Raw genomic sequence first — 72,089 nt, 5'->3', positions numbered from 1 at the left:
GTAACCAGCCCTACGTGCGCCTATATTTGGGGAGTGGACTACAATGGACTCAACGGGAGTGTCACATCCGTGAACTACCACATGACCCGGAATATAGGGTATATCCGCAGATAAACAATGTATAAGCACCATGCTTACACAATGTCGACTACTCACCCATGATACCTTAGAGTGAGTGCTATACGAACTTATGAATGAACATGATGATAATCCAACTATACTAAGAATACAATCAAAGTAGACGACGAACATTAGAATGAAGAACATGAATAAGATGAATATTAATATTGTTATAACAATTGTAACTAGCATATAAAAGTAATAGAGGTACAAAAGAGAGGGGGTACAAATATTATACCAAACCATGCTCTTGACATGGTCAGAAATCCAAGCGAAGCCTACTTGCCTTTCTCTAGACCTAGCCTAAGTAGCTATGCCCTAAAACATGGTGGAGCTCTGAGGATGATTAAGGTTTCTGTTTTCTTAAATGACTTATGCAATCTTCCTTCTGGGAGTGGTAGGGGCTGGTATATATAGCCCGGAGCATCCGATGTGAGCCCTTGAATCAAACCGACTTAAAGGACGGGGTAGATATAACCTAGGAGGCGATGGAGAACCGACATTCGAAGTAGGGGCTGACATGTGGGATCCTCTCGAGTCTTCTGGAACCTTTTGGTGTCTGTTTCGCTGCGGGTAAGCACAATTAAATCTGACATCTTGGTCCACCTTGATGTTTTTTTGGATAAACCCTGCAGAAAATACAGATTCACCAAAACTCGTAGAATTTGTTAGTTTAAACCCCTAAATCTTCATTGGTGATTATATTTATGCCCTTATACATGTTATATTGACGGTTTATAATGGTTGTTAACTACCGTCAACAAACTCCCCCAAGCTTAACCTTTGCTAGTCCTTAGCAAAGCTAAACTCAGTAAATAGATTAGGAGTTGGGTCGATGCTTTCACTCCTCAAAAGTACACATGCTTTCAAACAAGAATTCTCCTCCGGATCAGAATAAACCGATCTGACTTTCAAACTTACTCGTATCACCTTCAACCATGGGGCTTCTTAGCCTTCACTTGGATCTTGAGCAATTGAAAGACAGAACGATCAAGTCAAGTACTATGTCTCAAGTTCTTTGTTCAACCATTATTCTGGAGTTTTTATAGATTTTTAAAATCAAACTCAGAGCTTCCTTTGTATGACACTCTCAAGTCTCTCAATATATGTGGTATTTGTGGATCCTCACCAAGGCAATAGCAGTGTTATGCCTTCCTCTTTCTACAACTAAGGCTTATGTGGAGCTCGTAGGAGTGGAGAAAGCATAAAAGAGCATACTTGCAATACATATATTGTAAAGTCAAACCTCGGATCCAAAGAGAGTTGAGTCATATAATCAAATCAAGATGTGCATGTATGTGGATGTATGTAGTGGATATATATGGTGGTTAACCTAATTCTACTATGCTCCTTAAAAACATATCTTATTCATCTCACTTCTTTTTTTGGTGGGTATGTAAGTACCCATTGTTTTAAATATCTCGGACATTTTTTTTCTCATCTCTTTTTTTTTCTCTTTTTTTTATGAATAATTTTTGCATAGCCACATGTCTCTTTTCTGCAACAAAACTTTTGAGAGATAGCAACAAGAAATTGGAGCATATCCTATCAAGAGTATTTTTTTGTGTTTTCTCCTTGCGTAGGAGTAAAATATTTTTGGATGGATCTAGATGGAATGACAAGTTGTTGCGCCTACCCCTAGTGCTGGAGTAGTGCATATTTGGGTGGTGTGTACGTGATCTTGATTTTAAGAGCTTGACAAACCTCTCATAAGAAAGCTTGACTAAACTCAATGTAATGCAAGCAGCATATATGTGGAAGTTTTCCTAATCTAAATATCATATATGGCTCTGGTAGAAATTCAAGCTTTGTCATACAACAACTCATCATGTAGGATTTTTATGTTTTTTAAAAGATAAATATCATAAGCAATTCAAGAAGCATTGTCAGGATTTCTTATGGATGAGGTCATAGATCCCAAAGGCGCATACTACTATGACCTTAAAGAATTATTACCTAGTAGCCATACGACTTATGACGATTAGGGTTCAATGAAATCCCAAGGGTATGAGTACAAGATTTTTATGACTTTATTATGTACATATTCCATGCATGTACAACCGCTTGAAATATTTGTATATATATAGTTTCATACATTTTAGTGTGTTATTTATGTATAATGCTCGAACGGAATGTTATACGTATGTATATATGGACGTATATTAGTAGCGTAGAATTTGTATACGAAAAGCTAATCGAAACCAAAAAGAATTGAATTGAAAAGAAACCATAAAATGAAAAGGAAAGAAATGGAAAGAAAAGAAACCTTTAGTACCGGTTGGAAACACCAACTGGGACTAAACGTGCCAGCCCCGGTGCAATGTCTAGGGGCCCATTTAGTCCCGGTTGGTAATGGGAACCGGAACTAAAGGTCCACTTTCAATCCCGGTTCCCAGAACTGAGACTAAAGGGGGGCCTTTAGTCCTAGATTAGCAATCCCGGTTAGGAAACCGAGACTAAAAGGGTTTCCCAACCGGGATTGATGCGCGGTCCTGCACTAGTGGTGCTAGAATATGAGGAGAGATAAAAGTATTTTTTGTTTGTCATGATATATATAATCATATGTGAATTTCCAATATCTAGAACTCTATTAAAATTAATGGTTGGGCAGCACGGGTCATGTGCTAGTGTCCTAATTAAATTTGCATATGCACCTAAACTCATACACCTGCACGTTAGTAATATCGAAACATTTTAGAGTGTACAATTACTATACACCTTTGCGTTTGCTTGTTCTCTAGTGTCTTGGTAGTCTTCAAGCACGCCGCTTCAGCAATAGCTGCACCCGTTTGTCCTTGATTGACTGCCTTTCGGCGTCCTCTAGCACTGCCGAGATGTCGTCGAGCTTATCTTTCATGTCCTCCAGGTCATTGCCGAAGTTGCACAGCAAACTAGCCTGCTGTGCGATGGCAGAGCCCAGATTGTCTTTGGCGATGCTGACGAAAGCGGACACGAGCAGAACTCTGAATCGGCTAGAATGTTGTGTGCAGGTCGTCTGCAACTGCGCGAAGGACAACGATGAAGTATAATCAGCCTGTTGGTTTGGCTGTGGCTTGTCGTAAACGATCATAAATTTTCAGCCGGAACAGTATTTTTCTCTCACACAAACCAGCCAGCAGTACTTCTTCACGAACCAGCAGCGATACGAACCAGCCAACTGAACAGGCTGAATAATAGTGTGTAGGAGTAGTCAGTGGCATCACAGACAACCAGTTTAGTTGACTTAAGGCCATATTATTATAGGAATCCTATATAAAAAAATTTGGGGTGACAGCTGGGTACAGGGGACACACACACACGTACACATTACACGTTTTGCAAGTAACCCAGTATACAAAAAGAGAGAATTCCTTCATTGCCACTAAAATCTATAGCAATTCCTTCGTTGCCATCCAAAATTATAGATTTCCCTCACTGCTATCTATTTGAAAATTTTGATCCCCTCATTGCCTTTGCCGTTACATGGTTAGATATTATTTCCCTAGCTGCCATCTATATATATAATCTCTTCCCTTCTCTGCCATTGATGAAACGGAACGGCGTTTCCTGGTTCCCCGGCTAGCCCTGTTCACGGTTTGTCAACCAAACCGTCATCACTGGTTCTATACGGGTTGTGGATTGGATTACTTTAGCACACATTGGTTCAGATTCAACATTGGTTCAGATTCATTGCAAGCCCGTGGCTGTCCGCCCACCAAAGCGAGGTGCATGGGCTACTGTGTGGCCGAAGCTTGGTCGTTGTTGCTGCTGGCCATGTATCACGCCGCGCCGTTGCCTAGAATTTGAAAGAGGACAACGTGTATGCTGCAAAAACGACGCAAAACAAGCACTGGCGTCGACTTCGGTGTCCACGCCCGACATTAACGACATCGACGCATGAGCTCCCTGGCCAGTGCTCGCCCCCGAGGCCTCGACCCGTCGCGGACGGCGCCCCGCCCAGACCTGACGCACCGGCGCGGAAAGCGTCTTGCTCTGACGCGGAAGATGCCTCCCCTCAACTCCCCGATGGCCGACGCGGAAGACGTGACCCCCGATGCGGACGCCGCCTAGGTCCGACGCCTCGACGCTGGGAGCGACGCTGGATCGAATTGGATCGGTGACCCGCATGTCCGCTTTGACGGTCGACGTCCCGTGCCATCGCCCTGGTGACCCAACGCATAGACCCCGTACCGACGTCCCCGCATCGCCGCCCTAACGACCGGAGGAGGCAGGAAGATGGAGTGTCGCTGCCCCCATGGGAGCGCCCAGCTCGCTTCGCCGCAACCTCGCTGGTGCCACGCGCAGGTCATCGCGGTCCCCGCGTGCCTCTCGGCGCTCACCGCTGTCCGCGCGAGGTCTGCCGGCACCAAAGCGGCCTCGCCCTGCACCGGCGCCGCTGTCGTGGCCCCGCATGCGAACTCCCAGCTCACTGCCGTACGCGAGGTCCGCTCGTGCTGCTCCCCACACGAGGTCTGCCCGCGCCCCCGCGGCCTCGCTGTGAGCCGGCTCCGCCGCTAGCCAGTCGTCGCTTTGCCGCGTGTTTGATGCTGCCCTGCGCGCGTCGTAGCTCGCCGCTTGCCCCGGCCTCGGGGTCTCGGGGATGGCGGCCCAGCCATCGCGTCGCGCTGCGGCGTCGAGCGCACAGCGACGGGGACGGCGATGACGCGACCGTAACGGAGGTAAATGGTGGTCCCCAACTGTCAGTGGCTATAACTTAATAGGTCTTAACGAAAATGGCAACCAGGGAAACCCAAAAATTATTTAATGGCAGCGAGAGAAATTTAGAAATTTTGATGGCAACGAAGGAAATGGTATAGTTTTTTGTGGCAAACGAAGGAATTCTCTCATACAAAAATGCTTAAACCTTTGAAAATATTTTTATGAAGTCATCATCTGCCTATTTTACACCGGCGAGGTTGATGCAAGTTGTATACAGCTGGCCACATGTGCAGCATGTTACCCTTGGATCAAATTCTGCTGCTGCCACATGACCATATATATCATATTACTAAGCGTGTGTTTGTATGGGAGTTCGGAGTGGGTTGGACCCCTTTTTTTTAAGTGCTTGGTTGAGAAAGTAGTGGGTTGGGGTCATCCCACGGAGAGAATATTCTCTCTAGATGTGGGTTCACCCATCCCTCCAAATCGGAGAAACCGGGCGAACTCACTTCCTGCTCATGACAAAGGCGCACGGATGAGGGGGAACGGCGGTCGTGTGGCGCCTTGGAGTGGCGGCGGTGGGCTATGCAGGCGTAGAGGAGCAGCGGCCGTGGCTGCGCGGCACGGTGCAGCGGCGACGGCGGACCTCACAGGGCATGCAAGCGTGAAGGAACAGCGGGTGCGCGATGCGAGGCGAGTGTGCAGCGGACCACGTTGGGAGAGTTGCGCGCCAGTAGAGATGCGAGGCGGGAGAGCACCAGGAGAGAGGCGATGCGGATGAACGGCGGGCCACGCCGGGAGAGCTGCGGCACGCACGATGTGATGCAATGCGGGAAGCGGGGCTGGGCGAGCGCACAAGGAAGAAGAAGAGGATAGGCTGTCAGATAGGCCGCACGCGTCAACTATCTCATCCCTCATCCATTTGTGTTCATACCAAACAAGGAACCGGATCGAACCCATCCCTATGAACCAAATATGAGATGGGTCCAACTCAACCCAAAAACTGGGTCTGATCCAACCCATCCCACGTGGACCTGCAACCAAAACACACTAAGACTTCAGAGTGGGTGAATATTGCTGGTGCACATAAGCTTGGATCATATTTTACTGCTGCATGCCACGAGCTAACAAACAGAACTTTGCAAAATAAAAAAAATTACACCAAAGGGACTATAGTAAGTATGAAATTTGGGGGCTATTTCTGTATCTCAGTTTTCATTCATTCAATTGCAAGATATATATTTTTTGTGACTATTCAATTGCAAGATATATGTAAGATTGAATGACTATGTTGTTAACCAATTACCATAATCTCAATTATTGCCTAGTCCCTCCGTCCTGAAATATAGTGCATTGTGACTTCTAAAATTTGTACTGAAATGTAATACATTCTACATAATGATTATGTTTAGATTTGACAAAGTTTGTTAAAAAGGAAATCATCGTTTACAAGGACCTTATCGTTTTGTTTAGGAGCTAAGCTTCACTCGATGAAGCCATACATGCCTGAACTCGTGTGCGAGGTTGAAGAAGTTGGCTTCACTACACGTCTCCGCTGGCGGCGCCTTACCTTTCAATTAACAAAGGGTGCCCGCACTGCATGGATCGCTGGGAGCTCGACCTCGATGCGGTGGCTCACCGTATTGGTGCTCCCATCCCATTCCCAGATGAGAAAAGTTTTTTTTTCAAAGATCAATGAATGATTTTTGCATCCTCGATCTCTCTTTGTCCATGAATGATTTTTTATCAACTATTGGGGTTTGCATCTCTTCTTCTAGCAAATTCTGCAACTGACAAAAACAAATGAAAGCAGCTGGTCAAACAATCCTAGGATAGTTCTTCTCGAGAAAAGTCTCAGTGGGAGGTTTCATGTCCATTTTCCAAAACTTCATGTGTTGGAAACAGGGCAGATAAGTTTCATCTCCATGAAACTTAATTCACCTCATTAAACTTTCGATATCTATTTCATGTTATGTCAGCTTATTTAATGCCATGGAGCTTCAACTGAGGAATGTCTAAGGGAGACAAATAGGGATAGAAACGGATTGGATTCCCATGGAATCAGATTTGGATATCACATTTTACCATATTTTAATTCAAATACGGATACTTCCGAATATGAGTACAAAACAGGTGTCTCTCATTCGGATTTCTATACATATTTATTCAATTCAACTCAAAAGGTGGATATTGTTAAATTCAACATAAATGAATTAAATTTTACTACTAAGTTCATTGACAAACAAAGTGAAATTAAATCAAAGTATATTCGTGACAATCTCTAGTATCCAAGTAAACTAATTTATAATGGATAATATTAAATAAAATGATATATCGAGTGAAGAAATTGTAATAAGAATGGTATGCAAGAAGTAGCCATTTTTCTTTACAATGTTTTTATAATTACACACTTATTACACAAGTAGAATTAAAGATGTGGGTAAATAACATAGACGAGGATAGCTCATCAAAACTAAAATAGTTGTGAATAAATATTTAATAACTAAATCTATCCATTAACCAATCATTGTTGTTGAAACATCGGTTTCTAACAAGAGTGAGAAGTGGACGGAGGCCTTCGTCTTAGGTCGGGGTCTCCGCCCGAGATGGGCGGAGGCCGGCCTCCGTCTAAGACGGGCGGAGGTCCCTGAACGCAGCGCACTCCTATCGGACAAAATCCTCTGTCGGAGGCTCCAGACAGAAGGTCGCTAAACGAGAGATTCAGTAGGCTTTGGCCAAGTAGGAGTAAGAGAAAGGGGTAGAGGCCCTCGGCTTTGGCCGATGCTCCGGACTCGGGCTTTGGCTCAGGCTCTGCCTGAAGGAGAGAGTGAGGATCAAGTATCGACTCACAAGAACTAGGGTTTCATAATTGCTTCACCAACTTTTTTCTCACAGTTACAAGTGTTCGCTATTTATAGGGCTCAACTACCACTTTACAGAGTTTACAACAGTGCCCCTCAACTGCTACGGTACATTTCAGGAATATTCCAGCCTTAGTGTCTAACCTCAGGGGTGTTCTCATCACACCGTCTCGCGATGTCTTCATCTTGGGCCTAAGCCGACGCCCACTAGAAGCCCATCAACTGTCCTCACGTATGCCTTGCTGACCGGATCGTTCCTTGATGGGCCTCCGCCGCCCTGGGAAACACCTTCGCCATGATTACTGCGCTTGGCCTCCGCTGTCCCGGGGAGAGCCTCCACCGTCCCGGGGAGAAACTCCACTGTCATTCTTGTACTAGGCCCCCGCCGTCTAGGGAAGAGCCTCCGCTGGCTAGGCCTCGCCATCTTGGGGAGAGCCTCCGCCGGCTAGGCCTCCGCCGTCTTGGGGGGAAGCCTCCGACAGCTAGGCCTCCACCGTCTTGGGGAGAGCCCCCGCCGGCTGGGCCTCGTCGTCTTGGGGAGAGCCTCCGCCGGCTAGGCCTCCGCCGTCTTGGGGGGAACCTCCGCCGACTAGGCCTCCGCCGTCTTGGGGAGAGCCTCCGCCGACTAGGCCTCCGCCGTCTTGGGGGCAAGCCTCCGCCGGCTAGGCCTCCGCCATCTTGGGGAGAGCCTCCGTCGGTCGGGCCTCCGCCGTCTTGGGGAGATCCTCCGCCGGCTAGGCCTCCGCCGTTCTGGGGAGAGCCCCTGCCGACCAGGCCTCGCCGTATTGGGGAGAGCCTACGCCGGCTAGGCCTCCGCCGTCTTGGGGGGAAGCCTCCGCCGGCTAGGCCTCCACTGTCTTGGGGAGAGCCTTCGCCGGTCGGGCCTCCGCCGTCTTGGGGAGAGCCTCCGCCGGCTAGGCCTCCGTCGTCTTGGGGAGAGCTCCCGCTGGCCAGGCCTCGCCGTCTTGGGGAGAGCCTCCGCCGTCTTGGGAGGAAGCCTCCGCCGGCTAGGCCTCCGCCGTCTTGGGGAAAGCCTTCGCCGGCTGGGCCTCCGCCATCTTGGGGGGAAGCCTCCGCCGGCGAGGCCTCCGCCGTCTTGGGGAGAGCCTCCGTCGTCCGGGCCTTCGCTGTCTTGGGGAGAGCCTCCGCCTGCTAGGCCTCCGCCGTCTTAGGGAGAGCCTCCACCGGCTAGGGCTCCGCTGTCTTGGGGAGAGCCCCCGCCGGCCAGGCCTCGCCGTCTTGGGGAAAGCCTCCGCCGGCTCGGCCTCCGCCGTCTTGGGGGGAAGCCTCCGCCGGCTAGGCCTCCGCCGTCTTGGGGAGAGCCTCCGCCGGCTGGGCCTCCGTCGTCTTGGGGGGAAGCCTCCGCCGGCTAGGCCTCCGCCGTCTTGGGGAGAGCCTCCGCCGACTAGGCCTCCGCCATTATTCCTTTATCAGGCCTCTTCGAGGGGGAGTTGACCCATACTCCATATGGGCTCCCCCAATAGTAGCCCCACAGCTACTAGGTAATGGATGGTACTACATGACCTGGTAGATGTTCATACAAGAAGAGGCACTATACAACCCAGATCTTGGTTGCGAGGATTGCCCTCCGCAACCCGTTCATGCACGCCTCGCAAAAACTCCATCCCAAAAACCCTGTGGGAAAAAAAGGCATGGAGAAAAGAGCACGCGCATGACTCTAACCTATACATGCACTAATTCCTTAGGCTTTCAGCTCTGGGTGCCTTTATCTTCTAGATTTCTTCATCTATGGCCTTCGGCTCCTTCTGCTGCTTTTATGACATGGTTTATCGGCTTCGCTCGGTGCTCTGATCTTCATTTCTGGGACCTTCACGCTGCGTAGGTCTGTATCCCTGAGGCCTTTGCTTCTGATGTCTTTTTGGCGCGTAGGTGTGTCTCCAAGGCCCGATGTGTGGGCCTTCGTCTCCATGTCTTCTCGGTGCAGGGGTCTTCAATCGCCTTTGGGTCTTCCGCCTCTGGTATCACCTCGGCGTGCGGGTCTCTGCCTCCGAGGCCTTCCCAGGTCTTCATCTTCGGGGTCCTTGCCTCTAGTACCTTCACGATGCTCAGGCCTTTGCTTCCAAAGCCTTTGTAGGTGTTCATCTCCGAGGTCTTCACCTCCGAGTCTGGTATCGTCTTAGCGTGCTGGCCTCCGTAGGCCTTCGACTTTTCTTCGAGCGGAGGTCTTCATCTCCGATCCATCTTTGGGCGGAGGTCTTCATCTCCGATCCTTCTTCGGGCGGAGGTCTTCATCTCCGATCCTTCTTTAGGCGTTGAAACATCGGTTTCTAAAAAGAGTGAGAAGTGGGCGGAGGCCTTCGTCTTAGGTCGGGGTCTCCGCCCAAGATGGGCGGAGGCCGACCTCCGCCTAAGACGGTCGGAGGTCCCTGAACGCAGCGCACTCCTATTGGACAAAATCCTCTGTCGGAGGCTCCAGACAGAAGGTCGCTAAACGAGAGATTCAGTAGGCTTTGGCCAAGTAGAAGTAAGAGAAAGGGGCGGAGGCCCTCGGCTTTGGCCGATGCTCCGGACTTGGGCTTTGGCTCAGGCTCTGCCTGAAGGAGAGAGTGAGGATCAAGTATCGACTCACAAGAACTAGGGTTTCATAATTGCTTCACCAACTTTTTTCTCACAGTTACAAGTGTTCCCTATTTATAGGGCTCAACTACCACTTTACAGAGTTTACAACAGTGCCCCTCAACTGCTACGGTACATTCCAAGAATATTCCAGCCCTAGTGTCTAACCTCAGGGGTGTTCTCATCACACCGTCTCACGATGTCTTCATCTTGGGCCTAAGCCGACGCCCACTAGAGGCCCATCAATTGTCCTCACGTATGCCTTGCTGACCGGATCATTCCTTGATGGGCCTCCGCCGCCCTGGGAAACACCTTCGCCATGATTACTGCGCTTGGCCTCCGCTGTCCCGGGGAGAGCCTCCACCGTCCCGGGGAGAAACTCCACCGTCATTCTTGTACTAGGCCCTTGCCGTCTAGGGAAGAGCCTACGCTGGCTAGGCCTCATCGTCTTGGGGAGAGCCTCCGCCGGCTAGGCCTCCGCCGTCTTGGGGGGAAGCCTCCGCCGGCTAGGCCTCCGCCGTCTTGGGGAGAGCCCCCGCCGGCTGGGCCTCGCCGTCTTGGGGAGAGCCTCCGCCTGCTAGGCCTCCGTCGTCCTGGGGAGAGCCTCTGCCGGCTAGGCCTCCACCGTCTTGGGGAGAGCCCCCGCTGGCCAGGCCTCGCCGTCTTGGGGAGAGCCTCCGCCGGCTCGGCCTCCGCCGTCTTGGGGGGAAGCCTCCACCGGCTAGGCCTCCGCCGTCTTGGGGAGAGCCTCCGCCGGCTGGGCCTCCACCGTCTTGGGGGGGAAGCCTCCACCGGCTAGGCCTCCGCCGTCTTGGGGAGAGCCTCCGCCAGCTAGGCCTCCACCATTATTCCTTCATCAGGCCTCTTCGAGGGGGAGTTGACCCATACTCCGTATGGGCTCCCCCAACAGTAGCCCCTCAGCTACTAGGTAATGGATGGTACTACATGACCTGGTAGATGTTCATACAAGAAGAGGCACTATACAACCCAGATCTTGGTTGTGAGGATTGCCCTCCGCAACCCGTTCATGCACGCCTCGCTAAAAACTCCATCCCAAAAACCCTATGGGAAGAAAGGGCATGGAGAAAAGAGCACGCGCATGACTCTAACCTATACATGCACTAATTCCTTAGGCTTTCAGCTCTGGGTGCCTTTATCTTCCAGATTTCTTCATCTATGGCCTTCGGCTCCTTCTGCTGCTTCTATGACATGGTTTATCGGCTTCGCTCGGTGCTCTGATCTTCATTTCTGGGACCTTCACGATGCGTAGGTCTGTATCCTTGAGGCCTTTGCTTCTGATGTCTTTTTGGCGCGTAGGTGTGTCTCCAAGGCCCGATGTGTGGGCCTTCGTCTCCATGTCTTCTCGGTGCAGGGGTCTTCAATCGCCTTCGGGTCTTCCGCCTCTGGTATCACCTCGGCGTGCGGGTCTCCACCTCCGAGGCCTTCCCAGGTCTTCATCTTCGGGGTCCTTGCCTCTAGTACCTTCACGATGCTCAGGCCTTTGCTTCCAAAGCCTTTGCAGGTGTTCATCTCCGAGGTCTTCACCTCCGAGTCTGGTATCGTCTTGGCGTGCTGGCCTCCGTAGGCCTTCGACTTTTCTTCGAGCGGAGGTCTTCATCTCCGATCCTTGTTTGGGCGGAGGTCTTCATCTCCGATCCTTCTTTAGGTGGAGGTCTTCGACTTTTCTTCGGGCGGAGGTCTTCGACTAAATCTTCGCTCACGAGCGCCAGACAAAAGACCTCACGCTCCTGAGCGGTTGGTCCTCCGGTGCACTCCCCTAGCCCCTCTTGGCTGGCGTTTGTGGCCGAGTTTTTAGCCACGATTGGTGTAGTCGACGTAGTCGTAGTAGTGGAAGTAGGTGTTCAGAACCAAGTTTGCCGATGTAGACGTCGACGAAGGTGTTGTAGAACTTGGTGTTGAAGGTGTCGACGGAGGTTCTTGAGCCATATTGCAAAAGTTGTTTGACAGAGGTGATGTTGTTGTACACGATGAAGGTGTCGATGAAGCCCCTCATGCCGTTGCGTTGGCGGAGGCTAGTTGTCATGGTTTTGCCGAAGGCCCTCCTGCAAAACTGCTTGGCGAAGGCCCTCCTAAGAAAAAGGTGTTTTGGCGGAGGCGATATTGTTGAAGTTACCGAAGGCGAAGGCAATGCCGACATAGATGCCGACGCCGCGTGTCGAAGGCCGGAGAAGTCGTAAACATGCAACTGAGTTGATCTCCTGCATTTTTAGGGACTTAGGTTGGGCATTATAGCTTCGTCGAATATCGACTTGCTTTGCAAGTGTTTCGACACCCGGAAAGGCAATGGCTTTCCCACTAGCTGCAAAAGATGGTTAGTCATTTATATGATACGTGAAGTTAGCACGAGAGCCTTAGCTTCGTGACCTGGTGCCCGTGTTGGTTCAGGACTTCTTCCAGGATTTGATGCATAGAGTCACGACACCCGTGTATTCTGGGCACGACAGCCTTAGCTTCGTGACCTGGTGCCCGTGTTGTTTCGGGACTTCTTCCAGGATTTTGATGCATAGAGTCATGGCGCCCGTGTATTCTCGGGACTTCTTCCGGGTGGCCTGGGCCATGCATTGCAATGTACTTACGCAATATATGTATGCGATGATGAGAATGATAGCATTTGCGCAAAAATATTTAAAAGGTGTAAAGTTATTATGCATCCTGCAAAAATGATGGTAAAGTTTGAATAAAAGATAAGCTCTGCATTATATGAGAGGGTTATAGTTCAGATAGCTTGCGAAGGCTGCCATTTGAGGACCTGCACGGGTATGGACGTAACTATTATTGAATATATAAGTAATCAGTTCCTTACGAAGGTTAGACAAAATAACATTGGGTTGATGCATATTAATATGTTATAAATACTTTAAGGAAGAGATTGAACAACGCCACCTGCAAAAATGAGGGAAAGTGTTAGCGTTAGAGGGCTCAACGGTTTAGTCACTGCCGGAGGTGTAATGCTGACGGAAACCAACTAACTGACGAAGGCCACTGACTGACAAAGTTTGCTAACTGTCGAAGGCCTATGACTGATGGAGGTTGCTAAAAACCAATAATAGGTGAAGTCCACTAACTCATGAAGACCATGACTGTCGAAGGCCCAAACTGACGAAGGCCAAAGACTGACGAAGGTTGTTAACTGATCGAAGGCTGATCACTGACTGATGACGGAGGCTGCACTGATCGAAGGCTGCCCACTGACTGATGACGGAGGCTGCACTGATCGAAGGCTGCCCACTGACTGATGACGGAGGCTGCTCTGATTGAAGGCTGCCCACCGACTGATGACGGAGGTTGCACTGATCGAAGGCTGCCCACTGACTGATGACGGAGGCTGCACTGATCGAAGGCTGCCCACTGACTGATGATGGAGGCTGCACTGATCGAAGGCTGCCCACTAACTAATGACGGAGGCTGCACTGACATATAATGAAGACCAGTCTCCGCCTAAGATGGGCGGAGGCCGGCCTCCGCCTAAGACGGGCGGAGGTTGTTGGCTGTTGAATACCACTTACTGGAGAAGGCCATTTGTAGATGAATATTCACTGACTCATAGAGGATCACTGAGTTATTTGATAAGTGTTGAATATTCCATGAGAACCACTGACCGGCGGAGGTTATTGATTGATTCATATAATTGTTGGACAGATATGTAACGAAGGCTGATCACTTAACGAGAAGAATTGCCTGCTGTAGAGTATTGACTGATTTGGCTTGAGGAGGTGAAAACACACATATAACGAATGAAAATATATTCTAAGGGAGGATAAGAGATACTTACAGTACTGGTGACCTGCATGTTATTGAAAAAGAGATTCGACAAGAGTTGAAAATTGTTTTAAGTTTAGCCGGGTCAGGACCAAGCATGTATAGCCACTCAGGCCATGCTTTTGATGTGGCGAAGGCTGCAACAACTTTTTTGGTCACATTGGTGACAAGTTGTAAGCGAAGGTTAAATTTGGAGATTTGCCTAAGTGAGGCGAAGGTTATATCAAAATTATGATGAAGTAAATCATAAGAGGACAAGTTATAAGGCATTATGAGATGGTGAGAATTTATAAATTAGTGAGAAATTCTCACGTTTTGATTTGGTTCCTGCGAGGAGGTGCTTTCAACATCAATAAAAGTTAGTAATGTATGTAAGTATACATAATTGAAACAATAATGTTGGTAACCCAAATGCAAAGGTAAGGATCATCAAGTCCAAATATTGTAACAAGGTGCTTTGTCTCAGTAGAGATTAATGTACTTCGATGTGTTTATAACTCAAATATGCATGAAGGTAGCATGTTCAACTGTGTACTTATCTGGTATGTGGTAGCGCTGAGTGTTGGCTCGCATAAGTGGAGCCAGCCGAAGATGTTGGCCAAAACCAAATACTAGCCGGAGATTATCCCAGTACGGTTCATGAGTTCTAGCTGGAGATATATTGAAGACGCGGCATATACATCAGCTACTAGCACGGTAGCACCGAACGCTTCACTGACCTTCGAATGTGCTCTTGGCTAGTCTTCACATATTGAGATGAGTATCTTTACTCTGCTGACGAAGGCCGGATTCTTAGCGGAGGTTGTTGGCGAAGGCTACTAATTTGAAAAGAAATAATTGAATTCCTGACTTCATGGACGAAGAATGCTGTTTTCATTTGGAGCATTGCCGGAGGCTTGGATGGGCTTTATTCTTGTGTCTTGAGAAATCGAAAAAACCAGAAAATCCCAAAGGTCCGTGGTTTTTGTGAAAGCCCCAGAGGGAATTGAGTTTCAACTTCCGGTGTGACATCACGTATTTCTATCTTCCAGATAAATGTGATCGAAGGTCCCGGACTTATCAAGTAAATGACGACCTGCACAAAAGAAGCGGAAACACTGGCTTGGCTTGCCAGTTAGCCTTCCGAAGGAAAATCCTAAGTATATTTTGTTCAGCGGTGGCTGTGCCAACAAAAGCAAAAAGTTGTGTTTTTTTTATTATTATTTTTAAAGGGAGTCGAAAGCTTGAGAGAGCCTAGGTAATGTTTATCATAATTTTTTCGTGTTGCAGCAGTTTAGCTAGTCATGAATGCCCGAAGGGTGCAGGTTCGCATGCTGCGAGGCTTTTTATATGCATATACACATATATGTATATACATATATCTCAATAGAAAGGAGAGAGGATGATACTCATCGTGTATTTTTGTCTGAGGTGCTCGTTTCGTCCGGAAAACACAAAATAGACGAAGGTCCGAGCTCCGCACCATCGAACTCATATCGAGTGTGTGCCGTAGGCCCGGAGGTCTGCTATAGCCTGTTTGAAACATGGAAAAGCACGCAGCATGTTGTATTGTTAGAATAGTATTTGAGTAGGTGATTTTTTATGCTTATCTTTATCGAGTAGGCGAGGCCGATGAACTTCTGCACGAAAACGTGGTGGTCGTGTTGTCCGTGCCAGCCGTGGTGGCGTCCATGGCCCTGCGCACACGTTGAGGGTGCGGCTGTGCGTCGTGGACTTAGTGGAGGCCGAGCGGAGGTCCTCAGCCGTTGGTGGCTGACAGAGACGTGAGCTGGTCGTCGAGTCTGGCGAAGGTGCTGGTCTGGCTCGGTTCCGTTGCAGGCCTCCGCAAACAGGCGCAGGCTTGAGGCGCCTGGGCGGAGATAAAGCTGTGGCGCTGGACCATTAGAGGCCGAAGGCTTGTCTTTGATGAAGACGTCGAAGGCTTTCCACCAGGGTTCAGTTGGCGAAGGCTTTGCTTGGACGTTCAGCTACTCATGGTTAGATGATACAGATTTGCAATAGCAAAATTAAGTCAAAGTTGTGTGTATATATATCGGTGTCGAAGGCATGTGAAGATGACACACATTTTTTATACATTTTTTTTACAGACGGAGGCACTGGAAGCTTTGGTGCATTTCTTGACAAAGATTATACAACCTAACTTAGTTTTTTTTTTCTTATCTTTCTTAAAAACATGTGACATTGGCGAAGGCTTGTTTGTCCTTTGTTTTTTTTTAGTACTATTGCCGAAGGCTTTTTTTGACACCTCTCTTTTTTTTTGAAAAGTTAATATCACCGAAGGCTTATTTGACCAGTTTCAAAAAGTTGATGAGGTTTTATGGCAGTTGTCGTCTCTGTCATCTAGCCATGAAGATTTATGAAAAAGTTTTATATGAAGCTACAACCTTCGCTATCTGCTATGGTTTAGATCGTACCTTTGCCCTGAGGATTTTACCTTTTCTCGGGGATTCTCACAGGACATGGTCTGCCGACGAAGGCTCCAGCTTCTAGCTCTCTAAAAAATTTTGTGCCAAGCACGGTGGGCGCCACTGTTGAAACATCGGTTTCTAACAAGAGTGAGAAGTGGGCGGAGGCCTTCGTCTTAGGTTGGGGTCTCCGCCCGAGATGGGCGGAGGCCGGCCTCCGCCTAAGACGGGCGGAGGTCCCTGAACGCAGCGCACTCCTATCGGACAAAATCGTCTATCGGAGGCTCCAGACAGAAGGTCGCTAAACGAGAGATTCAGTAGGCTTTGGCCAAGTAGGAGTAAGAGAAAGGGGCGGAGGCCCTCAGCTTTGGCCGATGCTCCGGACTCGAGCTTTGGCTCAGGCTCTGCCTGAAGGAGAGAGTGAGGATCAAGTATCGACTCACAAGAACTAGGGTTTCATAATTGCTTCACCAACTTTTTTCTCACAGTTACAAGTGTTCCCTATTTATAGGGCTCAACTACCACTTTACAGAGTTTACAACAGTGCCCCTCAACTGCTACGGTACATTCCAGGAATATTCCAGCCCTAGTGTCTAACCTCAGGGGTGTTCTCATCACACCGTCTCGCGATGTCGTCATCTTGGGCCTAAGCCGACGCCCACTAGAGGCCCATCAACTGTCCTGACGTATGCCTTGCTGACCGGATCGTTCCTTGATGGGCCTCCGCCGCCCTGGGAAACACCTTCGCCATGATTACTGTGCTTGGCCTCCGCTGTCCCAGGGAGAGCCTCCACCGTCCCGGGGAGAAACTCCACCGTCTTTCTTGTACTAGGCCCCCGCCGTCTAGGGAAGAGCCTCCGATACCTAGGCCTCGCCGTCTTGGGGAGAGCCTCCGCCGGCTAGGCCTCCGCCATCTTGGGGGGAAGCCTCCGCCGGCTAGGCCTCCGCCGTCTTGGGGAGAGCCCCCGCCGGCTGGGCCTCGCCGTCTTGGGGAGAGCCTCCGCCGGCTAGGCCTCCGCCGTCTTGGGGGGAACCTCCGCCGACTAGGCCTCCGCCATCTTGGGGAGAGCCTCCGCTGGCTGGTCCTCCGCCATCTTGGGGGGAAGCCTCCGCCGGCTAGGCCTCTGCCATCTTGGGGAGAGCCTCCGCCGGCCGGGCCTCCGCCGTCTTGGGGAGAGCCTCCGCCGGCCGGGCCTCCGCCGTCTTGGGGAGAGCCCCCGCCGGCCAGGCCTCGCCGTCTTGGGGAGAGCCTCCGCCGGCTAGGCCTCCGCCGTCGTGGGGGGAAGCCTCCGCCGGGTAGGCCTCCGCCGTCTTGGGGAGAGCCTCCACCGGTCGGGCCTCCGCCGTCTTAGGGAGAGCCTCCGTCGGCTAGGCCTCCGCCGTCTTGGGGAGAGCCCCCGCCGGCCAGGCCTCACCGTCTTGGGGAGAGCCTCCGCCGGCTAGGCCTCCGCTGTCTTGGGGGGAAGCCTCCGCCGGCTAGGCCTCCGCCGTCTTGGGGAAAGCCTTCGCCGGCTGGGCCTCCACCGTCTTGGGGGGAAGGCTCCGCCGGCTAGGCCTCCGCCGTCTTGGGGAGAGCCTCCGCCGTCCGGGCCTTCGCCGTCTTGAGGAGAGCCTCCACCGGCCGGGCCTCCGCCATCTTGGGGAGAGCCTCCGCCGGCTAGGCCTCCGCCGTCTTAGGGAGAGCCCCCGCCGGCCAGGCCTCGCCGTCTTGGGGAGAGCCTCCGCCGGCTAGGCCTCCGCTGTCTTGGGGGGAAGCCTCCGCCGTCTTGGGGAGAGCCTCCGTCGGCTAGGGCTCCGCCGTCTTGGGGAGAGCCCCCGCCGGCCAGGCCTCGCCGTCTTGGGGAGAGCCTCCGCCGGCTAGGCCTCCGCCATCTTGGGGGGAAGCCTCCGCCGGCTAGGCCTCCGCCGTCTTGGGGAAAGCCTTCGCCGGCTGGGCCTCCGCCGTCTTGGGGGGAAGCCTCCGCCGGCTAGGCCTCCGCCATCTTGGGGAGAGCCTCCGCCGTCCGGGCCTTCGCCGTCTTGGGGAGACCCTCCGCCTGCTAGGCCTCCGTCGTCTTGGGGAGAGCCTACGCCGGCTAGGCCTCCGCCGTCTTGGGGAGAGCCCCCGCCGGCCAGGCCTCGCCGTCTTGGGGAGAGCCTCCGCCGGCTCAGCCTCCGCCGTCTTGGGGGGAAGCCTCCGCCGGCTAGGCCTCCGCCGTCTTGGGGAGAGCCTCCGCCGGCTTGGGGGGAAGCCTCCGCCGGCTAGGCCTCCGCCGTCTTGGGGAGAGCCTCCGCCGGCTAGGCCTCCGCCATTATTCCTTCATCAGGCCTCTTCGAGGGGGAGTTGACCCATACTCCGTATGGGCTCCCCCAACAATTGTTTATGTAATGTTTATCATGAAATTATAAATTATAAATTATATAAAATAATTTATATCAAAAAAATAAATATATAAAAATATAAAAATACTTTTCAACAAATATATTAGGTTTAAACTAAAATAGAAAAAATACTAAAATTATTTAATCTACATATATTATTAATAATATTATAGCACTATTAAATTTTATTTACAGATATAATATTAGATAGTTTTGATGCATCATTAATAATATTAAATTAAATAGTTATTCACTGGCGATAGAGAGAAAACTTCTAAATAGGTTCATTATACCTCGTTCTTCACGGATACAGATAAATCGGATATTCTATATTTTTATCGAATACGAATATGGAATCATATATTTTATATTTTTATCATATACATCTATTTAGTATCGATACTATAAATGATATGAATACGGATGTCTATATTACATGTTTTAGCGAAAATGAATGTCAGATATATAATTTAGATATCCATTTCCATTTTCCTAGAGGCAAAAATCCATTCGTCAAAAAATTGACCACGTTGGCCAGAGCCTTAAAACTATATTTGACATTCTAAATAAATAACATAAATAGATAAAATGATAAACAATTGAGGGGATATTTGATACAAAGAGCTAATTGTTAGCTAGTTAATTTTTAGCTCAAATTAGTTTTAGTGCATCCAAACAGGGGGCTAATAAGGGGAAAAATTGGGCACGGGACTCCCATGGGCGGAGCTATAGTCATGAGTGTGTGGGTGCTGCCGCACCCACATGAAAATTAAAAAAATAGTAGAAATATCCTATTTTTCACCACATCTGCACCCATATATTATATATCCTCGCACCCACAAGGCAAATGCACCCTCCTTGGATTTGCTCAAGCTCCGCCTACTACCCCAGATCTTGACATCACTGTCCGTTCAAAAAACCCCTTCACTGCTGGATTTTCAACCGACAATAGCATACCGCAGTGATGTGGGATTGACATCACAGTCGGTTCATAAGAACCGGCAGTGATGTCGTTTTCAGAAAAAATAGGATAATTTTTTTAATTCTGGGAGAGGCCCAACTGGACAGCCACACAGTCGCGCGTCGCAAGTCACAAGTCACAAGTCACGCGATTTTTCACACGCTTCGCGGCCACCGGCGCTCGAACACCTGACCACTTGTTTCACGTCTTCAGCCCCTAACCACTCCACCTGCAAGTTGTTTGTTTCCGAATGAGATTTTCGTCCTAACCATTTTATGTTCATCTGATTTTGAAATGATTATTTGGGACCCTAAACGAATTCAAAAGAAAAAGTTGTCAACCATAAAGTTTTAGAACTTTTCGAGATCTACAACTTTTGTTTTGGAAGTTTCTCCATCCGAGATCATTCACAAAATTTGAATTTCAAATTTAAGAAATTCAAACGTAGTTTTCCATGACAAGATGATTTCAAATGAAAAAGTTATCAACTACAAAGTTTCATAACTTTTTGAAGTCTACAACTTTCGTTTTTGTTGTTTGTCCATCCGAGGTCGTTTAAAAAATTCAAATTTCAATTTTTTGGAAATTCTAATGTAGTTACAAGATGATTTCAAATCAAAAAGTTGTCAACTACAAAGTTTCATAACCTTTTGGGATCTACAACTATCATTTTGGTAATTTCTCGAGCCGAGGTCATTTATAAAATTTGAATTTTAAATTTTAGAAATTCAAACGTAGTTTTTCTTGACAAAATGATTTCAAATAAAAAAGTTTTCGACAACAAAGTTTCATAACTTTCTGAGATCTACAACTTTTATTTTGATTATTTTTTCATCCAATAAAGTGATAGTAACATTGTTCACAAATGTTACATATCCCTCTTATGTAACATTTGTGAACAATGTTACTACCACTATGTAACATATAACTTTTCGAGATCTACAACTTTTGTTTTGGGCGTTTCTCCATACAAGGTCGTTTGAGAAATTCAAATTTTAAATTTTAGAAATCAAATTTAATTTTAGTTAGATAGATGATTTCAAATGAAAATATTTGGACATCCAAACAATTTCAAATTAAAAAAGTTTGAACTACAAAGTTGTAGATCTCGTCGACTACTACAACTTTGATATAAAGTTTGTCTTGATCGGACATCATATGAGAAACTTATGAAGTATTCCTGCAGCATATCACTGTCGGTTCAAGCCACGAACCGACAGTGATAGTATTAGTGTCGGTTATTGGCTAAAACCAGCAGTGAAGACCCGAATATCAGTGTCGATTGGTCCTATCACTGCTGGTTTTAGCCAAAAACAGACAGTGTTAGGCTATCACTGTCGGTTTCTTAAAATCCGGCAGTGATGTCCAATTCTGTAGTAGTGGCCACCGGGGACTCCCGTACGTGGCACCGTGCGGCTGCCCACTCAGATGATGACATGTGGCAGGCTAGGTAAAATTGGCTCGATAGGGTTGCAACTGAAGATCCATGTGTCACGGTTTGACTGGATAGCCGTACGGTGACGCGTGTGGGAGTCCCGCACATGATCTAATTACATACAGATATTCTAAATTACAATTTGCACATCCAAGCATTGTCTAGCTGGAAGCCTTAATTCGGATCGCATCACCTCCATTGCAGGAATCTTCATCATCAGATCTGGGTTCAGATCACTAATTCTGTTGAGAAAGTTGGCACCTCCACAGTGTGAGGTCAATCCTTGACTTTGAATTGTGAAGTCTCTACTCTGTAGGCAATCAATTTTCCACCGTGGGCTTCTTGGCTCCATCTCTGAGCAGTTTTTCATTTTTTAGGACCTTCACCCATCGGTGAAGCAAGTCCTGCGTCAAGTTAAAGATGTTGGATTCACTCGCCTGCGCTGGCCACGTTGAATCTTACAGCCAATGGAGAGCCAGGCAAATAAAAAAGGTGTCCGCAGTGCATCGATCGCAGCAGGGAGCCTCCTCGATAAATATAATGCCGGCCGGCATCTACTCTCGCGCCTCCGCACATGGCACACGAGTGCTTCCAGTTCCAGAGGCACATCCCGCGTCTCCCGCCCCTTGGCTTGCCCGGCGGCTGCGCGCGGCTCATCCTGGTCAATGACCACTGACGACGGCCCACTGTAGGTGCTCCCATCCCATGTGTGCACCTTCACATGCATGCGGCGTCACCCCGTTGCCCGTCCAAGGGCGACCAGCCGCATGCGGCAGCTTGGCTCACGGCTGGCCGGCGCGGTAACTGAGTCGTTGGTCTCGTGTTTCTTTTGAGAGCCCAAGGCATGCGCCTGCTGCATACAGTGCCTCCAAAGAGGCAACGACTCAGCTCTTCATCCCCATATTGACTCATGGCTAGCAGCATCTGTGTAATTGCTATGATTTTTTTCTTGACTTTCTTTGTTTCCTGATCTCCTTTCTTGAGGACTGTACCTGTACTTGTAAGTAGCTGTTTACACTACTGGAAACCGGCACCTTGCCGAGTGCCTGCGGCACTCGGCAAAGCCCGAAATACACTCGGCAAAGCCCGAAATACACTCGGCAAAGGGCACTCGGTAAAGAATTAATCGGCAAAGAAGCCTTTGCCGAGTGCTTTTTGTCGGGCACTCGGCGAAGCCTTTGCCGAGTGCCGGAAAAGCACTCGGCAAAGATTTACACTCGGCAAAATGAAAATGCGAAAAAAACCCAAAAATAATAGCAAATTTTTTTTTCGGGGAAGGGCGCCATCGGCCAGCGCCACCCGCCATCGAAGTCGCTGTATTTTTTGAGCAAAAATTCGCGGCTAATGCGGCCGGCGGGATTCGAACTCACAACCTCTCCGCTCTACCACTGCACTACACTGTCACTTGTGTCTAGATTCCGTTATCTATCCTCATATATTATACTAAATCGAGAGTAAATTGCTTGTTTGAGGCCATAAACGAATTCAAATTAAAAAGTGGTCAACTAAAAAGTTTCATAACTTTTCGAGATCTACAATTTTCATTTAAGAAGTTTTTCCATCCGAGGTCGTTTGAAAATTTTGAATTTCAAATTTGAGAGATTCAAACGTAGTTTTGCATGATAAGATGATTTCAAATCAAAAACTTGTCAACAACATAGTTTGGAGATCTACAATTTTCATTTAGGAAGTTTTTCCATCCGAGGTCGTTTGAAAAATTCGAATTTTAAATTTGAGAGATTCAAACGTAGTTTTGCATGATAAGATGATTTCAAATCAAAAAGTTGTCAACTACATAGTTTCATAACTTTTGGGGATCTACAATTTTCATTTAGGCAGTTTTTCCATCCGAGGTCTTTTGAAAAATTCAAATTTTAAAATTTTAAAATTCAAACGTCATTTTTGCATGACAAGATGATTTCAAATGAAAATGTTGCCAACTACAAAATTTCATAACATCTCAAGATCTACAAAGTTTATTTTGGTCATTTGGTCATCCGACACAGTGTTAGTAACATTATTCACAAATCTTATATATCTCTCTTCGACTTTCATGAAACTATAACGAGAGATATGAGAGAGATGTAGATTTTATGAACAACGTTATTGTCGCTTTGTCAAATGAAGAAATGACCAAAATAAACTTTGTAGATCTTGAGAAGTTATACAACTTTGTAGTTGAAAAGTTTTTCATTTGAATTCATTTAGGGCCTCAAAAATTGCTTTGAAAAAATGATTTGCCGAGGGCAAAAAAAAATGCACATGGCAAAATGCCTCTTTGCCGAGTGCCAAAAAAAGGCACTCGGCAAAGACGCATTTTGCCGAGTGCCAAAAAATGGCACTCGGCAAAATACATCTTTGCCGAGTGCCAGAAAAAAGGCACTCGGCAAAGACGCATTTTGCCGAGTGCCGAAAAATGGTACTCGGCAAAATACATCTTTGCCGAGTGCCGAAAAAAAACACTCGGCAAAGCCATCTTTGCCGAGTGCCGAAAAAAACACTTGGCAAAGCCGTCTTTGCCGAGTGCCCGATAAAATACAGTCGGCAAAGCTTCCGGCACTCGGCAAAGTGCCGGTTTCCGTAGTGTTAATAAAATTCCAGTAGGGGTCAAACCCCTCCTGTTTCATCAAAAACAAAAAAGATTGGCAACGACTATACACTTTGCCCAAGAGGATATAGAGAAAAAGAGGTCACTGAACACTTGAAGCAGCATCTCGGATGCACAGTAAACAGGCTCTCCACCTTCAGCTGGTCTTCTTTGGGTTACCAACACTATGACTGCGAGAAGATGATTCTCTAATCTGAGCCACGCCGGTTTGTCTTGAGGCTACGCATTTGCAGTCTAGCACAGACCCACGTTTGGTTGTTATGCTACTAGCTGTTGCTGCCAGTAGGCAGGATTATATTGGATGCATGGATCGCAGTCTCAGAGGGTTGCCGTATGTCGTATGATTGATGATCCAAATGCCTATCCGTGCAGATGAGGATTATCTTCATCTTGCTCGCTTTTTGGTGGCAAGACCTCACGCAAGCAAGGTCTGTATGTGTATACGTATAGAGTAGAAACATTCAGATTGCTGGCCAAAGGTATTTTACATAAAGGACCACGATAACGCACGACAGTCGTGACCCGGCTCCGCATCGTCTTCCTCGCGTCCTTCCTGCCCACCCCGCCTTCCTCTCCTGCCAGCCCCCGGCCGGCGGCTTTCTCGTCGCCCGCTGCAGCACCCACCGCCCGTTGCTGCCCATTGAACCTGCCCTCCCCTACAGACAGGGAACCTCGCCGGCGCCGTCCTCATCCCCGCTCCCGCTCCCGCCCCTTGACCCCGCCCACCATAATCCTAGGGCAGGACGTTGGCGAGCTCCGCCGCTCGCCCCGCCCAACCGACTTTTCCCGCCGCCGTCTCACCTGCCTCCACCACCGTGTCGCAGCCACCGCCACCCAAAACCCCCTTTTAAGGCCGCCGGATATTCCTTCCTTAACCTGCAGGAACCTTAGCCGCCGCCACCGTCTTCTTCTCCCTCTCCGGTGGGGCACAGTCGCAGGCAGGAGGAAGAGCGTGGGAGCGGGAGAAGTAGAGCGCGGGAGTGGGATTGCGCGCGACGGTCGCGTAGTAGAAATTGCGTTACAAATATGCATTGCCATGCATGGAAAGTTGCCAAAGAGACAGAAAAAAATACTGTGGTAGTAGTACAGCACCGCTAAAAGCAGCACGCAGGCTCCTTGATATATACTCCATGTGGTAGTAGTATTAATAGACAATAAAATGCATCTCACAGCAAACAAAGGTACACTTATTAGATACAAATATGGAACGGAGGATCACAGATTGATCCTCAGACCTGAGATGGCCATATAGAAGGCCGTGGATCTATCAACTGGTTTCCGTGAGCTCATCACCGGTGGCCGCGTTGTTGTTCAGGTGGAAGAGACCGAACAGAGTGATGGAGTCGCAGGGAGGAGCAGGGTGAGCACGGCACTTCCTCAGAATGCCATTAAACACTCTACCCCAGTAACGTGAGGCGCCGCCGAGGTAGTGATTAGTGAAGTTGCCCCTTTTAATAAGAAACAAAATGATATGTCCAGATCCCAAACTAGTCTTTTATGCAACTGATTGTGACCTTATGCACTTCTCTTATGAGACCCTTCTTTTTCCTTGTCATGCTACCAAGTACCAGTCAATCATTCCTCACGAATCTGCACATGCAAATATATAGAATGTGTACTGGTTAGCTATGGGCGGTAACTCAACAACAACAACAACAACAAAAAAAAAAAACTTGTGCACAATGCATATATAAAAACCAAACAACTGTTCTCGTGTTTAAGCAATTAATACGTATGGTCTTGCTTTCATTACTTTGATATAACATCATCAATATTCTGTTTTCTTTCGACTAAAACAAATGTCTCCTTTGAAATAGTTGTCTTACACTATTCAGTCTCAATGCCTTCGACCAATGAAACTGGTATAGTGCAATTGTTTAATTTAGGCATCCTAACTGATTAATCCATGCACGAGTGGTGCTTCTGAATTACTTTCTTAATTTTTTCCCTCCGGGCATAACTTTCTCCTAGTTTTGTATATATAGTACTGTATGAAGATAATCCAAAACTAAAGAGCAGAGTGTATATATACACTAAAATAAAAGATAATTCAGGTGCTGCAAACAAAGGGGAACTATATATATGTCATTGTATAGAGAAAAACTTGAAGGCTGAAATTACAAATTAGACGAAGTGTAGTTCTGCAAGCAGTGAACTTACTCGAACAATGATGATGTGAGCCAGCTTCGTCTTGTTCTCTTTTGATTCACACCACTTCTTCAGTTCTGGGCAGTAACTAATCTCCAGCGTCTGAAGCTTGGTGAGTTGCTGTATACATGCCGGCAATGACTTGATGCCGTGACATGCAAAGATGACAAGGGTTTTTAGAGAGGAGAGGTCGCCCAGCCACTCAGGCAGTGCTGATATGCTATAGCAGCATTGCAACGTCAACGACTCAAGGGAAGTGAGGTGCCGCATGCTTTCCGGCACGCTCTTCAGTTGAAGTCCACAGATACGCAACTCTCGGAGGGCAGAGAAGTGGTGGAATAGCCTCATGCTCTGGCAGGACTCGCCCACCATATCCAAATCCAATTTGATGGCGCCCGCCATATCCAAATCTAATTTGATGGCTCGACTAGACGACGAGCAGTGACGACTGGTTTTGTCTACCTCCTCCAATGAACATATAACTTGGCCGCTCCCATTTATATAGCACTCACGAAATGTTGGTGGGCATGGCTTCAACCTCAACCTTGGACAACCTTGTATCTCCAGACGGTCCAGCACAGGGAACATGAACTCCTTCACACCATCCTCAACAGAGTATGCTGTGTTCCACTCCTCCAAGTCTTCCATCCATGTGATGGAGAAGGATGACAATCGACGGAATGCACCTTTGCCACCACATAATCCCCTCTCAATTCTTTTAATGCCAGGCAATTTCCAGAGAGACAGCTTTTCTAGGTGCAGCAACTGTCCAAGTGGTGGCAGGTTGGTGCACATTGGAAGATCCGACAGTTGAATAGAAACAAGGTGTGTGAGGTGACGAGAAATATCCATGAGCCAGCCTGGAAAACTTGTACTGTTGTAACCTTCGAGACACATCCTCTTCAAACCTGTTGGTGGCACTAGTAGTTGCAACAAATCTTTGTCCTCCAAAATTTGAACGCCACGCTTATATATTGTAGACCAAGCCAATGTTAACTTGGAGAGATTATGTTTGTCTGACAACTTAAATTTATTTGCTTCTTCTAGAGACATCACATTTTCAAGAGAGCGTATCCTTAACTCACTAACATGGATGCCCTCGAGCAGATGAAGATTGCTGCAACCGTTGACATCATCAACACGAACCTTGAAGACTGGTAATGTTTGTGAATAGTGCACCAGAGAACTGGCTTGATCCAGCACTGCATCCGAGCACCCGTCCAGCAATAAAGACTGCAGCCCAAGTGTACATATACTCTCTGGTAGGCACATCAGATTAGAACAATAAGTAAGATCCAATGTATGCAATCTTTTGAGGCTACCAATACTTTTTGGAAGATATGCAAGTTTATAATTATGAGATAGGTCCAGGTGCTCCAGATCAGTAAGGGAAGTAATGAAGTCATCTAATAAATCTTTATGATCACTAGTAAAATATCTCAGCGTGTAGCAGTGGCTTAAGCTCAAGAACTTGAGATTATTGGTGAGGTTTGGCAAATCAACTAACAAATCATTATGATAACTATCCCTTGAATGTGAAATATCTAGATGTTGCAGTGCGGTTAGGCCACGCAGACATGCCAGTGACCCTCTCCGCATGCGCCTGCAGCGTGACAAATTTAGATGCCACAAACTTTGGAGCTTCATCATTGACTCTGGCAGTCCTCTGATGTGTACACAGCCTGACATGTTTAAATATTTTATACCAACTAGGCTACCAATACCTTCTGGTAGCCCTTCAAGATAAGCACATGATGATAAGTTCAAATACTGGAGCTGTATCAGGCCACACAATGATTGAGGTACAGCTTTCACACGGGAACATCCAGATAACTCAAGATGCTGCAAATTTGTGAGATTACCAAGAGAGTCTGGCAGTTCTGTTAGCCCAGAACAACCTGACATGTCCAGATGCACCATACATTTTAAGTCACCAAATGACTCTGCCAATTCTGATATACCAGAACAACCGGACAAACATATATATTGTAGACACCCAAGGTTGCCAATTGATCTTGGTAGTTCAGTGATTCTAGAAGATCCAGTAATGTTTAGGTACTGCAGTTTTGATAGCTCAGTGATACACTCTGGGAGACTATCATTTTTCAGTCTTGGAGCAATAAGACACCTCAGCTGGTTCAGTCTGCCAATTGAAGCTGGCAACATTATACCAGAACATTCACTGAAATCCAATGTACGCAGGGACGACCCAAATGAAAATGCACCACTGGGGATATCCAGTAGTTCACCACTATCTGAGAAACGAAGTGCCCTTGTCTTCGAAGGCATATTTGTCAACTTCATTGTTGGGTCATAATTTCGGAGCAATGAATAACGACAATATTTGTGGGCTCGTGCATTTTCTCCGTGGTGCAACATCAAAAACTATTAACTCATCTTCCACCGTCAATCTTGCCAGGTCATACACCAGATCATGCATGTTGTATTGCACCACATGCTCTTGAGAAGTCTGAAACCAATAAGTAAGTATCACCATTAATTTGAGACGTCAACTGATGCCCACATACCCATGAAATACACAATATCTATTTCTAAATAATACATTTCTATATATCACCATAACTAATATATTACTATCTTACTATTACTAATTAGAGGCCCCAATAAAGGCTCCATGTTAATTCTTACTAATTAGAGGTCCCAATGAAGGCTCCACATTAATTCTCACCAGAAGCACTAAGGAAAAAGATAAATACTAGAAATTCTCACGTTAATCAGAAAAATCCAACGATCAAATCTAAAAACTAGCCATTCATAGCCATTGGATCCCATTTAATTTTCTAAAAAAATTACCCACCTCTACCATTCTTTGCACGCTAGAAAATCTAAAGCGTCGTATTGTTACTTTGTTAGCGTGCCTGATTGCCGCCTAGATTTTCTGCCATTCTTTGCACGCTAGATGGAGCCATACAACCTGTGCAAACGTTCTTTCGTATCCGGCCGTGAAGTCCGTGGACAAATGCACATGACACAGCGTCGGCCGTCGTGCCCTTAATTATCTTTTGTCGAAAGGCACACGTTTACTAATCAATTAACCCAAAAATCAGATGGAAGGTTAATCTATCAACAAAATATCAGAGGTAATCTTTGTGAATCAGACTGCAGTTATATATCTATATATAAAACATAAAGAGGAGACAATTTTTGACAAACATGAAGAAATAGGAATCCATCTATTCGGCATTCATCCCACTTTTTTCATCGAACCTCCACGTTTATTCTCACCAGCCACGATAGCACAGTAATTAGAATTATCTAGCCATTAATTTGGTAGACTCTTATGTCATCACCAATAATAGTCATTTGGTCTATTATACTGTAACAAAACTTACCCACCCCTACTATTATGAAAATATCTGACCACTAATTTTGTATCTAAACTACCGATTTATGTCATTATAAAATATAATGAAAAACCTACTAAATTATATATAAATAACCCACATCTATCACTATAAAATAGAATTTAACTAACCCCCTAAATTACCATCATGAAAGATATTTTAAAATAACCCACATATATATATATATCTAAATCACCCATTTACACCATTAGGAAAAATAATTTAAAATAACCCCCTAATATCTTTTATAAATTACGCACCTCCACCGTTATGAAAGACACAACAAAGTAAACCCTAAATTTGCATTTAAATTATCCATCTCTGTCATTATGAAAGATAATATGAAGCAACACATTTTAATTTGTATCTAAGTTATCCACCTCAGGCCTTATAGAAAATAAACAAAAGCATCTCTTAAATATAATCCCTAAGTCCCTAAAAGATGCAATTCTCACTTCTCGAGGAGTCAAAGGGTTTTAACTTTGATCAGATCTATATTAAAAAAGTACTAAAATTTATGATATTAAATGAGTGTCATAAAATTGATCAATAAATATATTTTCATAGTATACTTATCCGAAGTCATGAATATTAATCATAAATGAAAATAGTATTTTCGATAGACTTAGTCAAATTTAAGAAAGTTTGACTCAATACAAACACATAATTGCACAAGTAAACATGTATACATTAGGATAAATATTTATTTTAATAGTTGATCGAACATGAAAGTATTTCTTAACAAACCTCATAGCAATGCCATTGATAATTCACTTTTAGTTATACTAATACTCTGTGATAATGAATTTTGTAAGTTCAAGAATTTGAACTATTAAGTTATGCCATATCAATACTATAGGTCAATTTTTAAGCACTCTATGTTTTATAAAACAATACTACTAGAAATATAATTATGTGATATAAAAAATACAACATGTTGATTGTTGTGGTCTAAAATTATTTGTATCATGGTAAAAACTAATAGGGTAGCCTAAGACCTATAATATTTTTACAATGAGCACTAGAGTGTCAACTTAACATAAGGATAAAAATGCGACAAGTAAATTAGAAATTTAAAATATAAACTATAGGTTCATGGTATCGCACAAAAGGATGCAAAAAGAGCTTATATAACTTAAGCTTAGACTTGAAGTGAATCCATATTGCACTAGAAAATAGATAAAACCTAGAAATTTCTCTTGTAACTATAGGTACCTAATGAAGTCTGCGCAGAAATTCTAGCTAGACTTGCTAGAAAAAAGTTATATCCTAGAAATCGTATAAAAAAACAGAAACATCCCGTTATCGATTCGGTAGACTAATCATCATTGATAATAATAGCCATTGGATCTAGTTTCTAAAGAATTACCCACATCTAAGATTTTGTAAAATAACATAAAGTAATCCATGAATTTATATTCAAATTGCCGACCTATGCCACTAAGAAACAGATCAAAAGTAACCCTAAAGTTTGCATCTAATTACCCACCTGTTATTATGATAGATAATTTATATAACCCCTTAAATTTGCATCAAAATTACCACTTCAAACATTTGTAAAGAAAAATAAAATATCCTCTCAAATCTATATCTAAATTATCAACATCTTCTATTACAAAAATGTATAAATAAATTTAAAGCATATATGTCTTTACATTACCCACTTCTATTAATATTAAAGTAAACATACATAATGTGTCATCATGCAGATCAAGTATAATGCATGCTAAAGCGACAAATATATATGCTGTGTTATAGCATTCATAAAAAATATATTCTTAACGGCTCATATATTAATGATCTTGACAAATTATTTAAATTTATATTAAGAAATGGCATATAATACATATATATGTATATATATATAAGTTCTTAATTTAGATATATTTACATTTAACATAAATGTTTGATATTCGCATATTGATACTATAACCATTATTGCACATATAATTCCTTTACTATTGAGCAGCGGCCGAGGTTAGTGCATACCACTTATGGCTATATCTTATTGGCCTCTTAGATTCCTTGGGAGTAAATAATCATTATCAAGATTAATTAAATCATCTTGAGCTTAAGAAGTGTGGGAGACCACTAGAGGTTATACTTTATCTATCCTTTAAGATTACTTTAAAGTAAAAAGTTTATCATTATAAGGCTGAAGTATTAAAATTATATTGAGGTTAGCACTGCTACCCATATCTAAGATGTCACTTCAAGCTCTGTCATCTATGTTAAGCAACATGGTGCAGGTTTCGAATGATTGCATATGGTATTATAGTATTTAAGAACGTACTCAATGAACTAAAATCCTTATTCTCAAAAGTGCACAAAAGAGAGTTAATAAAACATACAATAATCATAAGAGTTTTAACTTAACTATAGGATAAAAAGAATCCATAGCACTCAATAAGAATAAAATTTGAATCAAATTCAGATTCATGACTTCGTAAGATATATGGTCCAACAAGAGCCACCATAGTTAATGGTAAGATTTCAAACTGATTGCATATTTTAAAACATAAAAAGATGCCGTGCATTTCAAAAATGTGAATGTGAATAAATTGCAATATTAATAAGTTTACGATTACCTATTATGTTAGAAAACCCAAAAACAAAACATACATGTTCATATAGGTAATTCTTTAGTAGTCATATATTAAACAAAAACTAATATCCCTTAAAGTTCTAGCCCGTGAGATAGCACGGGTTGATGGACTAGTGAGCTCTAATGGAAAATAATCTAATAGCCATGAAGCCAAAGAGCCTCTAGTCCATCTGGTTAGAGAACCTATGTGGCACTCCACAGGTACTGGTTCGATTCCCCGTGTGAGCGAATTTAAGCTGTGGTTAAAAAAATCTCCTCGTCTGTCACATGGCCAAAGCACTTGTCAAAAAGGCCCGGCCCTGTGTCAGGGTGGGGCTGAAGTTCGGGGGTTTTCTTGGCCTGGGTGAGAAGGTATTCTCTATCACATCAATGCCTCAGGGGTGGTCTTACCCCATGCAGGTCGAGTTTTTTTTAAAAGCCATGAACTACGCTATAACAATATCTAAATGTACTATCACTACTGTGATAAAAGACCATGTAAATGTATATTCATTGGGATAAATATTTATTTTAGTAGGATATCAAGGGGTGGGAAAACATTGCCTTAACAAACCACATACTAGTCTAAGTGACGCTAACAATTTACTTTAATAATAATACTCCATGAAAATAAAATTTGTAAGTTACTACTTTAAATAAGTTTATACATTTTGATTGAAACATTATTCCATATCCATACTGATAATTTAATTCAAGCACTCTATATTTTTGTAAAACGTTACTACAACACATATAATTCTTTGATATAGCAAATTCAACATCTTGAGTGCCGCGATGCAAGCTGAAACAACTTTTTATGCCACTGTACACTAGTAGAGAACAGACCTTTCATCTGAGGCCAAAATGGGCTCTAGTCCCGGCATTTTTTGCGCCCGGGACTAGAGAGACCTTTAGTCCCGGTTGGTGTCTCCAACCGGGACTAAAGGTCCCCTGCCCAACGGCTACTGCCCTCGGCATAGTGGCAGGGGACCTTTAGTCCCGGTTGGAGACACCAACCGGGACTAAAGGTGGACCTTTACTCCCGGTTGGAGCCACCAACCGGGACTAAAAGTCCTCCAACCTTTAGTCCCGGTTGGTAAGACCAACCGGGACTAAAGGGTGACCTTTTAGTCCGGGTTGATGTTACCAACCGGGACTAAAGGACCCTTTAGTCCCGGTTGGTAACACCAACCGGGACTAAAGGTCCCCCAATGAGTTAGTAACACCAACCGGGACTAAAGGTCCCCCAATGGGTTAGTTCAAAAGGAAAGCATCCCATCTATTGTTAGATGTGTTGTGTAGGTGGGGTGGTAAGCTACGCGCGAGGCAGTGCATGAGGTCTTGGGTTCGAATCTCACGTGGCGCAGCGGTGGGAGGCATTATTTTTTTTAAAGCTGGGAGGATCTTTAGTCCCGGTTGTGGCAAACCGGGACTAAAGCATCTTTAGTCCCGGATTGCTAGTAGTTCCCAACCGGGACTAGATCTCATTTTTCCACTAGTGGTAGTATCTAGGAGTGTGGCCTAGGACCTAGAATCTTTTAATAAAAATGAAAATCTTGAGTAAAAAATACAATAAACACTAGAGTTTCAATATAACACATGGATAAAAATTGAAAGAGCTAATAACATAAAAGTTGAAAGCTAGAATACAGATTCATAATAACATAAAATTTGAAAGCTAGAATACAATAGCTTATATACTGTAATCTTAGGTTTCAACTAATATCGTGCCAGAAAATAAAAGATAAGTTTTATTTATTCTAAATAGAGGTCTCTAATGGAGCCTCCACGTTAATCCCTCACAATACATGCTAGAAAAAATAAATCTTAGAAATTCTCATAAAAAATAGATTCATCTAGCCATCAGTTCAATACATTCTAATCACTGTATATAATATTAACCACTGAATCAATTGTGCTTTCTAAATGTTTACACAACTTTCTGATTGTTTACAACAATAGAAAGTACCTATTAATCTTTATTTAAATTCCCTGCATATGCCTTTATGAAACGCAATCAAAAGTCACCCAAAACTTGCAACTAATTACCCACTGGCTATTATGATACAAATCTACTTAACCTCTTAAATTTGTATATGAATCCCCATTTTAACTATTACAAAAAACTAAGATATACTCTCAAATCTACATATAAATTACCAACAACTGCTATTAGAAAATATTTAAATATAACCATAAATTGAATGCAGCAATTATTAGAAATGGAGTAATGTATGTTATGCATGCAGCATGCTTAATATGTTTGTTTGATGATGCACAATATGAAAAAACAAGTATGAGAACATATAGATCATAAGCAGGAAAAATATTGTTCAGGCAATTGTATTGTAGCATACCGAGTGCAACTTCGAAACTTGAAGGAAGGACAGTCCCAAAAGTTTGTTGAAATATTCCTTCCCCTTTGATTGCTCGATGAAACCAAGAGAAACCCACTGTTGAACCAAATCATCCTCAATAATATTATGGCCTTTGGGGAATATGGCACAAAAGGAAAAGCATATCCTTAGCTGTGGTGGCATCCTTTCGTAACTTAATTTCAAGGATGGAAGCACTTCACTATCTTCAGAGGAGCCATTCCAGATACCACTGCTATTAATTTTTGTCCATCCAGACAGATCATCTATGTTTCGTAGCATGAATCCAATTGCTTGAGCTGCTAATGCCACACCTCCACACTTCTTTGCAATATCCAAACCTATTTGCTCTAGGTTTTCTTGGTTGGATTTAAGTTCAAACCTACTAGATCTCTTAATTATTTCCCAACATATAGCATCATCCAAAGGTCGTAGCTTGTATGGTTCATAGGTTGAAACTTTCCTTGCAATCTCTTCCTTGCGTGTGGTTACTATGACATCTACCTTACTACCCTTGACATAAAGCATCCTTCTTAGTTTATCCAACTCAGTTTTTTTTTCCTCCCATAAATCATCTAAAACAATCAGAACCTCCTTGCCATGGAATAGGTTTTCAAGGCATTGTTTTATCACCTGCTGTATTCCCATATTTTGTTGACCTCCTTGGCTTGGTAGTTGAGAAATTATAGAACTTCCTATTTTGTTCAAATTGAAATCATGGGACACATAAACCCATATACGATGATCATACATTTTGAACTGGGCATCATTGTAAACTAGTTGTGCCAAAGTACTCTTACCCATGCCTGCAAGGCCATAGATAGGAACAATCACTATCTCATCATTGTTGGTATTTGCAGATAACAGCTTTATGATTTCCTGCTTTTCTCCATCCCTTCCTATTAGTGGTTCTTCAGGCAAATCTGATGTTGTTTCACGTTCATCATAAGGCAGCTCTGTAGTAGTGCTACTGCCCTTTATAAAGTTAAAGCTACCAATTTCGTTTCTGAGTTTTGTCAGTTTTTCTCTCAAACTCTTCATCCTATTAGCCACGGCAATATTCTTGTATGCCACCGGGAGACATGAGAGAACTCCTGCCATCTGCAAGAATTTTATTTCTTTCTCAGTTGGAACCTGGACTGAGCAAAGAGGCCTAACAAACTATATCGAACTAGAAACTAAAATAGGAACATGCTAGATGCTACAAATCTCCTATAAAGAAGAATCAGCCATCACTACGGGAGAGGTAAAATTCCCCGAGTGTCGCTGGCTTTCCCGAGTGCCAAAAATCGGGCACTCGGGAAAGAGAATCTTCCCCGAGTGTTGCACTCGGGGAAGAATTGCACTCGGGGAAGAGAGGCTTTCCCGAGTGCCGCAGAGATCCTGGCACTCGGTAAAGAGCAGCACTCGGCAAAGACCCTCTTCCCCGAGTGCAACACTCGGGGAAGATCGACACTCGGCAAAGAAACATGTTACTTGACGGTCCACCCTGCCCACGCCGTTAAAACTTAAAAAAAAAATCTTCCCTGAGTGCCTTTCCTGACACTCGGGGAAGAGGCCCTTTCCCGAGTGCCAGAACAGGGCACTCGGGGAAGAGGCTTCCTTTCCCGAGTGCCAGGGAAGGCACTCGGGGAAGAATTTTTGTTTTTTTTTGTTTTTTTTGTCTCATTTTTTTGTGAGGCCTTCCCACATTATTTAAAACTCCCTGTTCAAATTTGGGACAATTTTGACTTTTTTTTTTATATTTCGTTAGTTTTTTTGGTTTCGTTGAATTTTTTTGCATACTTCGAATTTGAACTGCAGGTGCATGAAATAATGGAATTTGGTGATTCAAAAAATTATATTAATGATATTTGGTGTATGTTGAGGCCTTATCCAGGAATTCGCATGAAATGTCGAGCATCTTGTTGACGTAACACGACGAATAACTTGCGCGAAAAGTGTTTTTAAATTATATAAAATCCGAACGAAGTCCGAAAATCACGAAACTTGTCTGGGCATCGTGTTATCGCATGTAGACGCTATGGTAAAAAATCGAGAAGGTTTCGAGCAAGTTGCGACGTCGGATGCCTAAAACCCAGACATCTCCGCATGCTTATACAAGTGATCACATGCGGAGAAGTCTGGGTTTTAGGCATCCGACGTCGCAACTTGCTCGAAACCTTCTCAATTTTTTATCATAGCCTCTACATACGATAACACGACGCCCAAACAAGTTTCGTGATTTTCGGACTTCGTTCGGATTTTATATAATTTAAATACACTTTTCCCGCAAGTTGTTCGTCATGTTACATCAACAAGATGCTTGACATTTAATGCGAGTTCCTGGATAAGGCCTCTACATACACCAAATATCATTAATATAATTTTTTGAATCACTAAATTTCATTATTTCATGCACCTGCAGTTCAAATTCGAAGTATGCAAAAAAATTCAACGAAACGAAAAAAACTAACGAAATATAACAAAAAAGGTCAAAATTGTCCCAAATTGAAACAGTGAATTTTAAATAATGTGGGAAGGCCTCACAAAAAAAATTAGGCAGAAAAAACAAAAAAAACAAAATTTCTTCCCCGAGTGCCTTCCTTGGCACTCGGGGAAGAGGCCCTTTCCCGAGTGCCAGGACAGAGCACTCGGGGAAGACTTAAAAAAAAAAAAAAGGCCCAGCAGGCCTTATCTAAACCTAACCGGCCACCCCACACCCGCCCGCAGCTCGCGCCCCGCGCCGCGCGCCCCCGCAGCCCCCCGCCGCCGCTGCAGCTCGCCCCCCGCGCCGCGCGCCCCCGCAGCCCCCGCCCGCAGCTCGCGCCCCGCGCCGCGCGCCCCCGCAGCCCCCCGCCGCCGCTGCAGCTCGCCCCCCGCGCCGCGCGCCCCCGCAGCCCGAGACGGCGGCGCGGCCCTGCCGGCGCGCCCCTGTCCCTGCGCGTCGGGGCCCGTCTGGCCGGCGCGCCCCCTCCCCGGCCCCTGCGGCCGGCCCCGAGGCAAGCCGCCTGGCGCTCCCAGCCCCGGCCCCGAGGCAAGTACTAGATTTATCAAATTGCTTTCTTCATTTTCTGTTGCCAATTGTGACTAATTACGACATGACTTTGCAGGGTTTTTTCGGGTTGTATCAAGGTGCTAGCAATCACGAGGAGCTGCATAATTTGATGAAAGCAACTGTCATGATCCGTAGGTTGAAGAAAGATGTCCTTTCACAGTTGCCTGTTAAACGTAGACAACAGGTAGCCTTGTGGGTTTTTTTATAATCAACATAAGAAATATACATTAATTTTATTCTGTAAATTAGAAACATTCGATCAGTTCAAATCTGAGAATCTGTCTGTAGTAAATTTGAATTTTGTTTAAATCAACAGTTAAAGGTCCTTTGATCACTAGCATAGACCTTTTGAATCAGTGCCTCATTCGTAATTGTTTTCTGAACCTTTCTATGTTGGCTATATGCTTGTTTCTTTGCAATGCTTAAACTGTAACATTGAGAAGATCTGTTGATTCTTTTTGACGATCTTGCACAGTGAGTCAGTAAGATAACCTTTAGGATGTAGCTTTTATGTGAGCTTAGTTCCTGTTATACTGATATTTTTCTTGACTACACACAGATCTATGCTTAATCATTTAATTTTCGTCAACCTTTCAGGTCTTTCTAGATTTAAGTGAGAAAGATGTGAAAAATGTCCGCGCTCTGTTTATTGAGGTATTATCCATTTTATTCTTTGCCTGCAAATCATATATTGTAGAATATGAGAACACAACCAGTTTTAGGTAGCTAAACCTTTCTGCATTTCATATAACCACATTATATGGTATCGTATGTAATTGTTTGCACCAGTGAAGAACTTTCACATGGCGTACTGGTTTAATCAGCAGTGAGTTATATGACTGTAATTTAACTAATCAAAAGGTACAAATTGTGAAAGCTAACTAGTTATTTGTTCTCACATTGTTCTAGAAAGTAAAGTTATATTGTTGGAATTTTTTCCTTTGCAAGTTGCTATGGTGCTTTTGAAAAGTCTAATCTTCATTTTTTTATATAAACTCAAACAGAGGGAAAGTATGTATTGCACTTAGTTTTCTTGCTGTACCTCTGCATGAATGCATCAGCACAACCATTGAAGTTACAATTTTACTTTAAATAATTCTGAAATGGTGTGCATTTTGTTAGTTGGAGACTTTGAAGATCAAAATTGACTCCTCTGACTCCAAAGAGATGATCGACTCTCTCAGATTTGCTTACCAGAATATTGTCAATAAGGTAATCTGAAAGTGCACCCCTTTATGATCCTATATACACTTGGTTGGTATTATTTTCTAAGTATTTTACTTTCTTAGTTACTAACTTACTATAAACCAAGACATGTAACTCTGCTAAAGCTGAAGTGTATTCTTACCATTTTTGAGGTACCCTTATCTTGGCATGTGTAGTGACTTTTAGTTATAAAAGTTATAAATTCTGCATCTTTCCAGTTCAAGGTTCTGTTGGCTTGTGGCATGTAACTGAATTAGCCAATTTAGTAATTCCAAATTGTAGTTCTAAAATCTTTGGAGAGGTTATTTGTTCATTGGAATATCCATGTCAATTTTGTCGTCTTTCTTTTCCGCTCTTCTATGTGGTATTGTGGTGAAGCATCCTTCGTGCCGGATTTGTTGATGTGTCGGCATTCGTGCCGGAAATGTGGTTGTCGGCCTTCGTGCCGACGTTTTTCTTGCAGGTTTTGGAAACCTCCCCGTGCATGGGAGGTGCTGCCGAAATTTTCAACTTTTCTTTACACTCCTTATATTTTTATCTTAATCACTCACGTGCAATCTCCTATCTTTTTTGCAGCATCAATCGGGGGCGGCGTCGAACCATGTCGAAGGGTCGCCGGCATCGCACGTCGGGCCATCCCCACCTGGACCGTCGCCGGGATCGCACGCTGGGGCGTCCCACCCCTCACAGTCGCCGTGAGCCGCCTTCGGAGTCGTTTTTTGTATTGAACTTGTGAACTTGGAATAGTGTGTATTTTTGAACGTGTGGTTTGTAATATATTGTGGATTTCGGACAAATTTGGTCGTTTGTGATATATAAATGTGGTTTGTGACATATTGGTGTTGATCTGTGGTTTGTGATATATATATATATATATATATATATATATATATATATATATATATATATATATATATATATATATATATATATATATATATATGCTTTGTTGTTTACATGGAAAAGCAAAAAACAAAAAAAAGAATTTTAGAGGTGGCTTCCCCGAGTGCCTGTGCTGTGGCACTCGGGGAAGAGGGATTTAAAAAAAAACAAATTTCTTCCCCGAGTGCCTGAACTGCGGCACTCGGCAAAGAGTATTTAAAAAAAAAAATTCAAAAATCTTTCCCGAGTGTTGCACTCGGGGAAGAAAATCAAAAAAACAACAACGTCGGCTGGCGGCCAACGGCGTCAAGTCTTCCCCGAGTGCCAGCACGGCACTCGGCAAAGCCTTCCCCGAGTGCACGATTTTTGACACTCGGGGAAGGCGACTTTCCCGTGAGAGGATTAGCCGGAGGCTCTTCCCCGAGTGTTGCACTCGGGGAAGGCTTCCCCGAGTGCAACTGGGCCTTCCCCGAGTGCAACTGGCACTCGGGGAATCCAGCAGTTCCTGTAGTGCATAATATCCCTACATACTATCATATACACAATAAGAATTACTGTTTTTGCATGCCAGCTGCTTTAAAATATGTAAAAAATAAATGGGGAATCAGTGTTCTTGCTCATATTTTGAAGAACAAATGTGATTTTATCCTTGTTTATTCAATTCTATGATCGTACACTTGTTTTTTTCGAATCCAGAGCCATGTTTGCCCCCCTCTAGATGTTGTAAGCTCAAAGATCAAATCAATAAACTAAAGAGAAAAGAAAAAAAATAAAACATTAAAAGACAATACTATAGTTACCCAATACGAGGTAAACTCAGATTGGTTACCCCATATGAGGAAAAATAAGATATCTTTAAGGATTAATATCAGATCCAAGGCACTGTTTTGAGTGTATTTTTTTAAAAAGAAAACAAAAAGGATTTTTCTTACTAAAATATGGGCTGTGCTACAATAGCCAGTAGTACTCTGGTTACCCCATATGAGTTATAATCTTCAATAAATCTTAGCCATTTGTTTCTAGAATGCATGCAACATGAAAGTTTGGTCTTTATCAGATAGGTTTCGAATTGCAACATTTCATACAATGTGTGCTCAGGTCATAATAATAATAATTATACATAATAGCTTGACAGCCATGTGCAACATGACCATCTAGCATGATAACCTCATGTTTCAGATCGCACAGCCTTTTTGTACTGTTGGAAACAGTAATTTGTAAATATATCATTTTTGGGTGAACAAAACGTTAAAAGTTGTACATGCAAGTTTGTCATGCATCTTATATTATATTTTTAATGTTATGAAAAATCATGTCATCCACTTGTCATGTAAATCACATAGAGTAGTTAAATCTAGTAAGATCATCAATGGAAGTTATATCACATTACTACAAAATAGATTTTTAGGAGACAAATCTTTTTATTTAGAGAGGCCAGCAAGAATTGTACAGCTAGTCTCAAAAATGTGTATTTTGAAATTAAAAGGTGTCCAGTCATTACAAAGACAATCCAAGAAACCCCCGCCTCTTAAAAATTGATTTACAGAGGAGGTCCACCTCCAAAAAATGAGGCCTATTTGAAGAGGCCAACTATTGTTACAGCCCAAGGCTCACTAAAAACTCTAGCCCACCGAACTGTCACCTATATCTTCCTTACTTAGCTGCCACCTTTTCTCTCTCCCTACCTCCCTCATTCTTGTGCCACCACCTCACACTGCTCTACCCCCAAATCCCTACACCCCAATGTCTGAATTCAATATGCCCCACCCACAAATCCATCCACTTCGCCCCAAATCGCAGAACCGATCATGTGTCTACCATGGCAGCTCCTTCAATTCCTTCGCCCCACCCCACCCGCACCCCCACTGGCGCCGCTGTGAGGCAGCCATTCCTACCGCTGGCTGTGTCCTCCTCTGCCCCCCTTCCTCACCACCTCTGAGAAGGTGTCCAAGTCAGTCAGCAAGGCCACGAACAGCCCACACCACTTTATGTTCATCGCCTCTGATGCAATTTGACTAGGTGATCTACTTTCACTATTACCAGACAAGTTTTCAGAGGCAATCATAATCACTTTTCAAACATGGGAAGCATGCCCACCTCTCACTTATGGTCTTTGTTAATCAAAATTTTCTGAGATGAGCGTGACGTCCGTCTCTGAAAAAGAATCACAAAAAATAATAAAGAAACGCCCTCTAGCAAGGTCGAGCTTGCCATCATAGCTGTCGCTGCCATCCTGCGTTGTCAACTAGCACAGAGCCAAATCCGCAACCGTAAAAAGGAACCCCTAATAGTAAACACCAGTACCTTAGCCGTAAAGATTCTGGTATTCATTTGTTCCATGTATAAATAGCCACAACACTTTTTTTCATTTTTTCTCCCCCACTCATTTCTTCCCCATCCGCATCTCTCAGACAGAGTAGTACTAGCGGCAGCGCCTCCCTCACTGGCGGCATGGACAGGGGTTCCCCGGCGGCGACGTGGCCCGCCTCCCTGTCCACCACAGGGGCGGCAGCCCTACATGGCCACCTGAGGGTGGCGGCGCCCCATGGCGACCTCGATGGTAGCGCCCCATGGCAGATCCACCTTCACCGGCGCCAGCGGCGAAGCCGGCCCTGCCGGAGCCAGATCCCACGCTACCAACGGCCATCACTGCGGAAGGGAGGCGGTACGGCTCGACCTGCATGCAAGGGCTCCCTTCCTCGTCATCTCCAGCAATGGTGGCTTCCTTCCCAATAGCGGAAATGGCAACCCGCAGATCCAGTGGTGGCTTCTCCTCCTTCCCCACCTACAGAATAAGTTATTCTGTATCCACCTCCATTTACGATAATTTTTGTACTTAACTTACGATAAAGTGAATACATATTTACGATAGTTGTGTTACTGTAACACCCTAGCCCATTAGTAGCATGTAGTAGTTGTGAAGTTGACCCATGTAGCCCAAGTGGCACATGTGGAGTCGTTGTTGGTGGGTTTAGTACCACCTTAGAAGTTTAGGAGGGTGAGGGCCAGCTTATAAGCCTTGTTGTTCCAAACGTAGCACGTCTGGGTTAACCCTTTTACACGAAGCGAGGATGATAGTGTAAGAGGGGTGCTACGCGTATGCAGCCCCGCTCCACATGGGCCATATAAGCAGTTTTGGACAACGGTGTTACAGATGATATTCGTAGCATCAACCCTTGCTGCACATGCCTGTGGAGGGGTGTACCAAGGGGTGGTCCTGGACATCGATCTGCCACATATATGTGGTGAGCTGCCGAGGGCGTCAGCCCTAAAGGGGGGGGGGGTGAATGTAACACCCCAGCCCATTAGTAGCGTGAAGTTGGCCCATGTACACCCCAGCCCATTAGTAGCATGTAGTAGTTATGAAGTTGGCACATGTAACCCAAGTGGCACATGTGGAGTTGTTGTTGGTGGGTTTATTATCACCTTGGAAGTTTAGGAGGGTGAGGGCTAGCTTTTAAGCCTTGTCGTTCCAAACATAGCACCTTCGGATTAACCCTTTTACACGAAGCGAGGATGAAAGTGTAAAAGGGGTTCTACGTGTATACAGGCCCGTTCCACGTGCGAGACTGGGCCATGTAAGCAGTTTTTTTATGTGGGGAGTTTTGGACGCAGGGTGTTATAGTTACTATAACACATGAGGATATTTACCATCACATTATATATAGTAACCACTTAGTAAGGAGTTACTATATATATGTTATTGGGAGCACAGGGATTCCATTAGTTATTGGAAGCACCAGCCCAAACCTATGTTTTCTGGTTCCACCAAACCAGGTTCCCACCCAACTAGCCACCGCCATTCCACCAACCAACCAGGCCACACCTTCTAGGCCATATATATTCTCCTAAACCCTAATCCCCACCCATCCAGACCGCCACCCCCTGGCACCCGCCGTCCCCCCTAGAGCGCGGCCCCACGCCCCATGGATCGTGGCTTGTGCCCTGGAGCTAGGCGCCACCGGATCTGGCGATAGGGAGATGTGGCACCCCGGCTCTCCTCTTCTCGCAATGAGCAGCACATCCCTCGGTGATAGCACGGCCACCATAGGAACACGAAAACATTGCAAAGGACGTGCGGGCATGCGGGCCATGGTCACACGGGCCATAGGCGCATAGGGGAGCGGGGACGTGCAACGGCCGTCCCCACCACAGCGACGCGAGGCTACGACGGCTCTCCCACAGGTCGCGGCAAAGGCGCGCCGGCGACACCTCATCCATGATGCACTGCTGCGGTCTCGAGCGGCGCGCCATCCCAGGCAGCGCCTTCTCCATTAGGCAGCGGGGCCCTCTCCCTCCCAACCGGCAGCGCCACCTCCATCCCGGTGGCCGGCGGCCTTCCTCAATTCCCTTGTCTACAGATCCCGCGGATACATCATGGATGCTAGGGATGATGACGCATGTTGGCTTCCCCATTGTCCCCTCCAGCGGAATCCCCGTCCTCACCTACGACAGCTCCATGTTCCGTGTGGATTTGGCTGTGATGCCCAACTCTACCAGGCGGCGGTGGCGCATCCTCCCCTCCCCTACCTCGAGATCATGCTTTTTCTTGATATTTTCAGGATGGCTGCTTGTCAAAGTTTCTGTTTCATTTTTTTTCTCACAGTTCTCATTTTTGGGGTTTTTGTAGATTTGTGAGAAAATTTCTATGCATGCATACAAATTTTGTGTTTCACAGCATGCATACAAAAGTTGCTATGCATACATAAGCTGCCTCAAGTGCAGGCTCTCTGCAGCACGGTGAGCCTGATCTAGCAGAGGGTCGCAGGGTCCCGGCACCAAGCAGCGTGGGTGGGGTCCGCCAAACAACGGCATGGTGTCGATGGCCCCTTCTCTGGGGACGACTCTGAGGTCTGCGACGGCGTGCCCCTTATCCACGACTACCTGGGGCTCTCCGACGAGCAGATCGAGGTGCTGTCCCTGGGGCTCATCGGCAAGCATGGTGGCTACAGCAAGTCCAGGCCTGGATAGGTGTTTTTATGCTTGTGTGCTTGTTACAATGAATTTGTATACATTGTTGGAGCATTGATCTGTGCACTTCTATACAATTATATACATGGTTGGAGCACTTTTATATGCATTATTAGAACACTTCGACATACATTGTTGGAACAATTATCTGTATGCTTCTACACAATTTCTTTACACTGTTGGTAAACAATTCTATACATTGTTGGTACACACGTCTATACAGTGTTGGAGCATTTCTACACAATTGTGTACATTGCTGAAACACAATTCTATACATTGTTGGCGCACATTTATATTTAATGTTGGAACACATTTCTATACATTGTAGGAAGACTTTTATACATTGTTGGATGATATTTCTATCCATGTAGCTGACATCAATTGTCTTCTCGAAGATTTTTCGGTATATGTTGAAGTTGGGTGAACATGAGTAGAGGTGATGAATGTGAGCACACGAGATTTTTTCCAGTATGTTTTTTTTTGAAGAATTTTTTCCATACGTCGAAGTTGTTTTTGTATGGTACAATGAGATTTTACGGTGTCTTTTGTCTGTATATGGTGGAGGTGGTTAATTTTTTAAAAGACAAAATAGATCTAATGGTTAAGGATAGTTAGAGTCTTTTAATTAATGGCAAGATGTTTCTAATCAATGTTGAGATCTATATACTCATATAAACCTAAACCCCACTAGATGATTTTTTTTCTTCATGCAAGGTGTCCACGTAGTTTCCCACTAAGTCCACATCATTTCCCACTAAATGACCCACTAGATGTTCTATCTCTTCATGCAGGGTGTCTAAATTATTCCTCACTAAGTCCATGTCATCCTTTATTAATTAAAAAATGTCCATGTAAACTCTGTCATATGCAATACTTTGTTTCATCAAATATTCTATTAGTTTTTCTTCTATTAGTTTATTGATTTTTTTACCAAATCTAATACAATAAAATAGCATGCAAGTCAAAATTCATATATATACACAGCATACATAATACCATATAGTAAGGCTACATACATAACAGATTTATTTTTAAGAAAATTCCGTAGCAACACGCGTGTAGTCTTCTATTTTCTAACATTTTATCTTTTATTTTTCTTGTGCTTCTGGTGAGGTAATTTATCTTCTTTCTGGTGTGGATTAATGTGGAGGCCCCATTAGGACCTCTAATTAGTAATAGTAGTTGGAGTCTTTCAATTAATGGCAAGATGTTTCTGATTAATGTGGAAATTTCTAGCATTTATCTTTTTTATCTAGCACTTCTGGTGAGGTCATTTATCTTTTTTTTTGCGCTTCTGGTGGGCATTAATGTGAAGGCTCCATTGAGGCCTCTAATTAGTAATAGTATTTATCCTCTTTTTCTAGCGCTTCTGGTGAGGTCATTTATTTTTTCCTGGTGCCTCAAGTGAGGATTAACGTGGGGGCTCATTTGGAGCCTCCAATTAGTAACAGTATGATAATATTTGATACACTATAGGAATTCGGAATTACCTTGAGTGCTAGGATTTTCCTTGATGGCCAAAACAAAACCGCCAAGGAATACCACTTTGTTTAAATCATTTGATTTTGTTATGCAAAGATTATACACCAAAACCATGGTGTCATGCAAGTTTGTAGAATTTTCAAACAAAGTTTAGATATTCTAACAATTATTTTATAGTAATTTAGAGATAGAATCATGAATCATCCCTAGCAAACAAATGATTTTCTGGTCTAACGGATATAAGATATGTGTTAGAGCGAAACATACTTGGCGGTTGTCGACCCTCGAGAAAACTACTTTCCTTGGTTCTTTGGGTTACAGTTGTAGCACCCGTGACGCATGCAACAACTTTGTAGTTGAGAAATTTTTGATTTGAAACTCTTGAGTCCCAAAACATTGTTTTAAGTTAAAAAAATTTAGAATTCAAAATTTAAAATTCTTAAACAACCTGGTTCATACCAAAGTTATAGAACTCAAAACAATATACAACTTTGTAGTTGAAATGTTTTTTATTTGAAGTTGTTTAGAGTCCCAAATATGTAATTTAATTACTTAGTTTTTGGTATTCAAAATTTAGAATTTCCAAACAATCTTGAATGCTTACATGGTTAATACCAAAGTTATATTGGCCGATAACTCTGCAAGTTTGTTGTTGATGAGGTTTTTATTTGAAGCTGTTTCGAGTCTCAAATATTTGTTTCAAATTAACATCGTTTGAGATTCAAAATTTTGAAACTTTAAAACATGTCAAAGGTGGTGACACACCCTTTATCAAAATTACAGAGTTTGACAAGACCTAAAACTTGTAGTTGAAACTTTTCCATTTAAAATTATTTAAAGTGAAAATATTAAATATAAGAGTGCGAAATGTTGATAAAACAGATACTTGTCTATATGTAATTACAAATGAGTGAGTAGCCTAGTGGTACAGAAACATCATATGTGTTGAAGGTTCTAGGTTTGAACCTTCAAAAACACTAATTCTTTGACAATTTGACAGAAGCTGACACGGTATCCATCTCTAAACACTAATACAAAAATGTATTTTATAGATGGTCAAAAACGATCTTTAGAGCCGGTTAGCAAAATTGTTACTATGCCATCAACCGTAAAAATAAATTATTTTTTGAGACAGTTTTCTTAAGACAACGGACATTCAAAATCGATTTTCAGCATCAGTCGGCTTAAGTCAACCAACTCTAAAAATAATTTTTTTGATTTTTTTAAAAATCATTTAGAAGTCTCTTAAAATTAAGAAAAAAAATAATATTACTAATAAAAGCTTAAAGGACCGACCACAGCCCACAAATTTTCTATTCACTAGTTGTGAACAACTGTAGCCACCAGGATTTGAGCCCACAGTCTCTCACCTCGCGCATTCTATCCCTACCACGGCACCACACCACCACTTATTACTAGTTATGTGATGTTATCCATTTCTACTAATATGTACGAATCTTGTAATCAATATTTTGACGGGCAAACAATGTTAAATGGGAAAAATTTCAAATACAAAGTTTTAGATCTCGAGCACTACAACTTTGATATCGGACATGTCTCCATCCAAAGTCATTTGAAAAATTCCAAAAATTAAAATACAAAATCTGAGAACTTAATATATATAGGCCCCTAAATGATCTCGAATAAAAATATCATCAACTACAAAGTTTTCAATCTGTACGAGGTCTAATATTTAGATAAAATTTTTGTCTTCATCTGACTTCATTTGAAAAGTTATGAATTTATTTGTGCTATAGCTTTTTTTAAGGGAAAGTCAACCGCCCCCTAGAAATCATATTTTTAGGAGCAGTTCTCTTAAGCCAACGGCCCTTAAAAATAGATATATTTTCAGTGACGATTTACTTAATAGAACCACCCCTAAAAATGTATTTCTAGGGACGGTTTATAAGCTCAGTGCTCCCAAAGCTTGATACAAATGGTTTGCTAAGTAAACCGTCCTTAAAAGAAATAAGAGATGCCTATAAAAATCATTTCTATACTAGTGAAAATTTATTTTTGACCATGTCTCTATAAATCCTTTCTTTGGTATTGTAGCCCAGGTAGGTACCACAACACCATCCAAACGCATCTATCACAGGCAGAGTTGTAAACAGGCAAGGTTGCTTTAGTGTGCAAATCAAACAAGCCCGACGTACCTTAGCAGTTGTTTGGTCACTTGTGTCTTGGTAGTCTTCGAGCATGTCAGAAATGTCTGAGGCGACATCCTTGAGGCGCTTCAGCCATAGCCGCACCAGTCTCTCCTTGACTGAACGCCTCTCGGCGTCCTCCAGCACAGCTGAGATGGTCTCAAAAACATCCATCATGTCCTCCAGGTCGACGCCGAAGTTCCACAGCACATTGGCTTGATCTGTGATGGCAGAGCCCAGCTTATCTTTCACGATACTAACGAAAGCGGACGCGAGCAGTCCAGCTACTACTTCCGCCATGGCTGCGGAGCTCTCAATGGCTCTGACAGGGTTTGTGTAGAATGGTGTGCGCAGGTCGTCTGCAACTGTGAGAAGGACAAAGGTGAAGTACGATACTATGTAGGAGTTGTTAGTGGCATCACACTCAACCAGTTTAGTTGACTTAAGGCCATATTATTGTAGGAATCCTATATCAAAAAATTAGGGATGACAACTGGGTACAGGACACACACGTAGTATACACATTACATGTTTTGCAAGTAACCCGGTATACAAAAGTTTGATACAGCTGGCCACATGTGCAGCAGCATCTGCATATTTTACACCGGCTAGGTCGATGCAGGTTGTATACAGCTAGCCACATGTGCAGCATGTTACCCTTGGATCATATCATATTACGGCATGATCATATCAATGCTTACCATTTATCCCAGTTCCACTTCCTCCAATGTTGAACCGTACGTCACTACTGGAGACGGCCTCTTTGCCGAGGGCTTCTGGCTTTGCCGAGGGCTAGATCCCGGGCACTCGGCAAAGGGGGTCTTTGCCGAGGGCCAGCCCCAGGAGCCCTCAGCAAAGATAGGCCCTCGGCAAAGAATCCTTTGCCGAGGGCCTAGCCCTCGGCAAACAAACGGCCCTAGGCAAAATGGCCGGATGGGTCACGGCGGCCACTGACGTCATTCTTTGCCGAGTGCCCGCCGTCAGGCACTCGGCAAAGATTTTTATTTTTTTTAAATATTCTTTGCCGAGGGCCAGGCTAGACCATCGGCAAAGAGTTTTTTTGTTTTTTGTTTTTTTAAACCCAGTTTTTTTGTGGTGCTATAATACATTATTTAAAACTCAATTTTAAAATTTGGGCCAAATTTGACTTTTTTTTTATATCTTTCCCTAATTTATTTCTTTTCGTTGATTTTTTTCGAATATTTCAAATTTGAACGGCAGGTGGATGGAATAATGCAATTTAGTGATTCGAAAAATGTTATTCATGGTATTTGGTGTATGTTGAGTCCCTATCCACGAACTCGCATCAAATTTCGGACATCTTCTTCACGTAACATGACGAGGAACTTGTCGGAAAAGTGTTTTTAAATTATATAAGATCCATATGAAGTCTGAAAATCACGAAACATGTCGAGGTGTCATGTTATCGCATGTGTAGGCTGTGGTAAAAATTTGAGAAGGTTTCGAGCAAGTTGTGATGTCGGATGCCTAAAACTCAGACATCTCCACATGTGATCACATAATATTGATGTAATGCACACTGAAAAGAATATCGCCGAGGCACTTTGGGGAACTCTCATGGACACTGACAAGTCTAAGGACAACGTTAAGGCTAGAGTGGACCTAGCGACGTTGTGCGATAGACCGAATCAAGCAATGCAGCCTCCTAGTGGCCGAAACAAGAACTGGAAAAGGCCTAAGGTCAATTTCGTCTTGCAAATAGTTCAAAGGAGGGAAGTACTAAAATGGATCCAGACGTTAATGTTCCCAGATGGATATGCAGCGAATCTTAGCAGGGGAGTGAACTTAGGCACTCTACGAGTCAACAGGATGAAGAGTCATGACTACCACATATGGATTGAGCGGCTTCTTCCGGCGATGGTCCGAGGCTATGTCCCTGAGCATGTTTGGCTAGTGCTGGCAGAGTTGAGCTTTTTCTTTCGCCAGCTTTGTGCCAAGGAGATATCTCGGACCGTCGCTCAGGACTTGGAAAAAGCGGCACCTGTGTTGCTCTGTAAGCTGGAGAAGATCTTTCCACCCGGCTTCTTCTTGCCGATGCAGCATCTGATTGTGCACCTCCCATCCGAGGCACGTTTGGGGGGCCCGTGCAGGCCCGTTGGTGCTATCCAATCGAGAGATGTCTAAAGACTCTTCGCAAAAAATGTACAAATAAAGCCAGAATTGAGGCTTCCATTGTAGAGGCATGCCTTCGGGAGGAGGTGGCAAACTTCACAACGCAATACTACAAGCCGAACCTTCCTAGCAATCATAATCCACTCCCTCGTTACAATGCTGGCGAAAATGAATCGACCCTCAGCCTTTTCCAAGGCCAACTCGGCAGCGCAAGTGGATCAACCCCGAAGCTATTGGGAAATGAAGAGTAGCGCAGTATCATGCTATATGTGTTGAATAACCTTACCGAGGTGCAGCCGTTCATCAAGTAAGTTCTCAACAAACTTGTTTCAATACGCCATCACTATTCTGCATCCAACCCCATTGATTCTCGTTCGGACAGGGAATTTGTTCGTGAATTCTGGCATCAATCAAGGGACCCTACCTCGCATGAACAAGATACCCTTGTTTCGCGGGGTGCGGGAGCGGGGAGGCCTGATTTCATTTCTTGGTTCAAACAAAAGGTAATGTCCAATTTAGCTCGTACGTTCGATCGTCCAAGGTGATCGTACGTTTGATTAATATAACGATATATCATGCTTCACCTTGCAGACCTAGACCGGTTCGTCCATGAGTGACGAGTTGAAACATGTTGCAAACGGCTGTGACATTAGGGTGAAGTCATTTACCGGCTATGACGTGAACGAATATCGCTTCCACACAACAAGTTACGAGCAGATTCGGCCCAAACAAAAAACCACAAATAGCGGAGTTTGTACGCCCGGCACTGATGGCCTCGACTATCATGGTAGAGTTGAGGAAATCTATGAACTCTCATTTCATGGAGACAAACCTCTTAAACCTATCATGTTCAAATGCCACTGGTTTAATCCTCGATCAACGAGACGAACCCCTCATCTTGGGCTAGTCGAGATTCGAGAAGATTCCATCTATCCTGGAAAAGATGTCTACATTGTGGCTCAACAGGTCGTGCAGGTGTATTATACTCGATACGCCAACCAAGACAAAGAGGATCTTAAGGGTTGGGCTATTGTGCACCAGGTATCTCCACACGGTAAACTACCTGCGCCAAACGATGATGATTGCAACTTCAATGCAAACACATATGATGGACAGTTCTATCAAGAAGATGGGCTACCAGCGCGTTTGAGATAGTCTTACTGTAAGCAATCGAAATGGAAGTAGACAACGAAATGGGTGATGGCGAGGTCGATGGAGATGTGGTGGTAAATGCCAAGGACATAGCAATGCTTGAGCGATTACTTCTAGGCAATGACTACGATGACAACATAGAACCTTCGGATAGTGTTGCCCATTTGGACAATTTTGACAGTGATGATGAGACCTATGATCCCAATCATGAAGATTATTCCTAATACATGTAATACTATGTTTTTTTAATTCGTGTTTTGTTTATATATTTTGAATCTATTTCTAATATATGTACTAATTAATCTTGTTCATTCTTTGTGATTGCAGGTGATTGAACAAAGATGGCCAGCAGACGTCCACGCCGTGACACGCCCTCGGTTTACGGGAGAGAACGCCCTCTCCTTCAAGGTGAGGGGTCGTCGTCCGGGGCAGTGTTCGCAGGAGGTGACAAGAGGAGGACTAGGGGCAGCAGCCGCAGGAGGCAGTGGTCTCCTCCCTCGCCATGTGATGAGGTGCTGGAGGAGGAGCACGTGACGGCCATGGCCACGTCCTCGTCGGAGGACGAGAGGGGTCAGTAGATGGGCGAGGGAGGCGAGGCGCTCGAGGGCGAGGGAGGCGAGGAGCTCGAGGGCGACGGAGGGGGGTACCGCTACCCGGATTCCCTACGAGTGAGGTCCCGCGAGCCTCCCTCCGGTTCCGCTTCCTCACAACCGCCCAGTGATTCGGCCTATGGCAAAGAGGTAAGTAACTATAGATGTTATCACAATTACTTCATAAGATATGTTGGAAATCATAAGAGAAACTGATAAATTTTCTTAATCACTTGTGCAGGGCCTGGTTGGTTTTGTCAGGTACTTCAGCACGCACCCCCGCGAGCATCCTTGGTGTTTTGTGCAGGAAATGGTACCCCGGCATTGTGCAACTGTCCGAAGAGCCGGTGGTGCGGGAGCCGGCCTCCAACTGGGACAGCTACGCGCTGGTCACGGATGACACTTACCACAACAAGCAGGAGCGGGTATTGGCGGAGTTTTGGGTAAGTTTCTCTCGCACAACATTGCTTAATACATCTCATTCATTGGTTAAATGTTTTATTGAAATAATGAATGGATACATCGGTTTTGTATGCAGAAAATTTTCAAGGCCGAAGAAGGACTTGAGGCCCAGGCAGATTGGGTGGCTGCCGCAGCTTATAAGAAGTACGTCACCGAGATGCACCACCATGGGCGCATCCAAGCCCACATAGACTACTATAGGTCGGTACTTAAGCAGTCCCTCTCCAAGCCTCAAGCAAGACTGATTACGCTGACCCAGGACCAGTACCTTGAGGTAGGCGAATAACATTCATAATGATTCATTTTGATATTAAGTAGGTTCAATTTCATCTTCTTATATGTCAAATACTCGATGACTTGTAGTTGATTCCCTGGTGGTGCCGATCGTATCCCGAGTGCTGGGCCATGATCGTGGACAAGTGGTTATCATAGGACTTTGTTGACACGCACGAGAGGCAGCAGGAACATCATCTGATGAGGCAAGGTCCAACTCACCATCAAGGCAGCCGCAGCCTCCCTAGATACAAACATGCATACGTAAGTGATTTCTTTCATTTATTTTGATGCTCAATTCTGCTTGATTTCTCACCATCTTCCCGTCTTTCTCGTAGGAGGCTGCACACCCGGGCGAGGAGGTCTCGGAGTTCTCTGCGTGTCGATGGGGAACCCTATGGCCCCCCCATAGACCGTACTACAGGGAGGTAGGCCTTGATAACAAGGCCTACAGCCCAAATTACCAAGAAAAACACGAAGCAAAGCAACGTGCGAGACAGAAACTCCAACTCAAACTATACAAGGAAAGGCGCCCGAAGCGTAGCTTAGGACTCTGACCTTGTATCCGAGTAGGACACAAACAACACCTCTCAGCACCTGGACTATAAAGGGCTGGTGAGGGTACCCATTGTAAAAGAGAGGAGAACGCATACTCGATACTGAAAGCAATACAACGCAAACAGGCTAACGCCAAAACTGGACGTAAGGTTATTACTCGACTAAGTCGAGGGCCTGAACCAGTATAAATTGTGAGTCTCTTTACGTAACCGCCGAATTCCGCTATTCGCCGAAGCCTGAACAACTGTCCCGGGTACCCCCGTGGCAGGCTATCGGTGGTAAAACATCGACAGCTGGCGCGCCAGGTAGGGGCTTTCGACGAATTTTTTCTCAAGAGTTCGGTGGACCTCAACCTCAAGATGACCTTTTCGGCGGGAACAACCTTCGTCTTCGGATCCTGGATCTGCAAGGCTGACGGCAACAGCAAGCTTCGTACCCATCTCCGAGAAGAAAAAGAATTCGATGACGAAGTTGAAAACGAACTCGTTGAGAAGATGACGAAACTTTCAACTTCGGATCCGACTCAGAATGAAGAAGAGAGCGGATACGAAACCGACTTTGAGAAAGAGATACAATCCGATTCCAAGACAATCTTCACAACACGAGAGCCAAGCCTAATTGGACTCAGAGACACAACAACGATCGCGAAGGAATACGACCCGTACAACTCAAAGAAGAACTTGGGAACTTACGGACTACGCAACGCGGCATCAATCTATCAACACTTTACCCAAGACAAGATGAACTCAGCAAGAAGAATACTCTTGGACGGAGCACAAGAAGGGATGGTCATGACAGTTACCCCACGAGATTGTGTGGTGCATTGGCCGAGTTCTTCCACCTCGAGCGAAGCTAAGACTGGCACAAACATTGAAGAACTACCTTATCAAGAGGGAAAAGAACTCGGATCCAGCTCAGAAGCCACAGATAGCTCAACCAAAAGAAGGATGGAATACCGTACAAGAAGAACTCGGAAGAGGTATACTGTATACATGGCGGAGCAGTTAGAACAACCTTTGGAACCACCACAGATACCAGATATAAAATCTTCAGATGAATCAGAAAGCAACATCTCGCCAGATGAGAAAAGCGACAGCAACGAAAATGACGAGCAAAGACTAGCAAGGCTAAAGAAGAACAAATTGAAAGCCGGAAGGAGGAACAGGGCTAAACAGAGGAAGGAAATCTGGAATAAATACAAAGCAGAGCTAACGGAATACAACAGAAAGAAGGCGGAAAAAGAAGCCGCGAAAAGTACAAAAAGGGAAAGAATTGAAGAATTAACAAAGGAGTTGTACACCCTCATGAATAACGGGAAAGCAAAGGAAGACCAGAAGAAAGAAGTCGGGAGACCAGAAAAACAACCCGGCGAAGAAGTTCCACAGGAGCCACAAGGGGAGCAGGCACCCAAAAAATCGAATTTTCAAAGGATAGGACCAGTAGAAAGTGCTGATGTTAATGGAAGATAGGAACACTACTCAAAGCAGCAAGAAAGAGGCAAACTAGAATTGAGCCAACGCTACCAAGAAGTATCAAGAAGATTTGACAAAGAAGATGACTACGGAGAGTCCGAGTTAAAAGAAGACAGATCTTATTACAGAAGGGCAAGATCGCCAGATTATGGAAGAACAGAACCATACGACAGATTCCCTTGTTTTGCAGGAAGGTTATAAACATTGAAGCTACCACACAAATTTAAACCAGCAAATCATTCCAAATATGATGGAAAAGTCGAACCAAGACAATGGCTAAGGGTTTACTCCCAATCTATTGAATTAGCTGGAGGAGACGACGACATCAAGGCTCTATTCTTCCCAATGGCCCTCGAAGCAATGCCGCTGCAATGGTTTGACAAATTGAGGCCAAGATCAATCAGATATTGGGAAGACTTGCAAGAAGCTTTCTGCAACAACTTCGCAGGCATCATTACCCATCCAATGACTGCAGTCGAGTTGAAAGGAGTAAAACAAAGGAGAGGAGAAAGTCTAAGAGAATACTATAGAAGATTTGGAGAATTCAGGGCTCAAGTCCACGACATCACTGATAGTTGGCTGAGCACATAATTGATGTGAACAAAGGGTCCAAACCCGTTAAACAGAAGTTACGAAGATTCGCTCCAGACACGAAAGCAGCAATCAAAAAAGAGATTACCAAGCTCATGGCAGCAGGATTCATTAGAGAAATAATCAACCCGGATTGGCTTGCCAACCTGGTCCTAGTAGAGAAGAAGAATTCAAAAGAATGGCGCATGTGCATTGACTACACAGACCTCAACAAACATTGCTCAAAAGATCCATATGTCCCACCAAGGATTGATCAAATCATCAACTCGACAGCAGGATCAGCTCTGTTATCCTTTCTAGATTGCTATTCAGGCTATCATCAAATATCCTTAAGAGAAGAAGACCAAAGCAAGACATCGTTCATTATACCCTTTGGGGCATATTGCTACAAATCAATGCCTTTTGGGCTAAAAAATGCAGGGGCAACGTATCAAAGAGCAATTCAAACTTGCTTAGGGAGTCAAGTCGGAAGAAATGCAGAAGCATACATTGATGATATAGTAATCAAGACAAAAGAACCTGGATCATTGATAGAAGACCTCGAGGAGACTTTCAAGAATCTAAAAGCATGGCAGTGGAAACTAAACCCCACAAAGTGTGTTTTTGGGGTCCCATCAGGACAACTACTCGGATTTCTAGTCAGCAACCGAGGAATTGAAGCAAGTACAAAACAGGTTAAAGCCATCATGGATATGAAACCTCCAAAGAAAGTGAAAGACATACAGAAGCTTACAGGATGCATGGCAGCACTCAACAGATTCATCTCCCGACTAGGAGAAAAAGGGCTACCTTTTTTCAAATTATTGAAAAAGGCAAGAAATTTTGAATGGACAGAAGAGGCAGAAGAAGCATTCCAAAAGTTAAAAGAATACTTGGCATCATCACCGGTAATGACACCACCAAAAGACAAAGAGGACATGATGCTATACATTACAGCAACCAAGAACGTTGTCAGCACAGCAATTGTGGTTGAGAGAGAAGAACCCGGACACACATACAAAGTGCAGAGACCAGTCTATTACATAAGCGAAGTATTAACAGAATCAAAAGTGAGATACCCACACGTGCAAAAACTACTTTATGCAGTGTTGATATCATCAAGAAAGCTGAGACATTATTTCCATGAACACAAGATTATAGTGGTAACCAATTTTCCACTTCAAGACATTCTACGCAACAAAGATGCAACAGGTCGGATATCAAAATGGGCAGTAGAACTCGGTGCTCTCAATCTGGACTTCAAACCAAGAACGGCAATCAAATCTCAAGCATTGTCCGACTTCATTGCTGAATGGACAGAAATCAGTCAAAAAGAACCCGAACCAATACTTGATCATTGGAAAATGTACTTTGACGGCTCTCTAAAGTTAGGAGGAGTTGGAGCAGGAGTACTATTCATATCACCAGAAGGGAGACAGTTAAAATATGTGCTACAAATACTTTGGCAGGCAACTAACAATGAGGCAGAATACAAAGCATTAATACACGGTCTAAGAGTTGCAAGCTCGCTTGGGATCAAAAGACTACTTGTCTACGGTGATTCAGCTGTAGTAATCAATCAAGTCAACAAGGATTGGGATTGTACAAAAGATAATATGGACGCATACTGTGTAGAAATCAGAAAATTGGAGAAAAATTTCCAAGGGCTCGAAATCCATCATGTACTAAGAGATTCCAACATCGCAGCAGATGTGCTAGCCAAATTAGGATCAGATAGAGCAAAAGTACCACCCGGTACATTTGTGGAAGAACTCACAGCCCCATCCGTCAAACAACTCGGAAATACAGGAAAAGAGAAGGAGACAACAGATCCAATGGAAATAGATCAAGCAGAAGAATCAGACCAGTCAACACAAATCATGGTCATACAAAGTGATTGGAGACAAACATACATTGATTTTATCAAAGAGAAGAAAATACCCGAAGATAAAGCAGAAGCAACCAGGGTTGTACGAAGAAGCAAAAACTACGTTCTGGTGGGGGATAAACTATACAAAAGAGCAGCATCATCAGGAGTACTGCTTAAATGTGTTCCAACAGATAAAGGAAAGGAAATTTTGGACGAAATTCACTCAGGATGCTGTGGAAATCATGCAGCCTCTAGGACACTAGTCAGCAAAGCATTCAGAACCGGTTTCTATTGGCCAACAGCACTCAAAGATGTAGAAGAACTCGTCAGAACATGCAAGAATTGCCAAATGTTTGCAAGACAATCACATGTGCCGGCTCATAACTTAATATGCATACTGTCGGCTTGGCCATTCTCATGCTGGGGGCTAGATCAAGTTGGACCACTCAAAAAAGCAAAAGGAGGCTTCGAATACATATTTGTGGCAATCGGCAAATTTACAAAGTGGATTGAATACAAACTTTTGATCAAATACAGTGCAGAAAAGGCAGTGGAATTCATACAAGACATTATGCATAGGTTTGGCATGCCCAACAGGATAATCACAGATCTCGGTTCACCATTTACAGCAAGAGAATTCTAATACTGGGCAAGAGATTGTGGGATAGAAATCGACTTTGCATCAGTAGCACACCCGCAGGCCAATGGACAAGTCGAAAGAGCAAATGGACTCGTATTACAAGGTTTAAAACCAAGACTATATGAAGATTTGAAAGATTATGGTGGAAAATGGATCGATGAATTGTCAAAAGTAGTATGGGGTCTAAGAACCCAGATCAGCAGAGCAACTGGATACTCACCGTTCTTTCTGGTCTACGGATCAGAAGCAGTGCTACCAGCTGATTTGATATGGCTATCTCCAAGAATAGAGCAATATGAAGAAGGCGAAGCAGAAGAAACAAGGCGGTTAGAAATTGATTCAATAGAAGAAATAAGAGATAGTGCAATAATACAAAATGCAAGATATCAGCAAGGGTTACGAAGACATTACGACAAAAGTACTCAACCCCGATCACTAAAACCAGGGGACTCAATACTACGACTAATACAGAAGAAAGATGGACGACACAAACTACTCAGTCCATGGGAAGGACCTTTCATCGTGAAGACAGCAACAGGGCCCGGCACATACGAGTTGATGACTCCAGATGAAATACCTGTAAAGAACACTTGGCATATCAGCCAGCTCAAAAGATTCTACAATTAAGTACAACAGATTGTACTCAAGTTTCAAGAGAAATAAAGCAGAGATTATTCAAGAAGAGCAACTTCAAATATAAGCCCCGTCCAACGGACAGAACCAACCCATAATTAGGTTGGGGAAAAAGGGGCTTCCCTGTTAACAGCCAACCCAGAAACGGTTGCGCTACACGGGCAATCTTGTCACTCAACCATATGGAGATGCCAGCTCAAAAGATTCTACAATTAAGTACAACAGATTGTACTCAAGTTTCAAGAGAAATAAAGCAGAGATTATTCAAGAAGAGCAACTTCAAATATAAGCCCTATCCAACGGACAGAACCAACCCGTAATCAGGTTGGGGAAAAAGGGGCTTCCCTGTTAACAGCCAACCCGGAAACGGTTGCGCTACACGAGCAATCTTGTCACTCTACCATATGGAGATGGTACGACTGACAGCCCTGTCCAACGGACAGAACCAACCCGTAATTAGGTTGGGGAAAAAGGGGCAGCCCTGCAAACAGCTCAACCCGGAAACGGTTGTTGCTATACAGGCGCAATCGCTTATCCCAAGAGTGGTACGATTGCTTACTTACCCTGCAAACAGCCAACCCGGAAACGGTTGTGCTATACGGGTCCGGTCGCCTACCCCAAGAGTGGTACGATCAAATACTTCGCCCAAGGAGCGGCACAAGCATTACAACAACTCGGTCGCCTACCCCAAGAGTGGTACGATCGAATACTTCTCCCAGGGAGGGGCACAAACAATACAACAATCCGGTCACCTACCCCAAAGAGTGGTACGATCGACTACTTCGCCCAAGGAGCGGCACAAACACTCCAACAATCCGGTCGCCTACCCCAAGAGCGGTACGATCGACTACTTCGCCCAAGGAGCGGCACAAACACTACAACAATCTGGTCGCCTACCCCAAGAGTGCTACGATCGACTACTTCGCCCAAGGAGCGGCACAAACACTCCAACAACTCGATCGTCTACCCCAAGAACGGTATGATCGACTACTTCGCCCAAGGAGCGGCACAAACACTCCAACAACTCGATCGTCTACCCCAAGAGCGGTACAATCGACTACTTCACCCAAGGAGCGGCACAAACACTACAACAATCCGGTCGCCTACCCCAAGAGCGGTATGATCAACTATTTCACCCAAGGAGCGGCACAAACACTCCAACAGCTCGATCGTCTACCCCAAGAATGGTACAATCGACTACTTCGCCCAAGGAGCGGCACAAATACTCCAAACAACTCGGTCGCCTACCCAAGAGCGGTACAATCGACTACTTCGTCCAAGGAGCGGCACAAATACTCCAACAACTCGGTCGCCTACCCCAAGAGCGGTACAATCGACTACTTCGCCCAAGGAGCGGCACGAATACTCCAACAACTCGGTCGCCTACCCCAAGAGCGGTACGATCGAATATGTCGCCCAAAGAGCGGCACAATCACTCCAACAACTCGGTCGCCTACAACAAGAGCGGTACGATCGACTACGTCACCCAAAGAGGAGCACAAACACTCCAACAACTTGGCCATCTACTCCAAGAGCAGTATGATCGACCACTTCACCAAAAAAGTGGCACAAGTAACAATTACAACTCGGAAGCATACCCTCAGAACTATCTTGCCTCAAGAATGACACAGATCTACAGTACAAATTAATTGAATACCCCAAGAAAAGTATAATCAACTCTTTCAACTCTACTAGAAGAAACAAGCTATGGTAGAGCACAAAAAGTCACAAGGAAAGACAAGGCGAAACGTGTCCATATTATTCAAAAAGACATCTCAGAAGAAAAGAAAGACAGGACAAAGCCTGCTCACATCTTAAAAATTCAGAGACAAAGTATATTACAAGGACTTGAAAAGAAGGATGACTTTTCACATCTGTTCAAGAAGACAAAGCAGAAGGAGGAAGTACATTCATTTGATCAAGAATTTGGTCTGATAGACCACTAAGCTCTACTTTGGCCTCTTCCCAGTGTCTTGAAAACTCAGCCGTTACAGAAGCTTTAGTAATCCACTCAAAAGGAGCATCAGGGGCAACAACTCGGACATATGAAACCGCATTGTTGATACACCGGTGAGAGCCACCCTTCACAAAATCATAAAACTGGGAAAAAAGCACCGGTAATCCCTGCTCAGCAAAGACTCGAAGGAACAAGAAGAAGTTCCATGAACTCCACCATGAAGTACTCAGAGACTATCAATCTCAAGATCGCCGATCTTAAGTCTTTTCAGTACTAACAAGAACTCAAAGTTTGACAAAACAACAATTTATACCGAGTTGTTTGCACAAGAGCCAGACAAAGCACTCGAAGACAATTTGTCAGGGCAATAATCTACAAATACCGAGTTATTTGCACGAAAGCCAGACAAAGCACTCCATCTATCAAAGAGACATTTCACAACAAAAGAAAACAACTCGTCTACTCAAAGCCACGGATACATACCACGAAGCAACTGCTCGGAAGAAATCCTGATCACTTACGCAATTCGTCTGAGGAATAAGTAAAGCAGAGACATCCGCACAGAGAAACAAAAGAAGCCACATCAAAAGAAAAGGAAAGTTGGGAAAACAAAATTTATGATGATCATAAAAGAACACGATTACTACATACATCAAATCACCAAGATAAATCTACGACCGGACAGTCTGCCCTTCGATATCCTCTACGCCAACATCAAAGCGAGGGCTAATGACAACGCATCCAGTCATCATCAGTTCCTCGCCGGAGACCTGCTACCCACAGATTCGACATCATCATCATTTTCAGCAGCAAGGGCGTCCTAGTCGACTTCGTCTTCAGTGGCGAGCGCCTCCCAATCAACCTCATCTTCACTGTCACTACTAAGGACGATCAAGTTCGTCCGTGTCGAAGTAGCGTCAGCAGTAGAGAGGGGGACAAGAGTGACCACAGGAGCAGCCGGGGGATACTCCTTCTTCTGCGGAGGAACAACCGGCGCGGATGTCCCAACAAGGGGAGCCTTCCCCACCACCGGAGGGGCTGGCAACGAAGGCGACGACGAAGAACTTCCGCTCGACAGCTCCACCAAAGCCCCCGGAGGGCGAACAAGCGAAGAACGCGGCACCTTACAGACACTTTGCCTATTGATGAACTTCTTCTTCGTCATTGTGGCTATAGCAAAACAATTGCGGAGTGGCCAGTTAAATAGAGACCAAATCGCCATCCCAGGCAGTTCAACAGCCTCCTCGGGATAAGGATGGAGTTAAACTTTCCTCATAAAAAGTTAAGTGCGGAGTTAATTCCTTCATCAAAACCAATATGGCGATTCGGCTTCTACCGTCAACCATCTGACGATCCATTTACTAACACAGCTAAAATGGTGGAAGGCACAAATCCACACAATGGTACGATCCAACGGGTAGATTTCAGACTTATCCATCAGCACCATGGCAGAGCTGTCATGTTAGCTACAAAAAGAACTCGCCAAACATGAAGCAACGAAGGGTTACTTCATAGAGAACACAAAGAACCAGGCACTTACAGAAAGAACTCGAGAATCTCATAAACAGCAGAGACAGTGCGGCAGAGAAAAGTATGACAACTCAGAAGACAAAGACTCTCTTTCATTACAAATGGCTTCAAAAAAGATACAAGATTACACATCTTATAAGATTCAACGAACTCGGTACTACGACAAGCAAGGTAGCAAAAAGGAGCCCTGACACAACTAGGCTCTGGAACGACTACGTGCTCCAAATTGCTACTCAGCAGAACAAACCACACTCAGCGACGCTGTTTTCTTCAAAGGACGGACACAGTGCATCCAAGGCGGAAATCAGCAGCACAACGAAAGGACATGGAGTAGAGGAGGCAGGCAAGCATCTGTCTACCCAAGACCGATGTGATGCTGGATATGGTGTTAATCTGCACCGGACAGTCTCAAGATAGGCGAGAAGGATCAGCCCAGAACTGCCGGATGAAGGAACGAAGCCCACATCACAAGACTTCCTCCAGCTACCACCACGTACTTCCAGATACAATGCTGCTGCAAGATTAGTCTGCCTCTAATCCATATCACAAGACTTCTTCCAGCTACGACAAGATATGCAGGAACTACAAGATACGCCCGGGGGCTGCTCCACTTCACACACTATCATATTCATGACTACAGAGACTTCAGAACAAAAGGCTCGATGAATCAAAAAAAGCACTCCGGAAGGGCATTTATAGGCAAAAGAAGCAGTGCACATGGACTAGGAGCACCAACAGAGGAAGTCTAACAAAGGACACAGTGAAAAGACAGAATTCAATGAAAGAGGACTCTGGCGTGAAAGAACAGCACTCAAGGAAGAGCATATCCAAGAGAATATTCCACAAGCAACAATCCAACCCGTGAAGACATGCATTGAATTCTCCAACAACCAAAATGACAACAACAATAAGCAGCCGAACAAACAACTTGGAGACGTATGAAGGATCACATACAAAATTACAGTGTCAAAGGATTACAGTCGAAAAAGAACTTGGACGGAGAAAAATTATACATCTCACTAATCAAAGACAAATACAAAGGTTACAGATGGCCAAACAGGACCGGATCAACTCAGACATAAGATAGAGACAAGATTCTTAAATATTGCAACAAAGAACACAGTGGCGGTAGCAGCGGCAGCCCGGACGCAGAAGAACAGATAGAGCAGCATGTTCATTACCAAGCAAGCATAAGCCCGGGGGCTGTTTCAACCTCACACACCAGCATATCTATGAATGAAGAAAGAATTAAAGAAGAAATTTCCTACTCAAGGCAGAACCACAACCGACAAAGAAGGTATTTATAGCAAACTAGAGATAAACAAGGCTAAAGATCACAAGAAAGAAAGAGGAAAAGATGACCAGCAAAAGACAAAGACCAAAGGAGTACAAATCAAGAACCTTCTTCCAGCTTCTTTTCAATAGAAAAGAACCCGGAGAAGGCTCGGGGGCTGCAAGTACCTACCACAGAAAAACATATTTTCAAATTTTTTGACCCTCCAGCTTTTTGTACCAAAAAACAAGAGGCTCGGGGGGCTACACTCAATGAGTGCAATTTTTTGCAAAATTGCACTCGCTGCACTCAAAGGAAAAAGAACACGGGGGACATCAAACAAAAGCGCACATCAGACAAAGGAAGAATCAAAGAAGACCATCTCAAGATTTCACTTCAAGAAGAACCCGGAACAAGACTACAACAACTTGGCCCTTGAAGCTCAATCATGAAATGCTCGGGGGCTTCTCGATGGGGAACCCTATGGGCCCCCCATAGACCGTACTACAGGGAGGTAGGCCTTGATAACAAGGCCTACAGCCCAAATTACCAAGAAAAACACGGAGCAAAGCAACGTGCGAGACAGAAACTCCAACTCAAACTATACAAGTAAAGGCGCCCGAAGCGTAGCTTAGGACTCTGACCTTGTATCCGAGTAGGACACAAACAACACCTCTCAGCACCTGGACTATAAAGGGCTGGTGAGGGTACCCATTGTAAAAGAGAGGAGAACGCATACTCGATACTGAAAGCAATACAACGCAAACAGGCTAACGCCAAAACTAGATGTAAGGTTATTACTCGACTAAGTCGAGGGCCTGAACCAGTATAAATCGTGAGTCTCTTTGCGTAACCGCCGAATTCCGCTATTCGCCGAAGCCCGAACAAATGTCCCGGGTACCCCCGTGGCAGGCTATCGGTGGTAAAACATCGACACTGCGTGGGCTATGTCCCACATGGGCAGAGCGTCGTCCTCTGTCTCCTTCGACCCGGCTGCCCCGCCCCAGGTGTACTCCGACCCGAACGTGTACACTAAAGTCCAAGAGTACACGTCCTCGGTAAGGGAGATCTATGGGGAAGATTACAATGTGCGCACTGAACCCATTGATGCAGAGACAATCATGAGGCTCGGAGGAGGCAAGAAGCACGGGCGGCTGTGGATTGCAGACGGGGCCATCGACTCCACCACTGTTCCCTCCCTCGACGCTATCTGAGCACGGAGCACGAGCTCCAGCCAGCCCATACGCTCACGGCCTTCTCCAGCACTGCAGCAGGTCCAGGCACTTTAGGTAATTCCTATTTTACTCGTCGTACGTTGATATTTACACACCTAAATTAGATTTGCATTACTGATACATTGGAGTGAAATATTGTAGGCTGAGCTGGAAGAAACAAAAAGGCAAAGTCAAGAGCAGAACGCGGAACTGACCGCACAGCTGCAGGCCCAGCAGGTCACGTTCGAGGCCGCATAGAAGCAGATGGCGGAGATGATGGTGATCATGCAAAGTCTTGGGCAAGCATCGGGTGTACCTGTGCAGTTTTCAGCTCCTCCACCTCCTACTCCTGCAGCTACTCTTGTAAGTATGAAAGTTCACTTTTCGCTTGTGCTTTGCATGTATGTCGGCCTTCGTGCCGTTGTGGATGTCGGCGTTCGTGCCGTTGTTTCTTGCAGGTTTTGGAAACCTCCCCATGCAGGGGAGGTGCTGCCGAAATTTTCAATTAAGTCTAATCTTTTTGTATTCCTAGATTACTAGATGCAATCTCTAAGTTCCAAAACTGTTTTCCCGGATTACTCACACATGCAATCTCTGCTCATTTGTGCAGCCTCCGTCCGCGGGTTCCAATCAACCTGGTAGTGCGTCACCGGCTGATCCCGCATTTCCTTCACCACCGTCTCATAGGCTACCTTGATGAGGACTAGTGCTAGGTGATGTGATTGGACTTTATTGTAATATTTGTGGTTTATGGTTCTGATTTGTGCTTGTATTTCATGAACTTGTCGTAATAAACATGTGAATGATGATGAACATGTGACTTATCGTTGTAATATATTGTGATTTGTGGTTCACAATTATGGTTGTGATATATTGTGAGAAAATGGGTTCTGTGTGATATATATATGAAATGCTTGTGTCGATGGAATACAAAAAACAATTTTTTTTTAATTTCTACCTCTTTGCCGAGGGCAATGACCAAGGCCCTCGGCAAAGAAGGGTCCTTTGCCGAGGGCTGTCCCATTGCCCTCAGCAAAGATTTTTTTTAAAAAAATAAAATTTCTGCAACATTTCTTTGTCGAGGGCCATGGTTGGGGGCCCTCGGCAAAGACTTTTTTTTAAAAAAAAATAAAATTCTTTGCCGAGGGCCTGCGGGGAAGCCCTCGGTAAAGATTTTTAAAAAAAAGAATAATTCTTTATCGAGGGCCGTCCCATTGCCCTCGGCAAAGATTTTTTGGAAAAATTCTGCACATTTCTTTGCCGAGGGCCATGCTTGGAGGCCCTCGGCAAAGATTTTTCAAAAAACAAAATTCTTTGCCGAGGGCCCCCGGAGACGGCCCTCGGCAAAGACTCCGTCCCAGGCGCCGGCGCCGTGACGGCTGCTTTTCTTTGCCGAGTGCCGCTCCAGCCCTCGGCAAAGGCTTTGCCGAGTGCCCGATAAAGGGCCCTCGGCAAAGACCCTCTTCGCCGACTCAAAATTCTCCGAGAGCTCTTTGCCGAGGGCCGCCCTCGGCAAAGCCTTTGCAGAGGGTTAATGGGCCTTTGCCGAGGGCCTAAGGCCCTCGGCAAAGAGGCCGTCTCCAGTAGTGCATGCTTGAGTGCTTCCCACCTCTTTTAATTTTCTGAGATAAAGTATTTTGTTAAGACTTCCGGACTCTGCTCACCAAGAAACACATAGCCAAGATTGTATCAATTATTGGGGCTTTCTTCTTGTAGGGTTACTTGAATTCTGCATCTGTTCAGTCTTTCATCCATCATTGAAGACGTTTTATGTGGTAATTCATGGAAGCACAAAAAGAATGAACAGAGAACAGCAAATTCGTTTGCAACTGATAAGAACAAATGAAAGCAGCTGGTCGAACAATCCTAAGATAGTTCTTCTCCAGAAAAGATTATGGCATCAGCAATAGGGAACCCCTTTTATAAGATCAGTATTTCATTGTTTATATAATATTTATCGTGGAATTATAAATTATATAATACAATTTTGTCAATAAATAAATATATTAAATTATTAAAATAATTTGCAGCAACAAATATATTAGTTCACTGCTAGAGAACAGACTTTAGAACGATGTCCCAATTTGGCATTAGCCTCAGCATTTTTTGCCCCCGGGACTAAAGGTTCCTTTAGTCCTGGTTGGTAATACCAACCGGGACTAAAGGTTCCTGCCCAACGGTCGTCCGCGGGGCAGGGATCTTTAGTCCCGGCTGGTATTACCAACCGGGACTAAAGGTTTATCTTTAGTCCCGGTTGGTAATACCAGCCGGGACTAAAGCTTTTAGTCCCGGTTTGGGTGATGCCCCAGGAATAAAGATTAATCTTTAGTCCTGGTTTGGTCCTCTAACCGGAACTAATTATCCCGGCCTATAGACCAGCTCATTTCTTCCTCTCTAAGCCCGAGCCATTCCATTCAAACTCACTGCCTCTGTTCTTCAGCTTGCTGTTGTTCTTGCTCTCTCCCCCTCCATTGGTGTTGCTCTTCGATTTTGGAGGTAACAAACTTAATCCTCTTATGTTTTATTAGTAGCTTATCTCATTTTGCGATGTAGATGCATGTGTAACTTTATATGTTGGACTTTATTATGATTTTATATCATTTTTAGCTCAAAATCACATGATGATTTACATATATGTTTGGATAAACAAAAGTTAAATTAGTTCATCAAAATCACTTATAGTTTAGTATTGCTAGTATATGTAGTACATTTCATGGTTTAGTTAGATAAATAAATATTTTTAAATTTTTTTAATATAATACTTTAGAAATGAGAAATTTACAATTGTTTGCAAAAATAAGTATAGAAAGTAACTTGATATGGTGGATTTGATTATGATTTCTATGTCATTTTTAGCTCAAAATCACATGATAATTTACAATAGTAAAATCACTTGATAGTTTGGTATTTTACTATTATACATAGTACATATTTCATGGTTTAGTTAGATAAATAAATAATTTTAGTTTTGTTTAAATATATTATTTTAGAAAATGTGAAATTTACACTAGTTTGCAAAAATAAGTATAGAAAGTAGATGACAACTGGTACCGGATCCTCAGCCTCTCGTTCGGTTGCGAAACGACTGAGGCTAGAACTCCCTCTCATTATCTGTGGCAAGTGTAAGCAGAAGATTGTGATGGAGTACCGAGTCAAGAGACAGGGACCCAACAAGGGTCGTGTTTTCTACAAGTGCCCGGATCGTGATGTGAGTTTCTTACGCATTTGATTATTATGGCTAATTGACCTGCTTTTCTTGAATATTTTTGACTAAATATTTTTTGGCTTTAATTTCAGTGGGAGGGCAATGGATGCGATGGTTGGTACTAGGAGGAAGATTATGCTACATACGTGCAGAATTCGGGTGCGCTTGAGGTAGCGGCTGCTGCTGATGAGGCAGTGAGCCAGCAGGAGAAGCTTATTGATATTCAACAGACGAATGATTTGTCTGTTTTAGTTGCGTACGGTCACGAAATAATTATGTTACTGAAGTGCATTGTAGTTTTAGTTTATTTAGTGATAGTTGGGATTGCTTACGTTGTAGCCAGGCTTAGTTAATTAATCAACCGTGTGTGTGTCATCTATGTTGTGTAATAAAATACTTAATTATGTTCAAGGTTTTCATAATTTGTCGTGTAATGCAGATTATGTCACGCCATTGGATGTACAATGCCGATCGCCGCTCCCAAGATTTTATTGAGGGCGTGCACTATTTCTTAGGTGTGGCCGAGGCAAATAAGCAGGATGGTTTCATGTGCTGTCCATGTGCCCTATGTAAGAATTTAAAAGAATATCCAAGCTCAATGAGTCTTCATTCACATTTGCTTAAGTCAGGTTTCATGTCAAACTATATATGTTGGACTAAGCATGGAGAAAGCGGGGTCACGATGGAAGAAGGTGAAGGAGAAGATTTAGACATTGATGACATTATTGCTCAGTATGGTGCCTTTGATGATACTACAATGGGGGGAGATGAAGAAGAGGTAGCGGCAGAAGATGATCTCGGTGATGCTCTTGGCGATGCCATTCGTGATGCACAACAAGAATGTGAAAGTGAAAAAGAGAATGTTAAGTTCGAGCGCATGCTTGAGGATCATAGGAAGTTGCTATATCTGATGGCCGAAGAGGGGCAAAAAAAGCTGGGTACAATACTGGAATTGCTACAGTGGAAGGCAAAGAATGGTGTATCCGACAAGGCATTTGGGAATTTATTAAACCTCATAAAGAAGATGCTTCCGAAGCCAAATGAATTGCCCACCACTACGTATGAAGCAAAAAAGGTTGTCTGTCCTTTGGGATTAAAAATCCAGAAGATACATGCATGTCCTAATGACTGCATCCTCTACCATGGCAATGAATACGAGAATTTGGATGAATGCCCGGTATGTAAAGCATCGCGGTATAAGATCAGGCGCGATGATCCTGGTGACGTCGAGGGTGAACAACGTCCTAGAAAGAAAATCCATGCCAAGGTTATGTGGTATGCTCCTATAATACCACGCTTAAAACGTTTGTTCAGAAATAAAGACCATGCAAAGTTGTTGCGGTGGCATAAAGAAGACCGTAAGGTAGACAATATGCTGAGACACCCAGCTGATGGGTCCCAGTGGAGAGCGATAGACAGGGAATTTCTAGAGTTTGCAAATGAGGCTAGAAACTTAAGGTTCGCCTTAAGTACATATGGTATGAATCATTTTGGGGAGCAGAGCACTAGTCATAGCACTTGGCCAGTTACTCTATGTATCTACAACCTTCCTCCATGGTTATGAATGAAGCGGAAGTTCATTATGATGCCGATCCTCATCCAAGGTTCGAGGCAACATGGCAACGATATTGATGTCTATCTGAAGCCATTAGTTGAAGAACTTCTAGTTTTATGGAACAAACCAGGTGTACGTGTCTGGGATGAGTACAAACAAGAACACTTTGACCTACGAGCAATGTTGTTCGTAACAATCAATGATTGGCCTGCTTTAAGTAATCTTTCAGGTCAGACAAACAAAGGATATAATGCATGCACACATTGTTTTGATGACCTTGACAGTATATATTTGAAAAGATGTTGAAAGGTCGTGTACCTTGGCCATCATCGATTCCTTCCTTTGAATCACCAAGTAAGAAAGAAAGGGAAGCATTTTAAAAGTAAGCCAGACCACCGGAAGAAGCCTCATAACCGAACCGGGGAAGATGTACTCGCAATGGTCAAGGATGTGAAAGTAGTATTTGGAAAGGGACAAGGCAGCAAATCTGTTCCCAAAGATGCTAAGGGACACGCACCCATGTGGAAGAAGAAGTCCATCTTTTGGGAGCTACCCTATTGGCAAGTCCTAGAGGTCCGCAACGCAATCGACGTGATGCACCTGACAAAGAATCTTTGTGTGAACCTATTAGGATTCATGGGTGTGTACGGGAAGCCAAAGGATTCACTTGAAGCACGCCAGGACTTGTAGGGCATGAAAGAACGAGACAACCTTCATCCAGAGAAGACAGATGATGGATGTCATTACTTAAGTCCTGCTAGCTACACGCTTAGCAAAGAAGAGAGGGACAGCATGTTCGAATGTCTAAGCAGCATCAAGGTCCCATCGAGATTCTCCTCCAATATAAAGGGTATAATAAATGTGCTAGATAAGAAATTCCTAAACTTAAAGTCCCACGACTACCACGTGCTTATGACGCAATTGCTTCCAGTTGCTTTAAGAGGAATTCTACATCCATATGTACGTCTAGCCACCGTGAAGCTATGTGCATTCCTCAATTCAATTTCTCAGAAGGCAATCAATCCAGTGGAACTAGCTACTCTACAGAATGATGTGGTTCAATGTCTTGTCAACTTTGAGTTGGTGTTCCCTCCATCCTTCTTTAATATCCTGGCACACCTCCTAGTTCATTTGGTGAAGGAGATTAGTATTCTTGGACCTATGTTCTTACATAACATGTTCCCCTTCGAGAGGTTTATGGGAGTCTTGAAGAAATATGTGAAAGTCCGTTCTAAGCCTGAAGGAAGCATCGCCTAGGGCTATGGAACATAGGAGGTCATTGAGTTCTGTGTTGATTTTATTCCTGACCTTGCCCCAATTGGCGTTCCCGAATCACGACACGAGGGGAGACTCAGTGTGGTAAAGGAACTTTAGGGAAGAAAACATATATCGGCATGGAAGACGATTATTTCAATAAAGCACACTACATAGTTCTTTAGAACTCGTCATTGGTGCATCCGTACATCGAGATACATAAGGAGTTCTTACGATCCAAGTTTCTAGGGAAGACTGAAGCTTGGATTAGGCGTCAGCACATGGAAAGTTTCAGTGGTTGGTTGCGAAAAGAATGTCAAGGCGATGACAATATTGATGAGCAACTGTATTTGTTGGCTAGGCAACCATCGTGGCATATCCTCACGTACCAAGGGTACGAGATAAATGGGAATACATTTTACACAGTTGCCCAAGATAAAAGGAGCACCAATCAAAATAGTGGTGTTCGCATAGATGGCACAGATCCAAATGGGAATATACAAACATATTATGGCCGCATAGAAGAGATATGGGAACTAGACTATGCACCTAATTTTAAAGTCCCTTTATTCCGGTGCCAATGGGTGAAGCTGACCGGAGGAGGGGTAACAGTCGACAAAGAGTATGGAATGACAACAGTGGATGACATAGTGTGTGACATAGTTTTAGAAAGTCTATATGAGATTCAAGAATTTGTGACTAGTGTTTGATAAAACTTTCTCAAATGGGAAAATGAGCTATGTAACAATTGTAGATCTTGCTGAGATGATCAAACTTGGTATTCAGAGTTTTTTCATCTGAGGTCATTTGGTGTCTCATTTGAGCAAGTTTGACCAAATCAAATTTGGTCAAATAAAAAAACAACACTTTGACTCTAGTATTATGAACTCTAATTGACTTCAAATTGAAAAGTTTTGAATACCAAGTTTATTAAACTCATCAAGATCTACAATTGTTGTTTTGGTTAACTTTCCATTTGAGAAAGTTTGGACGGTTCAAATTTGTGATTTTTAAATTTCAACGCCTACAAACTAGTTTTTGGAACCCTAGATTGTCTCAAATTGAAAAGTTTTGAATACCAAGTTTGTTTAGCTCATCAATATCTACAATCCTTATATAGGACATTTTTTCATTTGAGAAAGCTTGAACAAAATGTAGTTCAAATTTCACAAGTGTGTGACATAGTTTTAGAAAGTCTATATGAGATTCAAGAATTTGTGAGTAGTGTTTGATAAAACTTTCTCAAATGGGAAAATGATCTATGTAACAATTGTAGATCTTGCTGAGTTGATCAAACTTGGTATTCGGAGTTTTTTCATCTGAGGTCATTTATTGTCTCATTTGAGCAAGTTTGACCAAGTCAAATTTGGTCAAATGAAAAAACAACACTTTGACTCTAGTATTATGAACTCTAATTGACTTCAAATTGAAAAGTTTTGAATACCAAGTTTATTAAACTCATCAAGATCTACAATTGTTGTTTTGGTCAACTTTCCATTTGAGAAAGTTTGGACGGTTCCAATTTGTGATTTTTAAATTTCGACGCCTACAAACTAATTTTTGGAACCCTAGATTGTCTCAAATTGAAAAGTTTTGAATACCAAGTTTGTTCATCTCATCAATATATATAATACTTATATAGGTCATTTTTTCATTTGAGAAATCTTGAACAAAATGTAGTTTAAATTTCACAAGTGTGTGACATAGTTTTGGAAAGTCTATATGAGATTCAAGAATTTGTGACTAGTGTTTGATAAAACTTTCTCAAATGGGAAAATGAGATATGTAACAATTGTAGATATTGC

At 44.2% G+C, this 72,089-nt stretch overlaps 1 protein-coding gene and 1 pseudogene across 1 annotated transcript; one reads left to right on the top strand and one right to left on the bottom strand.

The window, feature by feature from the left end:
* Nucleotides 1–25,870: 25,870 nt before the first annotated feature.
* Nucleotides 25,871–48,243, bottom strand: LOC136489466 (putative disease resistance protein RGA1; annotated as a pseudogene).
* LOC136487244 (uncharacterized) lies at nt 36,242–39,272 on the top strand. The gene is made up of 6 exons (XM_066484371.1): nt 36,242–36,260; nt 36,931–37,238; nt 37,311–37,439; nt 37,853–37,909; nt 38,378–38,467; nt 39,038–39,272. Exons 1-6 carry the CDS (start codon nt 36,242–36,244, stop codon nt 39,158–39,160), a joined length of 726 nt encoding a protein of 241 aa, XP_066340468.1. The 3' UTR covers nt 39,161–39,272.
* Nucleotides 48,244–72,089: the final 23,846 nt, after the last annotated feature.

The sequence above is a fragment of the Miscanthus floridulus genome, chromosome 10 (genome assembly GCF_019320115.1).
Source record: "Miscanthus floridulus cultivar M001 chromosome 10, ASM1932011v1, whole genome shotgun sequence".
NCBI classification, from domain to species: Eukaryota; Viridiplantae; Streptophyta; class Magnoliopsida; order Poales; family Poaceae; genus Miscanthus; species Miscanthus floridulus.
This window is presented reverse-complemented; position numbering and strand designations above follow the sequence as displayed.

Excerpts from the sequence above, each read along its gene's own strand:
- LOC136487244 (XM_066484371.1), top strand. Across the intron at positions 37,440-37,852 it reads CTGTTAAACGTAGACAACAG|GTCTTTCTAGATTTAAGTGA; the intron begins GTAGCCTTGTGG and ends TCAACCTTTCAG. Across the intron at positions 37,910-38,377 it reads TCCGCGCTCTGTTTATTGAG|TTGGAGACTTTGAAGATCAA; the intron begins GTATTATCCATT and ends GCATTTTGTTAG.